The sequence below is a fragment of the Gastrolobium bilobum genome, unplaced genomic scaffold (genome assembly GCF_033153095.1).
Source record: "Gastrolobium bilobum isolate Gb01-03AN ecotype WA unplaced genomic scaffold, APGP_CSIRO_Gbil_v1 utg1570, whole genome shotgun sequence".
Classification (NCBI taxonomy): domain Eukaryota; kingdom Viridiplantae; phylum Streptophyta; class Magnoliopsida; order Fabales; family Fabaceae; genus Gastrolobium; species Gastrolobium bilobum.
Genome location: NW_026897563.1, coordinates 194,810 through 253,045, shown reverse-complemented (window position 1 = coordinate 253,045; position 58,236 = coordinate 194,810). Strand labels below are relative to the sequence as shown.

Genomic DNA, 58,236 nt, shown 5'->3' with positions numbered 1-58,236 from the left:
GGCATGTGCTAGAGAGCTGCACGTATTGCATTGCTGGAAAAGGAAGAAATGTTTGGAAGAACAAATGGATACATAAGATTAAACATGAGGCGACCGCTCAAAAGCCAAGATACAAGGAAAGGATTATAGTGAAAGCTGCAATCAGAAATGGGGAATAGACTTTGATGAAATATTTTCTCCGGTCGCCAAGATGGCCTCTATCCAGGAGGTATTAGCAAGACAACCTCAATGGACTTGGAAATTGAGTAAATGGATCTAAAGACTGCATTCCTTCACGGAGAGCTAGATGAACAGATATACATGGAACAACCTGAATGGTTTTGTGCGACTAATAAAGAAGACCATGTTTGTCATTTAAAGAAGAGCTTATATTGCTTGAAACAAGCCCCTTGGCAGTGGTATAAAAAATTTGAGTCATTCATGACTAAGCATAAGTTCATGAAGGCAGAAGCCGACCACTGTGTTTTTTGTAAAGAGTATGAAGTTGCAGATTTTCTAATTTTATTTTTGTACATTGACGATATGTTGTTTGTGGGGCATGATAAGAAAAAGATAGCTGGCCAGAAAAGGCCATTGAACTCATCCTTCTCAATGAAGGATCTTGGCCCTACAAAGCAAATTCTTAGAATCAAGATTATTAGAAATTGGCCTAAGAAGCTACTGTGGCTATCCCAAGAAAAATACATTAAGAAGATTTTGAAGAGATTCAGCATAGACTAAGCCAAGACAGTTAACACTCCCCTTGCCGGACACATAAAGCTGAATCAGAAACAATCTCTAAGATCAGATGAAAAAGAAGAAGAGATGTTGAAGATCTCATACCAATCTGTAGTTAGAGTGTGATGTACACAATGGTTTGCACATGACCAGACTAGGCATATGCTGTCAGAGTAGTCAACTAGTATTTGTCTAATCACGACCGAGAACACTGGGAAGCTGTGAAGTGGATCTTCAAGTACATGAAAGGAACGACCAACTTGTGCCTCCGTTTTAGATAAGGTAAGGCCGAGTTGGAAGGCTTTACGGATGCTGATCTAGGGGGAGATTCCGACTCAAGAAAGTCAACGACCGAATACCTATTGACTTTAGCAGGAGGAGTTATCTCATGTCAATCAAAGTTGTAGAAGTGTGTTGCATTGTCAACGACCAAGGCTAAATACATTGCTGCTACTGAAGCCAGCGAGGAGATGATATAGATGAAGAAATTTCTCCTTGAACTCGATCATGAGCATGACAAATATAAATTGAAGTGCGAAAACCAAAGTGTCATTCATCTGCGAAGAATTCAACCTATCACACTCGCTAAAAGCGTATTAATGTAAGTAAGGTATCACTGGATCTGGGTGGTGATAGAAGAAAAACATCTTGAACTTACTAAAGTTCACATCGATCATAATTAGGCTGATATGATGACAAAGTTGGTCGGTGCAAGGAAATTTGAAGCTGATAAGTCCTTAATTCACTATGTATGAATGGTTAAATTGAGCAATTAATTAAATTAAATTTAATCAAAACACATAAAAAATTATGATATAATTGTTTATTTACCATCGGGAATATTGTCATGAATTTAATGTGTTTTGTAGGACTTTTTCTTATTAAAGAATATCAATTGCACAACCTAGCAAATTTAAGAGCTCATGGCACCAAAGGCGCCAATCTATCTAACAAAGTGGCGCAAATGGTGCCAAAATTCTATGTTTTTTGTAAAGAAGGGCGCGCAGCAACAAAAGTTGGCGCCAAAGGCACCAATCTCTCGCATAATGTGGCGCCAAAGCTAGATTTACGAAGATTTGACGTTGATTTGATTTCTAAAATAAAACAAAAAAGAAGCTTTTTGTTTATCAATAACAAAAAGATAACTTTCGATTTATTTTTAGGAGGAATCGTATCTGATGGGATGTGATATTTTGAAGATTTAATTGAAGATTTAAAAGGAAAGTTTCTCTTTAATATAAAAAGGGGAATATTTTGGAAACAAGGGTATTCTGGCAAGAGAGAGATTGGAGGCTGGAACAGAGCAAGGAGCGCGCAACATAAAGAACTTAGAGATTAGAGACTGTGAAGAACTAGAAGAGGATCAAAGCGGAAACGTGGAGATTCAACCTCATTCTTCATCCAAGAATTTAGTTTAATTTGTTTTTATATTTTGTTAAAGCCAAACATAAATATGTCTGGCTAATTTTCTTAGTAGTTAGGGATATGGATCCAATGATTACTCTTATTTGATTTAAATTATTTTTCAATAAAACTCTGCCTCAATTTTTATGTATTTGTCCTGATTTATTTTTTAAAATTTCTTATATGACTTGATCAACCATATAGGAATAAAGAAGATAAACTTCTAAATAGAAATATTTAGAATTTTAATCGAACTAGGATAATACCAATTTTTGCTTGTTCTAGACATAGACTGGTGAGAGTTGCAAGCGTGTGAGATTCATTGCATATAAATGTTAGAGATTTAACTAATTAAAAATTAGATGATGAATCGTTTGATAATAAGAGAGTTAGAATTTTATTGAATTAATTTAATTCATTTAAGGGGAATCAGAGGTGAAGTAGACCGTAGCTGCGTTTTTATTCTTAATTTTTAAAATAATTTTATTTTAAATTAGCCTTTTAATTAATTTCTTTTACTGTTATCTTTATTTAATTTTTAATTAAATATTGGTTACTTGCGAAAATGCTTTTGAATTGTTTAACTCAGATAAAAATGATGAAACTATTGCTTGTAATTAGTCCTCGTGGAAACAATACTTTTACTTAATCATTTTATTACTTGTACGACCGGTATACTTGTCGTGTTCGCAACAGAAGTTTGCTGTGATGGTGCAGGGATGCTTATGCCCAACCAAAAATTGACCTAACGCATCAAAATTCGGAAAGGGAGATTGTTGGAGTAGGTCATTGTTCCTCCATTTAATGATGCGGCTTGGAGGCAGTGGGCATGCGCCGCATATGAGGGTGCAAGGCTCAATAAATGATATACCCAACTACTCTGATAAATTCTCTCTCACCATCACATTAAATGAAGACAGAAGAAGATCTATACAAGGTTGAGAAGACCATTTGAAGGTATATATTTTTATTGAACCTCAAAAGAAAATTTAGTGTGAGAGATTTCTTTGGGAACGTTTGAGAGAACCATCATTGTAGGTGAGGTTTGAGAGTTTTCTCTAGTGATTTTAGAGAGAACTGATTTCCTGTAACTTATTGTTCTCATAGTGGAAGTTTGATCTGGCCTAGTGTCCCGTGATTTTTACTTCTTCGCATTGAATAAGATTTTCCATGTTAAAAATTGTGTGTGTTCATTTACTTCTTCTTTCGTCTCTATTTTCTGTTTTTGTGCATTTTCTATGCTTGCTATATTTCTAACTGAAGAAGATGGCTTCTAATTGCAGAGTTGACCAACCGGTTAGCAAGTCAGTCCGATCGATTTTGATAGTGGTTGTCGATCGGCAACATTGCTTCCCTGATTTGTCTATTTGAGGGACCGAGTCCCAACAAAACAACTGGTCGGGATTAACTTCATAGGTCACATTTAATGTTACCTTAACGAACTTCATCATTCACTTTTACAAGTTAGAAACTGAAGGTTCAAATGTTTATGCTTTCCCATTGTCATAATTAACTCTCTTTTTTGTTAACTTTCGCTCTAATTATTTAGGGAGAATAATTTTATACAACAAAAGGTAATGAGTTAATTTTTTCCAAAATTATTCATCCCACTTTTAATTTTGTTTTCCTAAATAAGAGAATATTAAATGCAATTTCCCCCCCTTAAGATTTCCTAATGAAAAAAACACAACAATGTCCTAGTGTGTCCAGAACTATAATTTTGCGTGAGAGGAGTAGTCTTAATATCCTGAACGAAAAGAAAAGAAATTACATAAAAATATGAGAATATACCTCTTTAAACAAAAGCAAAAAAGAAAAGAAAAATATAATCCACCAGAACCCGAGCATGAATAACAAAGGGTATAATATATATGAAATTTATGCTAAGCTTTTTGAACTAACATTCCCATCCATTAATTTTGACATAAGATTCTTTCCCTATATACTAAGATTTACATATTAAAACCTTTCGTTGTTTTCTAAACTGTAGGATTGCCTGTAAAGTTCAAGATGGTCCCATTGCATGTATAATTAGGAGAATGTCGGCATACAAAACTTCGATACTTTAAAGGACCATTCGATATATTTTATAAATTTCTATCGGCATTTTCTTCTAGTATATATATATATATATATATATGAAAATTGGTAGTCCATCCATGCTTCATGAGGAAATTTAATTCGTTTTACTATTGATTTGGATACAATGGTAAGTTCTACTGTTCTAGAAATTCGGCACCAAAAGCAGACTCTAAATTTAGAAGTCACTTATGGATCAATATATAGACATGATATCAACGGAAATTGACGTTGAGTTATATGAACCGATTAATTGATTAAAGCTTTGGGCCATCAAAATAATACAAATTTTTTTCTTTATAAGATCGAAATATTACAAACAATACTGCAGTTATGTTGTTTCAAGTTAATCGAATCCATTAATTAGCACTAAAATTCTGAGACTATGTTTAATATTTAAGATACCAATTATTTAATCTAAGTTAAATTATGAATTTTTTTAAATCAATATATAACTGTTAAATTAAATCTAGAGGTATTTTCTCATATTATATTTCCTACTATATCATATCATTTTAAATAACGGGGAATTCTTTTGCCATCCCTATCTAAGTTTTATTTTGTTTTCTTAAAATATTCTTTAGTCAAATCAGTTGTATATTGTCATTCTATACCTATATTTAAACTTTTCATTGTTAATCATATAGTTAATTTTAATAACTAAAAGTTTCTGTTAATGCGTAATCTTAATAATTCTTTAATTTTAAACTCAAAAGTCGATTATTTCGATCGGGGTTTTATTAATGAATGTCTTAAGGATAGTTACATACTAATATATCAAAATATTAAATAAAAATAAAGTAACATGGGTACTATACTACACAATGTTGCAACATTTTCGGTGGTGGAGCAATGAAGGGATTAGGGAGGGTAATGATCTCCCTCAATCTGATTCAGCATTTATATTAAGTCTCATTCTGACTTAAAAGAAATATAATATACAATAAGTTCGTCCCCCTTTAAGTTTACCCTTCCAATTTTTGATCTAATTATTATTTTTCATATGTAAAGAAAACTTGGGGTTCTTCGAATTTAATTATATATTAACCCTTTGAGCCTTTCAGAAATTTTTTTGCCTGCACCATTGAACATACCTGACACCCTGCTGGTCACTTGATTGAAGCTGCTCACAAGTATTGAAGCAACGCATTAGAGATGTTAATGTAAAATTAATAATGTGGTCATCATTTATCAGCTTAAATTGTTCGATAAAATTGATTGTATTACATAATATAAGAATTTATGACTAAGTGATCATAAGCTCGAATAACTATCTTATGCTTATTAATTCAAAACACAACTACCACACAAGCTAGATTTAGAAGAACCATCTTAACCTGTGTAGCATTCATAACAAAACATTTGACAAACATATTTTTAATAAATAATTACATATTTTCTAAAAGCTTTCTCAAAAAAGTTTAATCAATTTTTTTCAATCCTAAATTAAATTAATTCAGAAATATGTTAAGACATTAAAAACTTAGAAGGTTTTACTTTCCATATCATACTTTTATTTTTATTTTATTTCTTAACAAGCATCTTAAAAAGACTTGTTGCCAAACCTCTCATTTATAATACTATCAATTGACTAAAATTGATAAATTAAAATTTTGGTGAGGATTTGTTTCCCCTGGCATATATATGCTTTTGTTAGAATCACATTTTCAAGAATAAGAATCAGACATTACTATTATGTCACTAACGCCAAATATCACAACAATTGGTAGGGTATGGATTATGGAGTATTCTCTTGAACTATATACTCCTCTACTAAAATTAAAAATAGCGAAGTTACTTACTTGATATTAAAATCAAAAAATTGCCTCACCAAAAAAAAAATCGAAAAATTGAATAGTAAATGTAAATAAATAAATCATATTTTTCTAATTTTATAGATGTAGTATTGAGCCAATCAATACTAAGGATATTGAAAATTTATGTAAGGATATGAAGCTCCAGACAAACAGGCGTAAACAGTAAAAACAAATAATTAAGAGCAGCCTGAGATGCATACTATAGTCCACTTATTGTCGACCGACGATGCATTATAAAGTCACCTACATGTCACCATCTTGGCATGGTCGACAATGCATTATAAGGTTTTTTTTTTTTTTTTTTTTTACAAAAATAAATAAATAAAACATTATAAGCTTCTTGAAAGAGAATAAATTAGTCATGAAACGAATGACAGCCATATTTTTTTTTAGCGAAATTAGATATATTTTAAATTTTATAATTAAAATAAAAAATATATAATTAAATAAAAATACCCATAGTATATAAATTATCTTATATAAATCACAACATAATATAATATAATATAAAAAATATTCAAATTAATTGGATTAGTTATAAACAAATTATTATTTATTAAATATTGATAATGACATTTAGATAACATCAAATATATTTGAGGTCATTGACAGAGCCACGCTGGTGTCAGCAGGTGCCTTGCAATGACTAATTTAGCCACGTATATTTTTCTACGCTTGAAACGTAGCAAATCATGTTTCAAGTTTTTTGAAAATTAGCCACGTTTTGATCGTAGTTGTATAACCATACCTGTTTTGGCACCAGCTGAATTTTTTGGCACTAACTAGAATGTCTTGCTGGCTCTGCCACTGTTTGAGGTTGACAAAAAAATAAAACTAATTTTATTATATTTAAATTTAGTTTCTACACATATACTTCTTTTATATATTTTGATGTGAGTCTAGCATATGATGCTTTCTAACTTAAAAGAAGCAAGGAATTAATCATAAATGTGTGGAAATAGTCATTAAATACAAGAAATATTGATTGTTCCTTCTCAATCATGCTCTCACTCAAGTTATGTGTTTTAATAGTAGGAAACGCCACAAAAGGGAGCAAAAATGGAGAAGTCAAGTTTCCCGCTGGCGCACGGCACTTTGGAGTTGGCGCTCGGTGCGCCGTTGTCAGATTCAACATTGTTTTCTCATGCATGGTGCGCCAGACTTGGCGCACGATGCGTGGGCGATATAAATTTTATTCCAAATTAATGTGAATTACGCTAAAAATGGCCCAATTGGAGGGCAAGTGGGATTAGGTTTTCCTAAAACCTAATAAAAGGATCAGAAACAAAGGGAGGAGGACCTTTTTGGACAATCAAGGAGAGAAAAACAACAAAGAGAGTGGAGATTCCTTGGACCTTCAAGGATTCGATCGATCAAGACGGAAGATCTTCATCTTCCTTTTCTCTTTTAGGTTCTAAATGTCTATTTCTTTTATTGTTACTTTGTCAGACATGAACATGTCTGGCTATTTTTATCATAGTGGTAAGGGTCACAACCCTTGATGTGAACCCCTTGTACCTTGGTTGAAATTTATGTTTATCTATTTTAATTGCATTTATCTTTTCTTGTTCTTCATTCTATAATTCTATTGGAACTGATCAATCTAGTAGGATTGCGAGGGTTAGGGTTTTCAATAGAGATGTTGGAATTCTAATTCCTGACAAAGAACAAGATAATTGTTCATGTACGCACTAGGGATAGGCTACATTAACCGCAAACGTTAAAGATTCATTGATTTTAAGGGTTAACTCGAAAAGGGATTTCTAAGGAATTAGGATTCTAATAGAGTTAATAAGGTTAAAGTCACTAAGGGATTAGGGCTTAACTAATCATATAAAAGATAATGAATCGTTTGATCAATTGAATAGGTAAATGTAAACGTAATCCAAGTTGCATGGTGGGGATCAGAAATGTGTTTATTTCTCTTTACTGCAATATTCTTTCAAATATTTTCTCCATCTTTAATCTTTTGTTCTTGCATTCTGAAAGCACTTTTGGAATCATTTACATTTTTCCTTTAATTGTTTTATTTTATTTTATAAACCACAATTGTTCTCAACCTATTTTGATTTATCCAACAAGAGAGGAATAGTTATAACAACTTAGGTGCCTCAATCCTCGTGGTACGATATTCTTACTCACTCTTTTATTACTTGGTACGAACGGTGCACTTGCCGATTTTACGCAACAAGTTCTTGGCGCCGTTGTCGGGGATTGACTACGCCAAGTTATTTATAACTTTTGATTTTCTTGATTGGATTCTTGTGTTACTAATTTGTTTTCTTTAGTTTATACGTGATACAGTTGATCCTAAGACTTTGATCTACGATCCAGAGATAGAAAGGTTTGCAAAAATATTAAGACAACTTACCAGGCAGAGAAGGCAAGCAGAAACTTCTACTCCACAGTTTGAAGTAGAAACAGAGATTCGGAACATTATTTGTGAATTGTTAGAGTTCTTTATTCATAAAAGTTATTGTTTGCAATAATCCTTGAAACATACATGGAGATAAAATTTTAAATAATGTGAAATAATTTGTGTATTATATACTCTGCCCAAATGAGAGTTTATAATATGTTAATATTTCCATAAAATTACTTTATTTTTCATAATTAATATAATTGCACTTAATGTAATAAATACACTTTTGATATAGATGACAACAATGTTATAATAGAATTGTTGATTGGATTGAATTATAATGAATAGAGATGAGGTCTAGATTTTTTCTTATGACTTTTTATCTTGATAAGGTATTGCATTAAAGTTAGCCTATATTTAATGTGGAGAGTATACTTGACATTTTCGTTACTGGGTGAGATATAATTTATTTTATGTGATTTGAAGTTATTGTGGAGTAGCGGGAGATATTTGCTTAGTTTTTGACGTTGAAATATGAGTTTGTTTTGAATTGTTGTACTGTTTACCAGTAGGAAAATAAATGAATTTCAATTTTTTTATTCTTCATTTTGCAACAGAGTTTATTGAAAATTTTGTCTCAAAGTTGACAGTCAATTTGCGACGGACGTCATAATTTCGTCGCAAATTTGGGATGACATAGTCGAATATAGCCGTTGCAATCATTGTGACCGTATCTTCAAATAATTTTGTCGCAAATTTTGCGACGATATTTTTTGTAATGCCGTCGTAAAATCTTGGGACGGGTTTACGAGCATAATTTGCGATGAAAAACTTGCAACAACTTTGCGATGGGTATTCCATCGCAATTTGTGACTGAATTTAGTGTAAACTCTTTGTTTCCATGCCAGCCTTTTGCTACAAAAAATGGAGAAGTTTGCGTAGGAATATTTTTGTCGCAATTTTGAAACGAAAATTTAAACATCTGATACAACTGTCGTTTACCATCATAAATTCTTGTAACAAAACCTATTTGCGACGAAAAATATCCATCGCAAATACCTTATTTTTTAGTAGTGAAAATGAACTTTCTATAAGGTTCTTTACAAAGGATTTTGAATTTTATACACTTTTTAGGATAAGTTTGGATTTTATTTTATTTTTGGTGATCGAAAAATAATGTTAAACTCTCAAGTTATTGACTATGAATTTTATTTAATTATTTGTTTTGTAGATTATTTAATTTTCTTTTAGGAAACTGAAATGGATGACTTAATTGTTAAGTATATTGATTGACCCTCTAATCAAAGGACTTAGGCATATGGTATTTAAAATACATGTGAAGAACATGAGCATTGTGAGTTACTTTGATGTTCAAGGTCAGTGGTAGTTTAAGTTCATTTTTATTTACTTATCATGTTGAATTGTTTATTATAAACATAATTAAAATTTGGTTGATATACAGATTTCTTATGGAGCAATTGATAATGCATTGTGTTTTGTTATTGTATATATTGCGTATTTGTGTTTGACTTTATCAATTGCGAAATATAAGAACTCAGTATCGATAAGACTATCATGCTTGTGGTTGACACTATAATGGAGTTTGAGACATGATAATGAGATTTTAGAACTCAATGTCGTTAGGACCACTTTGCCTGTAGTTGACACTATATTGAAGTTTGAGGCATGATAATGAGATTTTTAAACTCGATGTCATTGGAACTATCATGTCTATGATTGACACTATATGGGAGTTTGAGACATAATGGTACCATGAAATTGGGTGTTTTTAAAACCATTAGGCCCTTGGTCAACACCGTATTTGATTGTATGATGTTTTTTTTTTATAAAGCATGAAATTTCTCTGGTTTTAAGACATTTAAGAGAAATTTGAGGATTGACAAATAAAATAGCAATTTGGCTATTGTTATATCACATTGACATGTTATTTTCTTGCTACTCTCTATGCTAATGACTAGTTGACAGATTCAAATGACATTGTAATCATAGAAGGTCTTGTATCAATTAAGGATGTAATCACAGCCTGATTCATTTTTATTTGACTTTAGTTGGATGGAGTTATATTCAGATATTGCACCTTGGATCATGTGTTTTCTTAAAATGTGGCCACATAAAAATTAGTCTTTAGCTCGAGCGTCGTTTTCAAATATCACACATTGTTTACCTTTTTTTAATTAAAATTTTACAATTGATTTTGCTCAAGTGAAAGAATGCTAGAATTTTTAATTATTATTGTGGGCTTCAATCAATTATTGTTTTTCTTGTTTTAACAAATACAGGCGAAGTCATGATCAATATGGAGATGCAATATAAAGCCCATTAATTAAGTGATCATTTAGTTTGAGTTTGGATACCTATAACACTAATTAGTGTGGGTAACAGTCTAGGACTAACTCATAGACCCATAATGGGAAGGAGACTAGGGTTAATAATTTTGGCTAGATCCCATCTGCATTCATGGTATGTTGAAAAATAGTCGTTCCACAACTTGCCCCATCGATAATTGTGATCAAGGAATGGTGTGAATTGCAAAAGAAGATCATGGTCTTTCAAACCCTGCAGGAACATCGGAGCAAGCACGAAGCGCCTTTCAAGAATTCAAGTATCTTGTCTTCAACAAGTAATCCTAAACCTTTTGGTGTTGTAATTTTATATACTCATATTTTATGATTTCTTATCGTCCATTATTGGTTGATAACCCCATGAAAACTCTGAAAAAGTGTCCACTTGAGAGTGAGTTGACAGAATGGAAGACCCACACTTGAGGTGGAAATTATTTAAAATTTGAGCGTAAGTGAGCATGAAACATACAAGTGAGTGAAAGGACCGTAAACCTAATACATTAAGATTTTGATTTGAAATATGATGTCATGAAATCCCTTTATAATGAATTTATTGCTAAGTTTATTAATGTGTGAATGATAACCTCTCTCATTTTGGACTCTCCTAAACGCATAATCGCATAACAATTGTTCTTTAAGCGCTTAAAGCACATGGCATGCAATTTGGAGATAGGCTCACAAACGAGGCAATTCAGGTGGCTGTTGCTGTTTTAGTTCTTGGCGATGTTGTTACAGACTTCATGACTAATAATGAGTTGTTTTGTCAATTTAAAATGATTAAATAATAAATTTGATTCGTAAAGTTGACGCCCTGTCATCTTCATCTCTAAATTGATTTGTTAATTTGCTACACGTTAACTCTTCATATTTATAAAATGTCATCATGCCCTAGATTTATGATTGTTTTATAACAAGTTGATTAGTTGAATTACTAAGCCCACTGACCATATAAAATGATTTACATTATTGGCAAAAAGAATCTTAAAGGAGTTGCTTTCTCATCTTCATCTAACATTGGATGTTGACATGTTTCGAGGTTATAAGTAAGATATTAACTGGCGGAGCCAACAAAGTATTTTAGTCAGTGTCAGAAATTTCAATTGGTGTCAAAATAGCTACGGTTATATAACTACGTTCAAAACATGGCTAATTTTCAAAAAATTTGAAACATAATTTACTACGTTTATTTAGCTACGCTTGAAACCTGACTAAATCAGTCAGTGCCAAGGTACCTCCTGGCACCAATGTGACTTCACCACTGAAGATATTCAAACTAATAATAAAAATTCAGTTTAAATTAAATTTCAATTCTTGTAATTTTCACTCGCCTGAATTTTGATCTTTATATTTTTTCCTTTTAGATACTAATTCTTATATTTTATTCGTTTAGATTATAACTTTAAGACCCGAAACTCGACGTTTAGGGACAAAAGTAATAAATATCCATTTTTGCACTATATACGTTGATTCGGTCTTTTAATTTTTAAATAGTCCCATTATGGGTTGATTCATAAATGTAAGCCCAATAGTCCCATCATGAGTTTTATTTAGTTCACCTTTTATAATAAAAAAGGGTCAAAAATAGGAGGGAGGGTATCTGTCTTATCCTATTATGAGATGGATGGATATATGGTGAAACATACCATAGCTAGTGGCTTCATAATTGAAACTAAATGTTAAATGACCCATCAACTACAAGAAGCTGTAATTGAAAACGGGGTCAAGCTTAATTCAGCCCTAATGAAATGACAGCTTAAAGCACCAACTAGACTGATAACTTATTTACTTGCTTGTTCCAAGTCCAGTCTGTATTATATTGACTGTTAAATTAAACTTATGTCTTGATAATGAAAGAGCAAATTTGACTTTGTCATACTCTTTTTGTCATGTGACCAGCTCAAATGTACAAGGTCACCCCTCCAGTTTGCTTTGATGGCTACTGAAAATTTTCTTGTTAGGCCAAGAGGAGACATTACTAATAATTAGTTATATGATTTAATTAACTTTGGATTAGTTTAATCTAAATCAACTGATCTTTAATTTCAAAATTAAAATATTCCCAAAGTTTGTGATTTTGAAGATCATGAACTAAGCAATGGGTTCTTTCTAGGAAACAACTTGCAGGCCTAAACAAAAATGAAATTTGAACACTAGAAAGTTGAGGATAGGTTCAAACTGAAATCAATTATTTAGGACCCATTTGACTTTCAATTTGGGTAGGTTCTTCCCATTCATTGGAAATGCATTAAAATCAAATCTTCAAGAGAGGACAAACAACCCATGGGGCCACACTTTGTTTTTGAAAAAGAAAAAAAGCTAAAGACAATATTTTTAGGAGATTCCGGAGGCAAACGCAGTACAGGAATAAAATTCAACGCAGGCTTCAGTGTGAGATCTCAGTTGAATGCATCTTACCAGCGGAATATATATAACATAGAGGACCTAAACTAATAAAATAGCATAAATGCTACAGACGATGACAAGAGCCATTGATTAGAGAAGCTCCGTGTATTTATTATTCGTCATAAAATAAAAGTTAGTTTTTTTTATATAATTATTTAATCTTATAATATTATGTATTTTTATGAGTTTTGTTAATGTATGTTTTAAGATACAGGTTAAAGAATTACAATACAAATATTTAGGATCTTAAATATTTAGACGATTTTTTTTTATTTTATTTAAATTTTGGCTTTCCTGCTTCCTTGTTTATATGTATATTTTTTATTTATTTGTATTTTTCATTTTCACTAACTTCTACATTTTACCTCTTTGGTCTTCTACCTCTCATGACTCTTATTTTGACTTGCAACACGGAGACATTTGTTAATTAAGAGGCTTGTTTTGTTAATAACAAATATGATTACTCTAAGGCATTTGATTGGCTCGCCAAACTTAATTAATGCAAAAACATTTTATAGTCACTAATGCACGGGTGGGGATTCGAGTTATTATAATAATAATTCTAACCTTATCTTTGATGTTTGCTTGGTTTGCTCCTGTCTACAGTGGGAAATAATATTTTCCATAGCTCTCTCTCTCTCTCTTTGTCTTTTCCCTCTCCCTTCCCTCTTTCGGCTGCTTGCTATTATCACTTCCTATATTATAATTGACAAGGTTTACCCTTTTAACATGATATTCAGATGATCGAGCACTAAGGTTTAATTAAGGATTATAATTATAATTTTAGTTATCTAACAAAACAATAACTTAAAGTATTAAATTTATGTCATTTCACTCATATTTCTTGTTTAATTTATTTACTTTTAATGGAAGATTTTACCACTCACACTATAATTCTTCATAATCTCTTGCTACTAGAAAAGATCATTTTTTTTATGAAAACATTTTTGACAGACTACAAATCATCGTCGAAAGCAATTTTTTTCAATAAAAAATATTTTCAACGAAAACAGCAGAAAGATATTTTCGTGAAAATTTTCCATAAAAAACAATAGAATATTTTTGACGAAATTATTGACAGAATACGAGTCGTTGTCGAAAGCACTTTTTTTCAACATAAAATAATTTTGTGAAAAATTTTGGTGAAATTTTTTTTCCATTGAAACATTTATCACTGATAATGACCGAATTGTATTACGCCTCCAATTCCATATTTATTTCATCTCTATTTTCAATGGAATACATTTTTAGTAGAAAATTTCGTATTAGTTTCAATGTAATTGTTTCGGTTGATAAATTCAGTCAATAATTGAACATTTTCTAATAATGTCTCCCTCAAACTGAGACCCCATTTCGCTTATTTGTTCTTTATTTAACCTATTTTTTATAGTACTTTATCACTTAGACTTAGAACTTGATTTTAAATTCCCAATAATTCATACAATGCAGCTTCAGTATACTGGTGCCGAGCATGTGAAAGAGAGGAAGCCTATGAAATTGGACTAGTACTCGGGTAAGAACTTAGAACCAATAATCTTATGCTGTCACAGTTCAGGGGGCACTGGTCATTGAACATGCCAAAAACCAAGTGAAATATTGCACCTTGCACGACTTGAGCAAGTTGTGGCTGTTAAAAGGGAGAATAAGGGTCACTTGGGCATTGCCAATACAGACAGTTGCTTCCTTCCAAAATTAGCTTGTGGTCATTGAATTCTCACAATAAAACTGCGTATTGTGCTGGACTGAAAAAATTCAGAAAAATAGCTGTTGGGCTAAATTTGAAACGAAAGACTTGAGTCCAGTCTACTGCCCAACCAAAAGAGTAAGGCTTTGGCCCAGAGCATAAATTTGAGTCCAGACTTCTTATGTCTGATATGCAAGAAGAAAATAATAGACATTTGAAGATACCTCCTTCATGGTCGAGTATGTGAAGTAATCAATTTGATTCAGTACTTCACGATGTCTATAACAATAAGAACTCGTAAACACAATGATCCACTAATTTTTAAAGCATGGCAATAAATTTATTACCTTGTGATAATTAAAAGGATATACAATTTAACCGTTAACAATAAATAAGATAGACAAATATTGCGAGGTGTGCTGAAATATATTTGAAATGTTATATAATTTTATACTTTGAAAATATATTTATTGAGTATGACTCATAGTTCGTTTTTAGATAACAACTCTTGTTGGTGAGATCTAGAAAAATCCAACGGGATCTAAGAAAGGGGTGCCCCCAAGAGTACAAACGCTTGGTACTATTATGGGCTTCAAGTTTATTTTATTGTTCTCTTTTTCATAATTTGATCTTGAGCTCATGAATAACTATGTTTCTTAAAGTTTTTACATCTATTTATATTTTCCTAGTAAACAAAATATTTTGTAAAGAGTACGATAAGAAGAATATAGTTAAATATTGCTAGATATAACCCATATTGAGTGAATCAAGTAACTCTATTCTTTCTTCAATTTTCTTTTTTCTATTTGTGATTTGTGCGTGTGATGCTCGATGCCAACAATATTTACATTTTTTATTTTAATTCATTGTTTGATAAGTATAACTTTAATAACTTGTCATTTTGCTAATCTAGTTTAATATATATACGCAATCAGCAGCCTTGGGAATTCCAAGACAACCAACATTTGCAACTTCAGCCACAAGCATCCACAAGCTTAGGACCAGAGATATCACGACCAAAAATTCACTATTGGATTAGAAGAAAAGTTGAATGAAGAGAGAGAAAAGAAAAATTACTCTTAAATTCAATGGTAATTGAAGTGAAAATAGAGTGATAGTAGAAAAAATTGATAGTATAAATATTCTACCTCTTTATTTATTTGTATTTTTCATTTTCACTAACTTCTTCATTTGACCTCTTTGATCTTCTACCTCTCGTGACTCTTATTTTGACTTGCAACACGGAGACACTTATAGTATACTATCGGTTCAAATATCCTAGCCTAACAAGTAAAATAAGATTAATTAAGGGGCTTGTTATGTTAATAACAAATATGATTCCTCTAAGGCATTTGGTTGGCTCACGAAACTTAATTAATGCAAAAACATTTTATAGTCGCTAATGCACGGGTGGGTATTGGAGTTATTATTAGAATACTTCTAGCCTTATCTTTGATGTTTGCTTGGTTTGCTCCAATGTATAGTGGGAAATAATATTTTCTATCTCCCTCTTTTCCCTCTCCCTTCCCTCTTTCGGCTGCATGCTATTATCATTTCCTATATTATAATTGGCAAGGTTTGCCCTTTTAACATGATATTCTGATGATCGAGCACTAAGGTTTGAATAAAGATTTTAATTTTAATTATCTAAGAAAACAAGAAGTTAAAATATTAAATTTATGGGTCATTTCACTAAAATTTCTTATTTAATTTATTCATTTTTAATAGAGGATTTTATCACCAATACTTAATTTCTGGATAATCTCTCTCAAAGTTAGTCCCCCCCCCCCCCCCCTTTCGCTTTTATGTTCTTTATTTAACCTATTTCTTCCTTCCTGATACATGACTTTATCACTTACTGGTGCCGAGCATGTGCAGGGGAGGAAGCCTATGAAATTGGACTACTAGTACTCGTGTAAGAACTTAGAACCATTAAACATGCCAAAAATCAAGTGAAATATTGCACCTTAGACGACTTAAGCAAGTTTTGACTGTTAAAAGGGAGAATAAGGGTCACTTGGGCATTGCCAATACAGACAAGACAATTGCTTCCTTCCAAAATTTGCTTGTGGTCATTGAATTCTTACAGTAAAACTGCGGATTGTGCTGGACTGAAAAAATTCATGAAAAAAATAGTTGTTGAGCTGAATATGAAACGAAAAACTTGAGTTCAGTCCACTGCCCAACCAAAAGAGGAAGGGCTTTGGCCCAGAGTATAAATTTGAGTCAAGACTTCTTATTTTTTGCATCCAAAACATTCGAAGATACCTCCTTCATGGTCGTCGAGTATATTAAGTAACCAATTTCACGAGGTCTGTAACAATTAGAACTCGTAAACACAATGATCCACTAATTTTTTAAGCATGGCAATAAATTTATTACCTTGTGGTAATTAAAAGGATCACATTTTGTCTTTACTTAACCGTTAACATTAAACAAGACAGATAAATATTGTGGGGTAAATGTGTTTGTAATGTTATAAATAGGATTTACCTAGTCTGTAACATTAAACAAAAATTTAGGGGTGAAAATGGTTAGGTCGGACTTGACTTTGGTTTAAATAGAATAAACCTGTATAATATATTTTAGACTTGACCTGGTATGTTAGTTTTATGTAGATCCAAATTATAGGTCTAGTTTGACCTATATTTAAAAAATAAAAGCTTTAACCTAAGTCTGTTAACTTGTTTAAGCTTATTAGACATTCAATAATTAAAGAAGTAATTAAAATAATATTACTTTATTATTCAATATAATTAAAATAATAATTTTATTTATTTATTTTGAAAGATGATGAGTTTGAATCTTGTTGTTTTGTAGACTTGGAATCTTAGATGTTGTTGATAGCAAACTATCTTGTTTTAGTCTTTTATTGTCTACTAATATATTTTAACTCTTCATGAATTTTAAGACTTATTTTAGTTTAAAAACTTGAATTTTTCAGTGGTTTGTAATTTTTTTTTTTGGATACAATAGTTAGAATTGAATACATAACCTAATACAAACTACACAAACCCCTCAACACTAGACCAATCCTAATGGCTTCTAGTGGTTTTTAACTTTGAATGACTTAGTTAGGGATTTGTATGGCTGAAATTTTAGGCTTTTCGAAAAATCAAAATCCGATGTAATCAAAACCGAACAAAATTAGATTGCATTTTAAAAAAATTCAAACCGAATAGATGATTAAATAATCAAACTGAAGGGATTGGATCAGATATTTTTGCTTCAAAACGAATCCAATACAGACCGCGAACACCCCAACCTCTTTGTCTAAAGCTAGTGGTTTAATGGTAGTTTTGGTTTTTTTTTTAAAAAAAATTAACTTTGTTAACTTTAGTTTTGGATAAAAAATTAAGTTAGGGAGATAAGTGACAAAGAAACTTTAAATAGGAAGTAAATGATTAAAAATTTAGGGGAGGGGGTACGTGATTATGAGAAAACTTACAAGGTTTTTTTTTTTTTTAATGTTTTCCCTAATTCAAATTAATATTCTATTTGAAGTTCATTACTTCAATTGGATGAGTTTTGACACAAAACATCTGAACTTGAACATAAGCCTAATTAGAGAAATTTTTTCTGTACATCATATGTATCCAAGTGAGTATATCTTTTTACCAAAAATAGAAAGTTTTATTCTCATTTAATCTATATTTTTTTAAGTATTTTCCATCAAACTCTAAAATTTTATTGTTTTTGGACAGGCATCTTATGCACCAAAAAAGTGCTTCCAATTAGTATCTTGAGTCTAGACCGGGTCAAGTGAAAGATAGCCCATCTCATCATAAGTGCCCCAAATCCAGTTACATATATACTTGGGCGGAGCTTAGAGTGTAACGAGGGCGCCAAGATTGAAGAATAGATGCCTTCGTATACTTAAGTTAAAGAAGACCGTGTGCTCGCCGCCATTTTTTGAAGGCCTTCTTTCTTGGGAAGTTGCCTCTAATCAAATAGTGGTAGTTTGGTTGATATATTAGAAGTGAGTAGATGGTAGAAAGATTTTGATTTAATCCCTACCAATATACATTTGAGAGCGACATAAGATCTTAATGAATCGCCTCTAGGGTTGTGCAAAATGTCCAATTGATCCAAACTACTTTAAAAACTGAACCAAACCAAATAAAAAAATCGATTTTTTTATAAAACGGTTTAGAAAATATATACACTTTTTAATTTTAGATGTGGTTTGGTTATCCATTTATCAAATGGTTTGGATATACCGGATAACCAAACCATAACCATTTCTTTTTCTTTAATATTTTTTGTTTTTACGTTTTAAGCGTATTTAATATTCTGATTTCTCCACTTGTCATCTCATGATCTGTGTTGTTGTTGATGGGTGTAAATATATGCCCGGCTCAGATGTATTAGGTAACATGAAAGTGAGTTATGTGGAATGGTTTTACACACCTTGATAAATAAGCTTGTTCCTTTTTTATTGATATTGGGAATAATATTATTTTGCCTAACAGAAAAAATTTAGTGCAATAAAAATAAAAAATAAAAAATTTCTTATAATTTATGTCTTTTAGTGCTCTTTTGTGTTATTGCTAATATTTGTCACTTCTTGTGTTCCATAGAGGGACATTTTCAATCACCTATATCTTCTTCTTTTTTCTTGAACAAGCAAAACTTTGATTTGTAAGCATCGCTTTGATGTAGCAATGACAGAAAAAGAAAAACAGCTAAATTTTGATTCTTAAAAGGAGAGAAATAAAAAAAAGAAAAATGTATGGTAAAAAAACAATTTTCATGATTGATAGTATCAATATTGGGCGTTCTTATGTTTAATCTAAATAGCTTAGATATTTTTTGCAATAAATAAATAAAGGTATTTTTTATTTTATTTTTTAAAAATAGCACAACTCATGAAAAATCAGTTTTAAATTTGTCATAAAATCGGTTTTAACTTAATAATCGGTTTATGATTCAAAACCGATTTTGATTTAAAACTGGTTTTGAATTAAAATTAGTTCATAATCGATTTTTAATCAAAACTGGTTATAATCTATAAACTGATTTTGGATCCGGTTTGAAAAAATTAAAATCAGTTTTTAAAATAGAAAATCGGTTCGGTTTGAAAACCAAACCATTTAAAACTGGTTCGGTTCTGTTTTTGACAAAAACTAAACCGAACCGCTCCATGCACATCCCTAATCGCCTCAAAAATATAATTAAATTTGGTATAAAAAAACAACAAAAGCATAAAAATGACTCAAATGCAATTCATAATCAACATGCTATAAATTAGAAATATTCCTAATAAATTCAGTAATTGAATATAGATTAAAACCTGAATATTACTTAGAATAACAAAAACTATGCCTGCTGTCTTTGATTTGGTTTATCCTTTATACCTCACACATTATTTTTCTTTTGGTGTGTTTGATTTGGTTTATGCTTCTCTACGTCAACAAATAATTTATGATATACGACGTAATCACTTACGTCGACAATTGCTAAAGCCTAGAGGTAATTACAAAAAGAACATGTCCAGTGCTACTTTTGTCTCTCGGAACCCACACCATACCACAATATCCATAGTGTTTCACTACTCTGCATTCCACCTTCACTTTTTGCTTAGCTACAACTGTAGAACCATTCTCCCAGAGAGTGTGTGTGAGATAGTTCATGGGTTGGAAAGGAATACTGGGTTTTGAATATGGTGTAGTTCAGGGACCATTAGGCCCTGATATCTCTGGTCCTGAACTTGTTGCTGCAGTTGCCAATGCTGGTTGTCTTGGAATTCTCAAGGCTCCTGATTGGGTACATATATATTGGTTGTTACTTGTGATTTGTATGCATTATTTGTTAATCCTGATGATTTTTCTTCCTTCAGGAATCACCTGATTACTTGAGGGAGCTTATAAAGAAGACTAGGAACTTAACAGACAAACCGTTTGGGGTTGGTGTGGTACAAATATTTCCTCATGAGGAAAACTTGAAAGCCATTTTGGAGGAAAAAGTGGCAGTCTTGCAAATTTCCTGGGGTGATTGTTCTAGGGAATTGGTCACCCGGGCTCATTCTGCTGGAGTCAAGGTTGTTCCCCAGGTCAGTGTTTTATGCTTCTACCAATACTAGCTATATGCAAGTAAATCCTAATTAACAATTCAATATATGCTAATTCTTGTATTCTTTTTGTTTGCTATGCAAATTATTTATGCCTTACTTGTGTTTGTCTAATGTGTAGTTATTAGTTAATACTGCACTGAGACCATTTTAGTTTTTTAATTTGACAGCTAAACATTAGTCAGTTTCTTCCTTTCAGAAATTGAACCTTTTAGCCTGTTGCTACATTTTTTGGTTCTTGTTTTTTTTTTTTTTTTTTTTTTTGTACCTACCCATGTCTGGTTTAGATAAGAAGTCTAGCATGGCTGAGTTTTGAACTCATGATCCTTGTCTGTGTGGCTTTTGAAAAAGAAATTAGGTTGTTCTTAGTCCTGTGGTTGGACTTATTTGATAGATTGGAATTGCACTTTTACTGAAGCGTGTTGGTAGCATCTTGTGGGTTTCTTTTGCATACTTTGTGACTATTTTCCTTTTACTTTCTGTCGTTAGTATCTGAGCTGTTAATTGTAAATGGAGTATAGGTTGGGAGTGTTAAAAGTGCAAAACAGGCAATTGATGCGGGTGTTGATGGAATAATTGTGCAAGGAATTGAAGCTGGTGGCCATGTTCTTGGTCAGGTATGCATACTTGTCATAATTTTAAAGTGTGTGTATGTTTTTGAGTATAGGTAGCTTATTTTTATGGGTTAAATAGTTATCGTTAAAATAATGAGTCTACAGTTGAAATTTTTGTACTTATTTGGTTTTCATTCAAAAAAATCACTTAATTATGAAATGTTCTCATCCTTTGAAGGAAATTATTCCTTCTTTTTATTGTCTTTGCAAATCTGCCATTATTTTATTGATCTGTGGTACCATACTAGTACTTTTCAAATTATTTGCTTAGATATTGTTGCTTTCTTCTGGATTTAATTGCAGGAAGGTGTAATCTCATTGGTGCCAAGGGTGGTCGATCTTGTTGGCGACCGAGACATACCTGTTATTGCAGCTGGAGGAATTGTTGATGCACGAGGTTATGTTGCTGCTCTGGCACTCGGTGCTCAAGGAGTTTGTCTAGGCACTAGGTAATTTTACATTAATAATATATATGGATATCATTTTCATATCGTGGCAGGGATATCTTAGCATACATAGCACGTGGTTAAGGATAGTTGCTGTCTCTACATATAACTTCAAGCTAATAAAGCACCCGATTTGTCCAATAATAAGATGGGACAATGGTGGCCAAAGGGGAGTGAGTGGTTTTAAATTGATTCTCAATATATACCTGTGGTTGAATGCATAGCTCAACTAAATGAATCCTCTGTTCTGATTTTTTTTTGTTTTCTTAAACTTAGGGGGATGAATTTGAACGCATTAGTGTACAAATGCAAACTTTCTCTTGAAATGTATCTATTAGATTTTGAGATAGTGTTATCTTTTTTTCTTATTCTATTGATGAAGAATGATATGGACTTTTCACATATTTACCATCATGAAATTAAAATCAGAATACTATTGAGTGGCATCAGACATATGACAGTTCTTATTACTATGTCTAATGTTAGAGTGTTAGGGAGATATAATATTAAAACCATTGAAGGTCTATCACTTACGAGCTTAAGCTTTTAGGTGAGATGGTTGCTTGTTATGTTTTTTGAACATAACAAGCCAAAGGATTTTTGAGTGAGGGGGTGTGTTAGGGAGATATAATATTAAAACCATTGAAGGTCTATCACTTACTAGCTTAAGCTTTTGGGTTGAATTGGTTTGGTTGCTTTACATCTAACTTGATAATCTTGATTTAAACTGGACTTGTTTCAGCCACTTTTATACATTTTGATGTCTTTATCCAAAGAGTTTTGTCTGCAGGTTTCTGGCAACTGAGGAAAGCTATGCTCATCCAATATACAAGAGGAAGCTAATTGAATATAGTGAAACTGCATACACTGATGTATTTGGCAGGGCAAGATGGCCTGATGCACCTCATCGTGTCTTGCAGACACCCTTCTACAAAGAATGGAGATCCCTTCCTGCTCATGAAAATGAAGCCAACCAGCCTGTCATTGGCCATACAAAAATTCATGGATTGGTATGGTTTCAGTTTGTGTATAATAAATAAATACATTTCAGTAGTAGTGAAGTGTATCACACTTGTGTTTGACTTTACTTTTCCCCTCAAATAGGAGAGAGATATTCGACGTTTAGCAGGAACTGTCCCAAACATGACTACTACTGGAGATTATGAAAGCATGGTCATGTATGCTGGCCAAGGTGTTGGTCTCATCAAGGAAATTCTACCTGCTGCTGAAGTGATTAATAGGGTAGTTAAAGGGGCTCAGCTGCTTATCCAGCAAAACTTTAATTAGCTTCTAAAGAAGAGTTTGGCTTATTACTCTCAGTAGCTTACTTGGTCAAAACAATTGTGTCTGGCTAATGTTGCAAATATGGCTCAGTGGCTTATATAGAATAACAAGACTACCCAGTTTCAGATCAAGATTCAAAATAAAAATTTCAAATACCATTTTCATACTCCTCCATCTTGAGATAGCCCTATATTTGCATCTGATAAGCCCACTTCATAGACTTAGTCATTTTAAGGCTTGCGGAAGTTCCTTGGTGCTGGTACTACTGTAATACAATTCCAAGATATGATTACTGTCCACTGTTTGGGTATTTGGTAATGAAGATCCAAGCTAAGTGAATTAACAGTAAATTTTATTTACTTCCCTAAGTTTTGGGCAATAAACTGGGACTCTATGAAACACCGACACTTCAAAAATCTTGATGTATCGTGTCCGACATTTCCCTATACTCTCTGATACTTCAACACTCCCCGACACTCCAACATGCGTTGTAGAGACTCAAAAAAAGGTTCAAAGGATGTGTTGTGTTGTGTTGCGTTTTTAGTTCCAATTATTAAATTCGTTGGATTACAATTATCATTTTATTGAGTTTAATATAAATATTTGGGATATCTTATGTTTCTTTGCAAAATTGATGGCTATTATAAGTTTAGTTTCATTTTTTTGTTAAATTATTGAATATTAAATATAATATACACTACATAAATTAAAAATATTATTTAATATGTCGAAATCTAACATTTTTAAAATTAATGTGTCAGAGTGTCGAGTCGTGTCCTGTGTCAGTATCGGTGGTACCTAATTGGGGCTTCAAGCTTTCATCTTCTCCTTGCTTTTGGGCTTCAAATAAAAAATTCAGTGTTAGTCCGCTTAAAATAAATAAACTTAAATTCAGATTTATTTTATGGAAATAGATCACATAAGAACCTTACATGGCTCCCATATAAAAGATTTGAGAAACTATAATAATAGAATTTAGATTGCATATTAACCTAAAGTATTAAGATTTATTCTAAGTAATTTTATTTAGACAACTTTGTCTAATGTTTACCAAAATGATATTGTTTTGGGACGGAAATCATGATGTATTTGTGATTTTAATTTATTTTAGGGTTATAATAGTCTTTATCCTTCTAATTTTTTAATTTTTTAATCCCAAAACAACATTGTTTCAGTGAACATTAGACAAAATTGTCTAAACTAATATCAAATACTTTTTTCCCTTCCATCTATATAACTTTCACTTTTTCATTATTCACACTTTAATCCCTAACCATAATCTATCTCGGAATTATTTTTTTTGGGAAGAATATTCAGAACTCACTAATTAGATAATAATAAATCATTAAAAACCTAATATATAGGGCTGCATATAGCTACAATAACAATTGTCACGAAAAAGAATTAGCTACAATTACAAACAAGATCTTGGCTATTAACCAAAATTGAACCTAATACATCCATTGTAACCCCACCTCTTACTCTACCAGTTCATGCCCAAGTGACTTATTGACCTCTTTCAATAGCAAAACCAAACTGTTGTAGTTATTGTAAGAAGATCCACCAAGTGATGTGGCTGCCTCAGCCTTCTGCTTCCACTCCCCAGCCTTATTCCTCATTTTTTCCCCTTTCTCTCCTCCCATAAGTTCCCTCACAAGCCCCTCAACCTGCTCTCTATCAACATCACTCTCAATTTCCATTCCAATCCCCCATTTTTTGTAGGCATAAAAGCAATTGGTTTGTTGCTCAGCAAAGAAAGGCCAACACGCCATTGGCACTCCCTCACAAATACTTTCCAATACGGAGTTCCACCCACAATGGGTCAAAAAGCCTCCAACCGAGGGATGACCTAGAACTTTCTCTTGTGGGCACCACTCCAATATCAAGCCCCTCTGATCAATTTCATTCACAAATTCATCATTTGATATGATCTCAGCTCCATTATCCACAAGATTAGGCCTAATGACCCACAAGAAATGGTACTTACTATTAGCCAATCCCCAAGCAAACTCTCTCAATTGCTTTGAAGTCATAATCACTAAGCTCCCAAAATTCACATAAACTACAGATCCTTGGTCTCTTTTATCCAACCATCTCAAGCACTCAACATCTTCCTTCCACAAATTCAAATCAATGGACTCCAATTGATTGTTTGAATTTGAAAACTGTTTATAGAGCATTGCTAATGGACCAATGGGGTAAAGGTTAGGGTATTTAGTTCTAATTGCTTCCAAAACCTCTGCTTCTAAATCTTCAAAGGTGTTAAGGATGACCCCTTTGGCTTTCATAGCATTGTTCACTGACTCTTTGTTGTAATTGAACATTATATCAGAAGAATTAGTAGTCCTAAAGAAGGTGGGAAGGTCTTTCAGTCTAGCCCCTCTCATTGCTGGAATCCAATCAACTTCAGTTTCAAGATATCCATCAGACAGATTCTTCTCATCTAAAGATAAACAAATTGAATTAATAATAAAATAAGCTTAATTACCACATAAGTACACAGAGAAATACAGTATATTTTAAAATTAAAAGAGTCAAATGTTTTTAGAAAGATACTACCTTTGAGTGGAAAAAAGCCTCTTGTCACAAGCTCTTCAAAGTTAAGATACCCCAGCATGCCGCAGCCACTAGGGGTGAATAGCATGAACTCAGGGATGTTGAATTCTTGGGCAACTTTCAACGTAAAGCCCATGACACCATCAGAAACTATGCAAGTAAGAGGAGGCAGATCTGCTGAAGAAACAAGCTTTGCTATGAGGTCTCTGAATGAACGCAACCCATTAACAGGCATTGTTATGCACAGGTCTGGAAGGTCTAGTATTCCTCGTTGGTTTGTTGGAGGCAATCCATCAGATATGGTCTCAAACTTGAAATCTGGAAGACCCTTGAGAGAATCTGGGCCATTAGATTTCACCAAGCGATCAAAGTTGAATTGTGTGTGAACAAAAGTGATGTAGAAGCCACTGAGATGGAGGAGTTTTGCTAGTTTTAGCATTGGATTTATGTGGCCTTGTGCTGGAAGAGGAACACAGACAACATGGGGCCTTATCTCATCCATTTGACTGTTCGAGGCTTCAACAGGGACTTGCAAGATCATAGTTAATGTTATTTGTCGATTTGATTTTTTGTGAGTAATGATATATATATATATATATATATATATATATATAAGAAAAAATAAAAATTCAGTGACTGGACCGTACAGTGCATTAAGTTCTCACTAAATATTATAATGGTGTTCTCCAGGTGTTTTTCCGGGAGAACATAGTTATAATATTTACTATAACTGTTAACATAGTTATAATATTTACTATAATTGTGTTCTCGCGGGAGAACTTAGTGCACTTAACCGAATTTTGTATTCGTCACTGTACACTCACTAAACCCATATATATATATATATATATATATATATATAGGGGCAAGATATTCTTACATCGGTGTAAGAGTTAGAAGTCTTACACCCAATCTTGAGCATTGATCCACTTGTATCTAATGACTCACATTACTAAAAAATTAGAGCCCTTAGATATAAGTGAGATCCATGGTCAAAATTGAAAGTGTAACTTACACCGGTGTAAAATGATTCTGACCCATATAAATATAAATAAATATATATATATATATATATATATATATATATATATATATATATATATATATATATATAGATAGGATCCTTTGGCACTGGTGTCAAATTTGAAATTTGGCACCGGTGTCAAATTTGAAATTTGACACCTCATCTGAGAGCCGTTAGATCAAAAAAGATTAATGGTGTCACATGTTTACAAATCAGAGCCATTGATCTTTTTTGATCTAACAGCTCTCAGATGAGGTGTCAAATTTCAAATTTGATACTGGTGTCAAAGGATCCTACACCGGTGTCAAATTTGAAGTTTGACATCTCATCTGAGAGCCGTTAGATCAAAAAAGATCAATGGTGTCATATACTTACAAATCAGAGTCGTTGATCTTTTTTGATCTAATGGCTCTCAGATGAAGTTAACACCAGTGTCAAATTTAAAATTTGACACCTCATCTTAGAGTCATTAGATCAAAAAAGATCAATGGTGTCACATGCTTACAAATTATAGCCATTGATCTTTTTTTATCTAATGGCTCTCAGATGAGGTATCAAATTTCAAATTTGATACTGATATCAAAGGATCCTACCTCTATATATATTTTTTTAACTTCATATCATCTTATTTTTTTAACTTCATATCATCTTATTTTTTTCATTAATGTTGCTATATGTTTCTAACTTGAGTATGAGGCGAGCAAAAAGCATTATTCCAAAGAGGTTCCATTGGATTATGACATTGAAGAAAAAGACAAATTAACAAATACAAATAGATGCGTGCAAAAACTAGTTTGCAAACACATCAATCATTTTTCTTTTTTTGGATAAGATAAGGAAAACAAATCAATCATTTTATGTTGGGTTTATCATCTATCATTTAACATGACCACAAAAATTTTCCTACACACACAACATTTTGTGGGGCCCGCAGCAAAAAATAAAATAAAATTTCGGTACGCAAAACAAATCTCTATAACATAACACAATCACTTTTCCTACAACATAACTCTCATAAAACCCTTAATAGAAAAAGTGTTTGTCATTTTAAATGATATAAAGTTATGTGATTTTAAAAGAGAGATAAATACAAAATAATTTTTTTATTTAAAATTTAAATTAAAAAAAAAACCACTCACTTTCTCCCCCGTAATTTTCATTTCTTATGTTTATCTCTATCCTAAAATGACATATAAGAATTTAAAATGAGAAACATCAAATTCAATATTTATTTGAAAATATATTGAAAAAACCTTTTTATTGAAGAAAATTATTCTTTAAAAACAAAAATGGATTTCGGAGATTAGAGTTGGGAAAATGTTAACACTCTATACTGTCCATAAAAGAGTTACCTAAAAATCATATCTTATGTCATTCAGGCGCCTCTGGGTTGCCTCATTGGTTTAGCATTTTCTTTAAGCAAAATGCGGTGCATGCACATGGAATGGTTGATTCCCACAATATCGGCTAAAGTCCATCCAATTGCCTTTTTATTTTCTTTCAGCAAAGTCAGAAGCTTTTCCTCCTGCTCGGGTAGAAGGTTCTTGGCCACTATCACAGGTAACTGCTTATTTTCCTCCAGATATGCATACTTCAAATGGTCAGGAAGAACCTTCAGTTCCAACTTAGGTGGCTGCTCAGTGGATAGAAGAAGTCTAGTGGGTGCAGGTTCTGCAGAAAATACATTAATAGCTATGCCTGCAATCAAATCCTCAGAAAAAGAATCATGGTCATCAATAATTTCAACAGGAAATTCAGAATTCAACATCAGTGCAGAACCATTGTGTAAAACAGAATCAAATTCAGGCTCATCATCATGATCAGAATTATAAATAGAACCCAAATCATCATTCAATGCACCATTAAAATCAGAGCAACACAAGGCTATCTCAGCACAAGCTGTACAGTTACTACTATAAGTACATCCACATGAAAAATCAGAATCAAAGAAGGATGAAAATTCTGGATATTCAGCAATCAAATCAACAGAGATATCATCAACACTTCATCTATTACATCAATGCAGAAAACAAAATGTTCCTCCCTAGGAAATTTCATGGCATCAAAAATATTAAAATTGATAATACTATCACCAAATTCCATGGAAAGAGTACCAGCATGCACATCTATCTTAGTCCTGGCAGTTTGGGTCTACCAAGTATAATTGTACTACTAGGAGTCTCACCCTCCATCCCTAAGACATAGAAATCAGTAGGAAAAATCAGATTTCACCCTAACTAATATATCTTCAACTACACCAGAAGGGTGAACACTACTCATGTTGGCTAACTGAACCACAATACTAGTAGCACGCAAGGGACCAAGACCGAGAGACTAATACACAGATTCAGGCATAACATTAATGGATGCTCCTAAGTCTAACATACAATAATGAAAAAGAGAATTTCCAATAATGCAAGGAATAGCAAACGTCCCTGGATCTTGGCACTTCTTGGGCATGGGCTGGATGAGTGTTGACACATTCTGACTGACGCTAACTCGCTCATCTCCTTTCAGCCTCCTTTTGTTGGTGCAGAACTCCTTCAGAAACTTGGCATATCTTGGAATTTGTTGAATCGCATCCAAGAGTGGAATGTTTACCTCTACTTTTCTGAAGGTGTCAAGAATCATTTTATCTTGAGCTTTGGCCGCTTGCTTCTTAGACTGAGTGGCTCTTTGAGGGAAAGGCAATGGAATGTGGATATCAGAAGTATCAGTGTTCTGCTTCCTTGAACTACCGTCACCACCTTGAGATGACTCAACAGCAGATTGGTTTGGCTCTGCTAGTTGCTTGCTTGACCGCAGAGAAATAGCGCTAACATTACCGCCTCCCTTTGGATTTGGAATTGTTTGTGATGGTACGGAGCTGCTAGAAGGTTGGGCCTGGTTCATTGATGTCGCCAATTGCCCAATCTGTGTCTGCAAATTTTGGATTGTGGATTATGTCCTTTGTTGGAACTCCAGATTGCTGGTGGCCATATGTTTCACTAAGTCCTCCAAGGAAGGACCACTACCATTATTTTGTTGTTGCACTAGTGGTAGTTGTTGCATCTGTTGGGGAGCAGCTTGCTAGAAGTTTTGTCTCTGTTGTGGAATGAATTGATATTTCTGCTGATATGGAACATTGTGCTGATTCTGTTGATATGAAACATTTTGCTGATTCTGGTTCCATCTGAGGTTGAGATGATTCTTCCAGCCATGATTGTATGTGTTGGAGAATGGATTATTCTGCTGCTGGAACTGTGGTTTCCCAAAAAAGACTGCAGATACTGACGGGTCTGCAGGAATGGTGCCCTCTTGCAGAGAAGGACAACCATCAGTGGGGTGAGAAGGGTCACCGCATATGCCACATGGATTACCGAATTGTGGAGCAGAAGTTTGGACTGTCTGGGTAACTGCCAACTGTCTCACCATGGTTGCTAATTCATTAAGTTTATTTTCAATTCTCTGATTGTCAGTACTTGATGCAACTGCTGTCGGCTGGGTCGAAGTCGCTTGCACCTGGTACACAACATTGCTATTGGCTCTCGTTCCAAACTGTTGAGCATTTGCAGCCATATTTGAGATCAACGCCTTAGCTATATCAGGTGTTTTGTCAACAAGAACTCCTCCACTGGCAGCATTAATCAGGTTCCTATCCACGTGCAGCAATCCTTCATAGAAGTAAACAATAAGCAGCTATTCAGGAATTTGATGATATGGATAGCTTGCACATAGCCTCTTGAACCGCTCCCAGTATTCATATAAAATTTCTCCATTTTTCTGCCTTATTCCATTGATTTCCTTTCTGATTACAGTGGCCCTTGATGAAGGAAAATACTTCTCAAGGAATAATCTAGACATGTTAACCCAGCTTGCAATGGATGAGGGTGGCAGGTAGTACAGCCAATCCTTGGCTCCACTATCCAAGGAAAATGGAAAAGCCCGCAGCTTGATTTGCTCTACATCAACTCCTTGTGGCCTCATGGTATTGCATACCACTTGGAACTCCTTGAGATGCTTATGGGTGTTCTCACCTGCAAAACCATGAAATTTGGGCAGCAAATGAATCAGTTCAGATTTGAGCTCAAAAGGTACATCAAGGTCAGGATAACGAATACATAAGGGCTGTTCATTGTTAATATCAGGGGCAACCAATTGCTTAAGTGTTCTATTATCCATAACTTTAGAATCAAATAAATTACCAACTGAATATACACTATGTGAAGGACTCGAACAAATAGACTTAGACACAACAGACTCAGACTCCAAGGTATGCTCAGGGACATCGCTACTGTAAGTCAACCTACGAACTCTACTAGCAGCATGTAATGATCTCTCTATCTGAGGGTCATATGGATATAAATCATCAACACTGGTAGTACTCCTAGTCGTGCATCACAGGCACAAGCATACAATAGTAAAATTACAAAACATACGATAGGACACAAAAACTATTGAAAATAGAAAACAGAAGCAAAAATAAATCTACGAAAAATATCAAACGACCTCATAACGCTATGGGAACAACTCTCCTAAAGTCTAATCGATCCTACGGACTCAAAAATCAAATAAATTTTTTTCAAAAAAAAAAAAATAAAATAGTAAAAGAAGGAATTTGGCTAAAATTGGGCTTTCATCATGAAGGGCTAAGCCCTCATGACTTTTGACTGGGATGATCGCCTCCTTCACGTCACCAATTTTCAGATCGGTCAGAGCAAGTTGAATAACTGCAGAAATATCCGATACGTCCTGAAACGACGAAGAAACACTAAAACGGGTTAGTAAATGATACAATTTTGGCAAAAATAAGGGTGACTTCATGCCCTCCTAGGGCGTAACTTATGCTCAGAAGGTCAAATTTCTTTGGGAATAGAACTCCTGAAACCAATCACTTGAACCAATCGCCCAAAATTGTCCAAAAACGCACACCGTGATGCAGAGAAATCAATAACTGAGACAAGATGTTGTACCAGATGCAGATTTCGATGCAGAATCAGAGGTGCAAATCAGAATGCAATAATGGATGCAGATCGGAATGTAGAAAATATGCAGAAGGCGAATGCAAAAATAGAGGTGCAGAAACGCACACGAATGTAAAAACAGAAACAGGACAGCAAGATGAAACACAATGCAGACAGATGAGAAAGATATAGAAAAACAAAACAGATGCAAACAAACAATATGCAGACAGAAATTCTAAACACAAAAATGAAACAGAAAAATGAAAACAGAAATAGCGAACAGATGAATCAATTTTTTTTAAAACAGAAACAGAAAAACAAAAATTAAAAGAAACAGAAAAAGAAGAAACAAAACAAGAAAACAGAAAAAATTAGAGAAAGAACGCTATTGACGTGCAGAGTCCCCCGATAACGGCGCCAAATTTGACGTGCGTTGTCAAAACCACGCAAATTACTAAGCTTAGCTTTGTAGTGATAGGGCAACTCAGATCCTCTCCCAAAGAACCTGCTAGAAATCAAAAATGTTCTGTAAAATAAAATATAAAAAGGGAAAGGGGGATTTTGTTGATTTGAAATTTAAATAAAAACAGATTTAAAATTTGGATCTAAAATCAGAATTAAAAATCAATCAACCTAAAGAATCAAGATTCATTAATTTATTTCGTCATTGGATAAAAATATAATTATCAATTTGTGATTAACTCCAATTAAATTCGGAATCCTCAAATTCAATTGGAAACCCTCTCTAGACTATTGCCTAGCGTTTGGTTGAATACAGTATCTCAACTATGCGATCGCAGTAGTTTTGATCTGTTCAACTTATGTTCATCGGGTAAATTAATCTGACAATTAAATCTAATGATCAATTTTCCCATATAGAATGCAATCGCATTATTCAGTTTGAATATCTACAATCGCATGATATTCAACCTGAATTGGGAAAAAAACTGATTTAAAAAGTTAAAAACATATTCTCTGAAATAAACTAACGAACATTTAACCTTATATTGATTAAAGGTGTTTAGCCTAGCATCGCAAAGGTAAACATCATTCAGAATAAAATAAAATAGAAGAAGAAGAAGAAGAAGATGAAACGAAATAGTGTAGAATTTCGATAGAAGAAACTAAAAGCAATTGTTCAATTCCAAAATCTGACTGCCACAGGGTTTCCTAAAGTTTCCCTTAAATAAACCACATTTAGAACGGGTTAGGGTTCCAACTCTTTAGCCCATACATAAAATAAAAACTTAATAAAATAAAATAAAATATTATAACATGGCCTTGGGTCCTAAACACATTGGGTTCTAATCTAATTACAAGTCCAAACGTCAAAATAAAATTCCAACTAAAACACGTCATCTTGGTCTCAGGTTTCAACCATTTTTCTGTCCGAATTGGGCTTCAGTGGCTGAAATAACGATTGTAGCCCTTTCTGTTAGCTGCAAAACGCAACAAGAACGGATTCAATCGAAAATCTGTAGAGTGAGATATGGATGAAATATGAAAATAGTGTAAATCTGAAAAATTCTGACGAAAATTAATTAAATCCAATCAAAATCTAGAATTTTGATTTTATCCAAAAAACCTTTATTTAACTCAAATAAATCCTAAATAAGTGTGACAAAATATGTGTTATCAACACCCCATACGTCAAGTTTGTCTGTACTATATTCACCTCACCCTCACTCGTTACAAGTCACTCGATTTACAAGAAAAATATAACTAGGATTAGAAAACCCTAACAACAGCTATTCATGGGCCCAAGCCCAAACTACTAAGAAAATTATAATAAATAGAGGCCCACACCAGTACCTAGCCTCTACCGGCCGGGGCCCCCCCACCAGTTGCATATCTACTGACCTCGACAGCAAGAGTTCTCATCACCATACGAAGTATGAGCCATACTCAATATTTCTCTCTCTTATCTCATTATCAAAAAGTGGTTGTAATCAAATAATATGACTACATAATCACTTTTTCATATGAGAAGATTCAAATCTGTAAGTCAAAGTCAACCAGTGGGCATCTAAAGTCACAATCTTAAAAAAAATTATCTCTTTTATCGGATCCAATGTGTTCAAAATTAATAAATAAACATTTAATAGTTATTAAATTTTTTACATAAAATATTGTTTTTTTCATAATTTAATTTTTTTAATGAAATAATATTTATACACAAATATACAACTGAAATGTAAGCAAAATTTGAATTATTTTTCCGATAATCATTAAACAGGTGGTTCTACATCAACACCTCGATTCTGGAGCAGTGACCATTTTGTCACACTTGGCAAAAAAATTTATCAAACTGCCACGCCAATAGTAAATTTTGTCAAAATGCCATGCGCCATATTTCGCTACACTGTGTAGCGAAATATGTTTGCAAGTAATTCGCTACACAGTATAGCGAAATATGTCATGTCAGGCTGCACAGTCAGCAAAAATGACACGTGTCAGGCAGGCAGAAATTTGCTACACTGTGTAGCGAATTATGCTTGAATTCTGCCTGCTTGACACATGTCATTTTTTGCTGACTGTGCATCCTGACATGGCATATTTCGCTACACAGCGTAGCGAATTATGCCATGTGGCATTTTGGCAAAATTTACTATTGGCGTGACAGTTCGATAAATTTTTTTGACAAGCCTGATAAAATAGTCACTCTTCCCTCGATTCTTGTTATATCTTGTTATAACGATATTATTATTCGGTGATAGTTACATGAAAATTTTTTATTAGTCAATACTTTTAGTATAAGTGACTTTTTTTTTGTTTTTCAATAAAAATTAGTTAGATAAGGTTTTGTATAACACTCAACTTTTCTGTTGCAACAAATCAAGTAATACTGAAATTTAGGAATAATTTTTCATCATTTAAATTTTTTAATGGAATTTTTATACCTTTAGTATTTTTTAAATATGTTTTCATCAGCCCTTGTAGTTTAAAATTTACTGCTGAATGTTTATGGTTATAAAAGTTATTTTATATTGCTATTATAGGTTTCAATTATGAAACACCGACACTTCAAAAATCCTGACGTGTCGTGTCCGACACTTCCCGACACTCCAACACACGTTATAGAAATTCAAAAAAAGGTTCAAAGATTGTGTTACGTTGAGTTTTTAGTTCCAACTATTAGATTTGTTGGATTGCGATTACCATTTTATTGAGTTTAATATAAATATTAGAGATATCTTATGTTTCTTTGCAAATTTGATGAATATTATAAGTTTAGTTTCATTTTTTTGTTAAATTATTGAATATTAAATATAATATACACTAGATTATCAAAAAAACATATAATATACACTACATAATTTAAAAATATTATTTAATATCAATAGTCGAAATCTAACATTTTTAAAAATTAATGTGTCGGAGTGTCACGTGTCTCGTGTCGGTATCGGTGCTACATAGGGTTTCAATAACTCAGTTATAATTTTATAATTAGTAAAGATCTAATTGAAAATTTAGTTAAATTATAAAAAAAATTTAGAAACATAAAAATCCAATTATTATTTTTTGAATTATGTTAAGCTCTTTGAAATTTAATAAAATTATAAAAATTTACAAAGTAAATTTACCTAGTTATAAAATTTTAAGACAAACGTCGAGAATTTGTTATGTATCATTTGTATAGGTATTATATAATTAGGAAAATATCTTCAGCATTTCTACAAAGGCTCAATAAATTATTCATTTAAGTTGAAAAAAAAAAATATTTAATTATTTTATTTTATTCACTCTTTTATGATTAATATAGTTCTGAATCTCACTTTTTTATATTTTTGATAAAAGATTACGTACTCGTGAATTGAGCTGGCAAAATGGGCTTGGCTCAGCGCGCAGATCCACCTTACCCGTCAAATGAGACGGGATGAGTTGACTCATTTTTTGACGGATTGATAGTCGGAAAGGGCGGAATGGATCAATATAAAACTATTTTATATTGCTATTATAGGTTTCAATAACTTAGTTATAATTCTATAATTAGTAAAGATCTAATGGAAAATTTATTTAAATTATAAAAAAAATTTAGAAACATAAAAATCCAATTATTATTTTTTGAATTATATTAAGCTCTTTAAAATTGAATAAAATTATAAAAATTTACAAAGTAAACTTACCTAGTTATAAAATTTTAAGACAAACGTCGAGAATTTGTTATGTATCATTTGTATAGGTATTATATAATTAGGAAAATATCTTCAGCATTTCTGCAAAGGCTCAATAAATCATTCATTTAAGTTGAAATAAAATAATATATTTAATTATTTTATTTTATTCACTCTTTTTTTTTGGTAAGCTATTTTACTCACTCTTTTATAATTAATATAGTATGAATCTCAGGCAAAAAAATTTATTTATTGTAATTTAATTAAATAATTACGCATTTATTGCAGTTTGGAGAGTATTTACAGATCTATTGCACAATGTGACGCCTTTTTTGGGCGTCACATGTGACGCCTCATTTAGGCGTCTCTCTCCAAGGGAAGACGCCCCAATGGAGCGTCTCTCATGAGGTGTTGACACGTGTCATCTCTATCTCCAAAAAAAATAATAATTTAATCATAAAATTTCTGAAGGCCATAACTTTTGACTTGGGTATCCAATTCAGGTAATTCTTTTTTTGATTTCACATAACTTTTCGAGATCTACGTAATGACATCTCATTTGATATATTTTATTTCTCACAAACATAATTTAAATTTGCAAGAATGGTACTTACGAGCGTTTAAACCTAAAAGTCTCTTAGTTCTTTCCGAATCAACACCAAACACACCAAAACCAAGTGTTTGAAAAAAATAGTGTACAATGTTATTGAACCGAAATTCGTATTGTGTATCGTTTGATTGATTTTTCGTATCTTGAATCATACGGTATCATAAGTTACATCCTTCTGTTTTATGACTTTTTTCTTTAAAGCCATTTAAATTATAGCTTCTGAATGGTTTTCAAAAATAAAATTCTTCTTACTTAGAGATTTATAATATTTATTTAATTACTTTTTTATTATACAGATTTTTCAAATTATTTTTTGAGTTTAAGTCACAAATCAAATCTTTATTTTGTTTTCCTTATTAATGATAATTTTTTAAATTTTTTTAAATTTAAATCACAAACCAAAACTTGTGAATTTAAATTATGTTTGTGAGAAATAAAATATATCAAATGAGATGTCATTGCGTAGATCTCGAAAAGTTATGTGGAATCAAAAAAAGAATTTCCTGACTTGAATACCCGAGTCAAAAGTTATGGCCTTCAGAAGTTTTATGATTAAATTATTATTATTTTTGGAGAGAGAAATGACACGTGTCAATACCTCATGAAAGACGCTCCATTGGGGCGTATTCCCTTGGTGAGAGACGCCTAAATGAGGCGTCACATGTGATGCCCGAAAAAGGCGTCACATTGTGCAATAGATCCGTAATTATTTTCAAAACTGTAATAAATATGTAATTATTTAATTAAATTACAATAAATAAATTTTTTTGCCATGAATCTCACTTTTTTATATTTTTGATAAAAGATTACATGCTCGTGATTAGAGCTTGCAAAATGGGCTTGGCTCAGCGGACAGATCCACCTCACCCGTCAAATGGGACGGAATGAGTTGACTCATTTTTTGACGAATTGATGGTCGAAAAGGGCAGGATGGATCGATATAAAACATGTTTGGATTAGCAAGCTAACCCGTCCCGCCGGGATAAGATCGACCAAGTTTTTTAGTCCATTTTGAAAAACAAGACGGACGAAACGGGCCGATTCATTTATTAAAGAATTGATTGCGTGACCTGCTCAGATATTAGGATATGTTTTTTAAATTACTTTTTGAGTATGCTGGTAATGTGCACATGAAGTTTCGGGAAGCATAATTCTTGTCTGGTATTTTTTTCCCTCCTGTTAAGACCATTGTTTGAGAACATAAAGTGAGGTTCAATCCAAAGTTTAAAAACATTAATTTTTTTATTCATATATAATTTTTGGGTTCATTACTGTTACTGTAAAAAAAATCATCTTCTACAACTGATTTTCACTCTGTACTCCTAGAAATACATAATAAAAGTATAAAAATCGTTTTTCTTTTCTTTCTCTTCACGTGAGCTGACAATTTCTGAGGAGAAAGAAATTTTTTACAGCTTTAATATTTTCACTATCTATTAATGTTGCAGAAGATGATTTTTTTTGCAGTGACAGATACAGATTTCCCATAATTATTTTTACGTTACATATATGCAAAACTTCCTCGTGCAAACTACCACATTTTCCCAATCTATACAGGAAATAGATCGGATGGTTGCTAAATTAATAAAAGTAGTATATTTTTTTGCGGTATTTCAAATGTAATTTGTCTAATATATATGCTAGTAATTACTAATTGCTAATTAATTCTTTTTAAATTATAGAGTGTCTTATAATTTTTTTTTTTGGAGAACAGAGTGTCTTATAATTTAGTCATGCTTTATGCGTAACACAAAGTGAAAATTAGCATCTTAAATATTCTTGACATTATTCTTTTCTTATAATATAATCATTAAATTTATTTATGAATTTAATATTTCTCATAATCTCTTACACACACATTCTCTTTTTTTTATCTCTCTCTTCTATTCAAATAGCCCAACATACTTTTATGTATAGGTAAGAGATAATTTTATTTCCTATAACACATGAAAAGCGCTAAATCCTTTATTTATATGTATAAATTAAGGGTTTTATAAGAGTTATGTTGTAGGGAAAGTGATTGTGTAATGTTATAGAGAATCGTTTTGCATGCTTTAATTTTTTTTATTTTTGCTTTAAAAAGTGCAGGCCCCACAAAATGTTGGTTGTGTAAGAAATTTTTGTGTGTCATGTGACATGATAGATGCAAATCCCATAAATTAATCTTTAAATTTCTTTACCTCGCATCACCTTAATCACTTTTGTTTCTCATTTAAATCCATAGAAAAAGACTAACTCGTAAGCATAATAATTTCATGAACTAAATTACTTATTTATCCATGATAACCCAGTATCATCTCATCATACACTAATGAAGAAATAAAATCTTAATCTTTTGCACACCAGAATCTTGTGGTGGGTGAAAATAAAACGTGAGTTGATAAATAATAAAATACTTTAGTAGGACAGATTTTAATATTTGTAATTGGTAATCCAAAAGATTTCGTTTTCTCTGACGTATATAACTGCACTTTACACTCAAAAGACGACTTTGTTGAGCTTTCAATATTCTTGAATCCAATTAATCAAGCCAGATTGTTTTAGATCTTTTTTTTTTTATAAAAAAAGGAAAATTATACCCATTTTGACTTTGAGGAGCTAAAGAAAATAAAGTTAAGAGCATCTGGTTCTTGCCTCTTTAATTGTGAGAACAACTAAGTAAAGCATATATTTGCTTGGAGGAAAATGAGATACACTAGTATTGACAACATTTTCTGATTTTCCACTCATTGGGCCCCTCACTTTATCAATTAAGTAATGAAAATTGGAAAAGTTTGCTTAATGGTAAGGTTAGTGCATGTACAAAGGCGAAAGCTGTGAGCCTAGTCTGAATTGCATATGCTGTTTATTTCATAATGTCCATGTGCCTAGGAGTTCGCATTATATATCTTGATGCAGATTGCATGCTTGGCCTAAAGGGAAAACTACACTGCAAACAATGGAAGCTACATCTAAATACAGAAGATACAGAAAGGGTGTTTCCTCTCCCACAAACACTGCCATGCATGATGGTTGCTATTCTTGCACAAACATTTGTAGTTCTCAGCCTAATGGGGAAGCTAAAGTTACCTGCAGAGGTTGCAAAGCAGAGTTTCCAGTGCCTTCAAGGACAACCTCATACTGTTGCCCTGTATGCCATAATGTTTGTTATTCAACTTTGCAACATGGGAAATCTAGGGAAGAAGGTCAAATATGCTGTCCAGTGAAGAAAATTGGAACCAAGTTGTTCAAACTTGGTCATCTGAATAGTGCCAACAAAAATGGAAATTTGCTTAGTAGTTCATCTCCTTTAGTGGCCTTTTCCTCATCCTTGTCTTGCAGATATAACAAGCGTGCGGTTCTCTGTGGAGTTTCTTACAACAAAAGGAAATTGAGGCTCAAGGGAACTATTAATGACATTAAGAACATGAGGGAGCTGCTGATTAAGAATTTTAAGTTTCCGAATGAGTGCATACGAGTCCTCACAGGTATCTCTAGAAACTTTTATCTAACTACAATAATTGGGTATTTTTTAAATTTATTATCTGTTTCGGTTCTAACTACTAGGATGGATAAGATAAGAAATGAAGATATTCGACGAAAGGTCGGAGTAGTACCGGTAGCCGAGAAGATGAGAGAACATAGATTGAGGTGGTTTGGGCACGTGATGAGAAGACCCATGGATGCTCCTGTAAGAACAGAAGTTTGTTACCAAGAGCTAAACACAAAAAGAGACAGAGGTAGGCCGAAACTTACTTGGGGGAAAGTAGTAAAACAACATTTAATGGAGTGGGATATAGATTGGCGGACAGTATGTCTTAGAAAGGAATGGAGAAAAGCTATAAGTATGGTGGAGGGTTAGACTCGCTGTTATTCCTATGTTCCAGATGGTCCTTTTTTAGTCCTTTTCCCCTTCATTTCCACCACTTCTTCTTGTCCCTTTCTTTTTTACTTTTATTTATTTATATATACATATATTTTTATTTCATTTTATTTTATTTTATTATTTTATTTGTGTATTTTTATTTATTTATTTATTTTTTATTTTTTATTTTATTTTTTACTTTTTTTTAACCGTTTTGTATCTTTCATGTGAGTTCATCTACCACCGACCCCAATTAATTTGGGATAAAGGTGTTGTTGATGTTGATGTTGATCTGTTTCGGTTCATTTGGATTTCACCTATTCCTTATCTTCCCAGTTTGTTTGAATGCTTAACGAAAAATTTGAGGCTCTTAAATACAGTAATTTGGTACCCCACAAGGAATATAATATTTCTTAGACTATACTATTGAAATTTAATGGAAGTATAGTTAACAATTTCTTTGAAAGCTTTTGTTAATATGAATGCAATTGTTATTAAGGTACCACACTAATTTGTTGCTTGACAAGTTTCACATATCTTCTTTCAATAACATGTTCAACTTCTCCAACGTGCTACAAAATAATCCCATTCCAAAACTAAAATGAAAATTGCAGAACAAGAGCAGAATGCCAATTTAATACCAACAAAACACAACATATTGGAGTCCTTAAGGTGGCTGGTGAAGGACTGTCAGGAAGGAGACTCATTGGTGTTTTACTTCTCAGGACACGGTTCGCAACAACCAGATTTCAAAGAAGATGAAATTGATGGGTTTGATGAAACTCTTTGTCCTGTTGATTTTATGAATGAAGGAATGATTGTTGACAACGACATAAACTCTACCATTGTTTGGCCACTCAAGAATGGTGTAACACTTCATGCTATTATTGATACTTGTCATAGTGGAACAATTCTTGATCTATTGTATGTTTATAATCATGAAATGTAAGTGGACTTTTATAGTTTTCCCCTATTTGATGTTCTGTTTTCATTCCCACCTTAACAATTTGTCTATTCGAATGCTTGCAGTGGCATTTGGGAGGATAACAAACCCCCTTCTAAAGAACCTATCAGAAAACATACAAGTGGTGGAGTGGCCATTTGTCTCAGTGCTTGTGAAGATAGTCAAACAGCTGCTGATAGCACAGTAAGATTCTTCGATGTTTTCATATTTGAGAATGCAATAAAGTTCAATGTATAAACTTGTTCATCTCATTGGTACTTTTGACCAACCTACGTAGGTTTTTGGTGGAAAGGGAATGAATGGTGTTCTGACTTATCTATTCACAAAAACAATTAGAGAATACCCTGAAATAACATACGGGCGTCTACTAGAAAAGATGCATGAGGAAATTCAAAAGATTAAGCGAAGCAGATGCCATAACCGAATCTTGCAACGTATCTTCCATCGTAGAATTGCACAGGTTGGTTTCCATCATCTTTTGATTCCATTAATTTCCAATGAATAAGATCCTGCTTTATAGCACATAAAACATTCTTTTTACCCATTAATTATTATTTGTGTATATCCCTTCATCCTTTTATATATATATATATAAGGGGCATGATATTCTTACACCGGGATAAAAGTTAGAAATCTTACACTCAATCTTGACCATTGATCTACTTGTATACAATGACTCACATTACTAGAAAATTTGAGCCCTTAGATATAAGTGAGATTAACGGATAAGATTAAGAGTGTAACTTACACTGGTGTAAAATGATCCTGACCCCTGACCCTATATATATATATATATATATATATATATATATATATCATAATTTGTAGTTAGTAATATAGTTTTTCATGATGAAACTGAATATATTGCAGGATCCTCTTATATCATCATCTGAGAAATTTGATGTTTCTACGACTATATTCACATTGTGAGCATATAAGATAGAAAAGACAGTCCTTGTCGTGGGTTGATTGGTTGCAAGGACTTAAATTGCGTATCTCTGGTTGCTATATTTTTTGATAACTTGGTAGTGGACAGAACAGAAATTGTACTATATTTTATTTAACTGGATCAGTATTAGTATTCAATTTCAAGCTTAGCATCAATGATTCTGGTATTGTAGAGTTCCAGGTTGTGTTTACTTTCAGTAATTGAGGTCGCTGATTGAAATGTTAAGAAGGAATATAAATTCTAATGTGTTTTTTTCTAATTTCTTAATTTAACAGAACAATGAACTCCATGTACAGCAAATACCTTTCACTAATATGAGAAGCAGTCAGAAATCACAGAAACTAGATGTTATTTGCTCCAAAATAAAATTAATAGCTCACTTGTACCATTCCATCAATGAATTGGTTGATAGAGAAATATGTACCACCCCGTTCTAGAACCGATTTGTTAACATTGCATATGATATTAAGCACAATTACAGTCATAGTAATTCAATTAATTACGAATAAATTTTTCACTTTCTATTTGCATATAATTACTCATAAAACTCTTTCTGTATCGAATTAATTCAAAAACGTAATTATAACTTATATATCATGCAGAAACATTAAACTCTACTTAAATCCATCATACATCATTCGTATATCATCACCAAGTGGTCCCCATAAACTGACAAGGTGTAAAACTTAAAAAATTGAAATGTTGGACAAAACGTACTTTAGCGCTCAACAGAGCACTTTAGCTCTCTCTTCAAACCAATTTTCTAAACTAGAAGCGCGCTTTAGCGCTCTTCCAGAACATAAAGATGTCAATTTCGGGTCTTGCACTAACTTAGGGATTTTTATCCCATCTTTGGGTACCTAATAAGCATGGAATGACAATCACATGCCCAACAAACATGGGTGCACTTACATCCTCTTTTACATCTCACAATAAACATATTTCTTAGGCATTAATACCATTACTTGGCTCACAATCTACTCTTACTTGGAGCACAAGTCATTTCTTTCTTTAGCATTGCATGCATACTTATACATTTCATGCTTCATTCTATCAAGTTACCTAGCCATTGTGACATAGGATTTCAATGCATATGATTATATCTCAACATACATCAATAATGTACGCCATCTCTTCATCTATCTTTTCTTAACCTATCTAAACATACATAATCTTATCTCATGAAAGTATATCATTTCCATTAACATAAGGTACATAATCCATGTCTTTCCCACATTACATAATGGAACTTAAATATTACATAAACATGATCAAGATTCTTCACACCAATATTCATCAATAGGTGATACAAAATAATCATGATCATATTCTAAGTTCTTGCATAATGCATATTCTTCTCAATATTGCATCATATTCTCAAAACATGACTATGCCTATCCATATAATCAATTATCCAACCCTAAGATCCATCATGCTCTATGTGGGTTTCTAGCCTCGTGAGGTCTCACCTCCTGCTGCTGAAGTACCTGAAATAGCATTCCCCAAATAGGGTGAGATAAAATATCAATAAACCTAGGGTTCTTGGAGTATTCCTCTAACCCATGAGTTCTCTTCCTGCATGACAGGTTAGTATATATACATGGCATGGACTACATACATATACCTAGAGGCAATAATAGTAATGATTTAACTACAATAAACACTTATATTCAAATGACCAAAGAATTAAAGAATCAAATCATCACATAAGTTTCAATTGCATCTTAGTCATTTTCACAAGTATATAACCTAGCCCCTAGTGCTTGTCCATTGGTCTTTTCCCCAATGACACAACATTGCTATATGAATGCAAACATACCATACTACTAACATTATCACTCAATCATCCATTCATTCACTATTACTTCCATAAAAGCAATAGTGCAACAACAAGATGCATGAACCTCCAAGATCCAAAGGTTTACCTTTTGATGCTTTCCTTCTTTTGCAAGCTTTCTTCTAGCTCACTATTCCACACCAATTTCTCTCTTGGTATGTCAAATTGGTAATTCCTTCCAATCACCAATACACCCTATTCAAGAGTATGAAATCAATCAATTTAGCATACATACAACACATTTAATTGCAATTATGTGAATATATATACCTATATCCACATCAACACAAGGCATCCCAACACATCATTTCATAAAGTTGGAAACTCACCTACACTTGAATAATTCAAGATTCAACTCCCCCTCCATAGCATCATCTATGGCTTGGTTCCTCAAATATTCTTCACTTGTTTCCAACCTAGAAAGACCATAAACTCATTTAATACAAGGCAACCAACATACATTCCTTGGAATGCAAGTAATCTATATCATTTTGAGGCATGGTTTTTTATATTTATGTAAGATGGCCAAAATGGTTTTCTAAACACATTTCCATCTATTAAATCCTCATCCAAACACTTTTCTCAACATTAATTAAGCCTCAATCATGCTCTGAAATACTCATTGAAGTTATGTTTCCAAATGAAAACCTAGAAATATGAACTTCCATGAAACTTGATGGAGTAGGGATTTCTTACAATGGATGTTCCTAGAATCAACCAAGGAGTGTTCTCCAACCTTCACTTCAAGCAATGCACCTCACTAAGCTTAGCGCTCAAGAAGGGGTTGCCACTTTCTTGGTGGAAAATCTCTTAACACAAAGGTTTTCTAAGGATAGTGAATTATGGGTTTTGTTCTCTTCTAGTTTCTAAGCACTTTTGCTTATTACATTAAGTGATTCCATGGAGTATTAAGAGAGTTGAGTTTTGAAGCTTCTTACAAATGGCTTTTCGATTTTCTTGGAGTGAGAATGAATATTTGCACTTTTAATTTCATTACTTAATCATTTCATAACAATTTCAACTTTCACTTAGGCCATTAAATAATGTCTCTCCATATTATTTCCAAGTTTCCGAGTATATTTGCCTAATTGCATATTTATCGAAAAACTTGCGGTAATCTCACTTTTATCCAAAAGTGACTCAATTTGTTTATTATTTAGACTTCTCATCTAAATTATCATTATCATTTGATTCCATAATTTTATGAACTTAGGCGGAGTGTATTTTATAGAACTAACCTAAAATCAGACAATTTTTGTCAAATTACTAATTTACCCCTAATCGGGATTTTAACCCAAAATTCATGATTCCCACTCCTTTAACCCGCTAAACCATGATTAAACTCTTAATCAACTTACAATTTCACAATTCATAGGTTAGCATTATTATAAAATGAAAGCATATGATTTTAATTTTGCAAGAAGATTCTATAGCATGAGAGAAAACTAAGAGCAAGACACATGATTTAGTTCGAAAATGTGAATTTTCCCTCCTTAATATTACCTATGCATAAAAAGCCACCTCAGATCAAATATGATCTAATTAAATTATATGTGCTCTAGATTAAAATTTGTTATAATCATCCTTTGAACACAAGAAAAAGAGCATTCACAAGTGGCAATATTTTAAACATCACTAAATGTGCTAAGTTAACACACATAAAAAATAAGAAACTATGTCGAATAAGGGATTTAGGAGCAGGGTAAGTATTAACCACCCTGATATGTTATCTTGGATGCTAACCATAATTTCCCCCCCACAAATATAGTGTGCAAGTGAAATTTTTCAGGCAACTATCCTTTTATATTTCCTAAATACCTCATGGTCACTCACCCTCTTCACAAATCCAATCTGTCATCTCTTTATGTTTCGTTAATAATTTTTTTTCTTTGGTTCTTTGTTTTGGGGATTTCTTGAATCTTGATTGGATAGATTGGTTTCTTTCATTTTCAGTTCTTGATCCTAATGCAATTTCATTAGGGTTTATCATATGCATTGGATTCAGATTAATTGCGCATATGATTTGAAAAATCCCTTTGTCTTCAAGCTAAATGTGATTGTGGAAGAAGAAGAAGCATCACAACTCGAAGAAGAGAAAATGTAGGTACAACTTTGTGGGTTTCATCACTCAAGATGTAAACTGCCCACAAGGTGTTTGGCTGATGTGTTCACTCTTAATGGTGGGGTCATTTGTTGGAGGAGTGTCAAGCAATTGTATGTGGCTGCATCTGAAGCTGCAAACGAAGCCACATAGTTGATGAAGTTCCTTATGGATCTTTAGGCGATACTGGGTGCTAGTCGTCCCATCACACTTTACTATAACAGTAGGGCAGTAGCACAATCCAAGGAACCGAGGTAATTCAAAAGACATAAACACATAGAGAGGAAGTACCACTTGATCTGAGACATCATTGAAAGAGGAGACACAGTGGTAACCAAGATAGTATCGGAGGAAAACCTTGTTGACCCTTTTACAAAGAATTTGCCTGAATGTATGTTCGAGAGGCATGTTACATCTATGGGTCTTAGGAGAATTCCAGACTTAATGCAGTTTTAAGAGATTGGATTTTCTTTATTAATTTTATGCTCTTTGAGCAAGACATTATCACATTGTAATTTTTTTTTTTGAAAGTTATAAATGAGGTTTTATTCATTTATTTTGCACACTATTTACAAAAATCATGGTCCAGATCAATTGTGTAGTATATGATCATATGTACAAGTTTGGTTCTCACAATTGATGAATAGATTCACAACTGTTAAATAAAGTTGAACACTTTATTTAGACTGCAATATTTTATGAAATGATTTTGTCCTAATCATTATGAAATATTGGTGTAAATTAATATTCACATTAAAAGAACCAAGGAGAGATTTTATTAAGGTTATTTTTTCTATCATAAGGTATCAAATCTCTAGATAACTATAGTTATGTGATTGCTTTTAATCCTGAGTTTATTTTAAATAGGTAATCAAATAGTTTTTATTCTTTGATTTACCAACAGGTGAGGCTCAATCTATTGACGACCAATAACTCGGTATTTTGGGAGTGAGATTATTTGATTATTGGTATTTATCAGATAAACAACATGAAATTTGTAGGATATGTCCCCTTGATATGTTTCGGTACTTGGATATTGAAGACATTGGCCAGTGCATGTAATCCATTAGAGAAACTATCAGAGTCAAGGGAATAAAGAATTGATTGAGTGATAGAAAACTCATCAATCAATTATTGACATTTTACAAAGGGGCGATGCATATTCATGTTATAAGTATTATTAATCTTGGAGTTCAAATTCTGGCTTTTAATGGAGTAGCACCGAATTAGATAATCATTCATTGATTATAAAGAGCCTTGATTAATTACATATTGTAGATTCCCAGGCTAGCTTAAGACAAGAGATGAGGTGATTTTCAATTAATGATGACTTATGGGTTACAAGGTCTTGGTTTTTGAATTCAAGTTTGTACCCAAAAAAGCAAGTAGGTGATTGTTGAGTTTGTGCTCTTTTACAAAAGCTCAATTGGGCTAAGAGTACCAGAAGAACCTAAGAAGCCTAGAGCCCAGAGAGAGCTTAGGGCATCAGTTATCAGTCTCTAGATCATTGAACATAAGAGGTATCTGAAAAGTGCTCACACACTTCCCCTTCCCCCTCAAGAGATAGCTTAGAAGGTTTACCAGAACCTAGAGAGATTTATTCGTGTTGTTACGCAGAAGAGATCGGTTTATAAGTTCGTGTTGTTACACAATGGACACCGATTCATGGAGCATCATCTACGATCTGCGCTACATGAGATCATCAAAAAAACAAGAGTAAATACCCTTTTTAGTCCCTAACAAAAAACACTGTCCCCACTTTAATCCCTTACAAAAATAAATTAGTCAGTTAGTCCCTAACAAATTCAAAGTGGACCCATTTAGTTGAAATCGTGATCCCTCACAAATTCAAAAAAGACCCATATTAGTCCCTCAAAAGGACTAAAATGGATCCACCTTGAATTTGTTAGGGACTAACTGACTAATTTATTTTTGTAAGGGACTAAAGTGGGGACCGTATTTTTTGTTAGGGATAAAAAATGGTCTTTACTCTTAAAACAATGATAATTTGTTGCATCCAAAACTACAATGATTTAAAACGCTTCCGCAAATGCAATTGCGCCTACCGTAACAAGTAAGATAATCTAGTTTATTCTATCATATTTTGTTTATATGTTTTAGATTTAGTTTTATGGAATGACGATTATTTTGTAAGGTTAAACATTGATTTATGAGTAAATGATAGCTTTTCTATTTAATTTAATGATTAAAAGTTTATTATTTAAGTTATTGTAACAATTATTTCATACTTGTTAGTCCTTTAGTAATATTTTTTATCTTCTTAAAGTAAGATTTTGATATATTTATTCCAATGAGTAATTTTTATAATTGCATTGAATTCAATCTATTTAATTATTAGCTAATTCAAAAATTCTTGTGAAGTATATCAAGTACTCAATATTTCATAGAGTTTTGATTCTGATTTGGGATTTATAAAATTCCAAGAGATCCCTTTGACTCGTTAACGTTTGATAAGATGAAGATGATCAAGAAATTCAAGTCTTATTTATGAAGTATATCAAATAATTATCAAGAATTGATTTCACATAATTTTAAAACTATTAATACTTTAATCATGTTTTTTATTCTTAGTCGTAGTATTCATTACGGTTACAAAACATAATTCTCTAGTCCAAAATATAACAAATAGATATTCTCTCTATACTTTCTTGATTTCTTTCTTGTTTTGATCTGGGTCTCTTGTCTCAACTTTTCTTATCTCATTCTCCAATTTATCCCCTTAATTTTAATTTTAATTTTAATTTTATTCTTTCTTTCGTTATTAATTCTCACAATAGCAAAGAAATAATCTAGATTTTGTTTTCATATTTTTTTGGGCCAAAATCTAGTTCATAATAATATTTTATTTGATAATTTAGGAAGACAATTTCGAAAAGGATCTTTTCCTTAATCCTAGTCTGGCAATGTTATTTAATATTAAAAGGTTCTGTGCGAAATTGTCGTTATAAAATGTATCCTGACCAATCACAGGGAAAGAGATAGATAAAGTAAAATTTTACAATATATAACTAACTGATAAAACACGAAATATTTATAAAAATACATTATCATCAATCCTTTTTCTTTAAATACAAATGCCACAGAAGCCATAGAAGAAAGTTCAGTCTCTTGTTCACAATGGCATCTCCACAACCCCATTCAATAGTAGCACGCTACAACCATCAGGGCCATTCAATACTCGCACACTACAACCTCTCTGTCTCTCGACAACATCAATCCATTCAAAATATTAATGAAAACCCACAATGCCCCAAGCTCATGATCACGCCCACAGATTGGTTCAAATTCCACATCAATGCTTATGCTATTTCATTCTCATTTGATTCAAACACCACTTTATTTGTAAACTCAACAACCTTGGTCCAATCTTGTAAGGAGATAGCTTGCAAAACCTTCTTCCAAGAAGGTCAAGATTTTCTGCGGTCCCATTTATCACACCCAAACATTCCCTCTGAATCGCTTGAAATGATAATACTGAGAATCATGGATAGAGTTCAACAATTATTTGAAGACAGACTTCACTCTGTTCCTGATCTTGCATTTGCAAATCCTTCGGATTCGGAGTATCAAGTGTTTCCTTTGGATTTGGAAATTATCGTGGACTACGAGCCAGAACATGTAGAGATTAGAATGATTCCAGCATCCAAGAATGCCATCAATTCTCTAAAGAAATTCAATGTTATGAAACAGAATGAGCATTGTACTATCTGCAAGGAAGAGTTCGACGTGAGTGGTGATAATGATGATGACGTGGCAGCCTCCGCAATGCCCTGCGACCACGTGTTTCACCAACAATGTATTGCGCAATGGCTGCAAACTAGTCATACGTGTCCTTTGTGTCGCTATCCTATGCCCACCGCCAAGAATTGAGCAAAGAAAAAATATGATAGCGTGATAGAAACACAACTTTAAAGTCTATTACATTTTAAGGTTGTTATTTTTTTTGGTTTAATATTATTGAATGAGAATACTGCAATGCTAGCTGAATCCCAGCAACTAATTATGATTGCATGTTATTTAGCAGCCAAGGCCTTCTTGTATCATCGTTACACCCTATATTATCAAAAGTTTCTTGCTCTGCAATATCTTTTTTTTTTTTTTTTTTTTTTAATTGTAAAGCTAGAGCTCTGAAATTTGGTTAAAATTTTATCTTAAGTGAAATTTCCTCAACGCCAAACTTTCTGAATCAATGTCTAAAATATTAAAATGTCATCACCAACGAATAGGACACCCTTGCTAGAAAGTACCACGGGAAAAGAAACAAAAACATAATACAACTTAATTAATGTATATAAATCAAATTTGGGCAACACAAATCACAATTACATCTGTAAGAATACAAGAAATAAAAAAAGTAGGGGAAATATGACAAATACATAAGCTTCATAAACTGGAAAATGCTACGCATTCTCAAGGACTTGTGGATGCAGGGGGTGGAGAGAAAAATGGGATGGAGGGAAACACATTTGGGATTGAGGGTATGTTTGGCATTGGAGGGAGGGTGACTTGTGGGATTGATGATATTGTAGGGATGCTTGGAAGTGGTGGGAGTGTGGTTGGTATTGATGGTTGTGGCAGATTTGGGATTGTAGGCAAAGGGGGAACATTCCCCTGTGGCATATTTGGCAATGATGGCAATGGTGGTATTGTTGGTTTGGGCAAAGTAGGCAAATTTGGTACAGCAGGTTGAGTCGTTTGCAGAAGATGGCGACCTGCTAGGCCAAAATCCATGCTTGAAAGGGAAAGAGCTATGAAGAGAGTTATGACAAAGAAACTGTGGTAAGCCATGGATAAATATTCAGGATTTGGAGAATGGAACCTCAAGGTTGAAGTAGAAATGTGCACAAGATGTTTTGCTTAATTTGGTTTGTGGGAAAGCCTGTGAGAAGGTTTGGGTTATATATAGATGCATAGAGATGTGAAAAAGTATCAGTGTGGTTGATTATTGGTAATCTAATCTTTGACCTTTTCTGAGATTGATTTTCTTTGGTTAACCTTCCTATCTGTTTCTGTCCTTTTCACAGAAAATAGCTTAATACAGTTTGTTGGGGTTGAAGATGAATATGGTATGTTGACAGGAATTTAGAAAAGCTAAAGGAATTATTTTGATGGGAAAAATGTCTATCATTTTCAAAGGGTGTATCATTTTAAGTGAGAGAAAGAGATAAATAAAGAGGAGAGTGTGGACAAAACAATTATAAAGGTGTGGGTCCCAGCTCTTTGTGAGAGTGAAAGAATATAAGTTATGTCATTTAAAAGAACAAACACTCTTCCCGATTTTGATTTGCAAACATGTCTAGTAATCCTTGGTCTTGAGGTAGCTTTCTCGCTAAGAACATCAGCTTTCATGGTTAAAGGGGATTTTTTAAATCGAAAGGTCACAAAAATGTTTCGTTCCCTTCGAATGCAGACAGGTCAGTTAACAAACAAAAAATAAGATTTGTGTCCCCAATTTTTTTTTTTCTAAATAAGATTGATACTTTTATGCATATATCATATGGATTATATTTATCTTATGTTGCATAAGATAAATAAGTTTTTTAAACATAAAAAATGAAGGTGTGTCCCACATCTATTTTTCTCTCTCCTCTTACATATTGGTCTCATTTGGAATTTTGTTTTTATAACGTAAGATAATTATTTTTCTACAATGTAATAAATATACCACTCCAAATTCAGCTTCCCATCTTCTATTGTGAAATCTTTCCCTCTACCCCACAAAGAAGAATGTGTTGAGCTGGAAAGCACGAACACGCAAATTTTTTTAAAATTTGCGTGTCGGACACGTGACACGTGTCCGACACGAACATGCTCGGACACGCGTTTGACACACGGTTAACATTTGGGGACACGCGGTCAACTCTCCGACATGTTCCGACACGTTTTTTCGACACGCAGTCAACTTTTTTCGACACGCGGTCAACGCTCGGACACGTTTTTTTTTTTTTTAATCTTAATTTTATTTTGTTAGCTAAATATAAAAGAAATAATTTATAAATTTATTTTTTTCTATTATGAAATTTGATATGAAAAATTAACAAAGTACGAAAAATTATTTATATTTATATTTAAGTTATGAAATTTAAATATTTGATTGGTTATATGACTTATTATGGACTCTTATAAGTATTAAATATAAATTATATTATATATATTAAAGAATTTATTTAATATCAAAACTTATCTCAACTTATCGAAATATGACATTTTTTAAAATTAACGTGTCGGCGTGTCGTGTCGTGTGTCCGTGCATCATAGGTGTTGAGTTGATCGAATCGTGAATGGTTTAATGTCTGTCTTCATTTGCATATATAAAGCACTTACGTTTTTTTGAAAAATCGGTACTCTACTGATATTGCGACTTTGTAGCAAACAGTAACCCTCAAGAATCAAAGGCCAAAGCAAAAGTTAAATAAAGTGGAACCGTGAGCGATGAGTGAGAGAGAGAAAGGTGATCATGGGAAGAATCCTGGCAAATCAAGTGAAGAACTTGACATTCTTCAAAGAAGTAATAAGAGGAATAAAGGTGAGGGAGATCAGTTTTCAAATGATGTATCTATGATACCTAGACATGAAGGTTGGATGGAAGATGAGAATGGCCAACGTTCAACCTGGAGGGAAATTCTGATGCGTCATAATGGAGAAGATGATGAATGGGAAGGAGAGGCGTCTGCCGAGGAAGACTTAGATGGGGAGGAACCTGCTGAGGAAGAGGATGTCAACCATGGAGGAATTAAGATGTGGGAGGAAGATGATGGGCGTACTTATTTTAGTTGCACCAAAAGAGCAAGGAAGAGAATGAGGAAACCTTGGGAGAAAGCTCTGATTGTTAAACTCCTTGGGAAGAAAATTGGGGTGGAGTTTATGAAGAAAAAAATAAATGTCTTATGGGCTAGAAAAGGCAAAATCAATGTCACTGATATTGGTAATGACTTTTTCGTAGTCCAGTTTAGTGAGAAGGATGATCTCAATTTTGCGTTGAACGGTGGTCCATGGATTGTTTTGGGTCATTATTTATCGTTGAGGAAGTGGGAACCAACTTTCAGACCTAATAGTGCTGGAATTGCTAAGATTGCTGCTTGGATTCGTCTACCGGATATTCCCATTGAATTCTATGATGAAGCTTTTTTTAGAAGGATTGGAAACTGGTTAGGCAAGATGATCAAGGTAGACAGCAATACAAATGCTCATGTAAGAGGACGGTTTGCAAGAATATATGTGGAACTGGACCTATCTCAGCCATTATGTAAAGAACCTTGAGATACACCACCCCAAAAGCTAGCTCAAAGGGTGGGAGTGCCCAAGGCCTTATAAAGGCCACATTAGTTGCTCTTCAACCAATGTAGGACTATATATCTCAACACGCCCCCTCACGCAAGAGCCCTCTTGGCTTGAAGCGTGGATTATGCAACAGGCGGTGAGGATCGAACCTCAAGCTCTGATACCATGTAAAGAACCTTGAGATACACCGCCCCAAAAGCTAGCTCAAAGGGTGGGAGTGCCCAAGGCCTTATAAAGGCCACATTAGTTGCTCTTCAACCAATGTAGGACTATATATCTCAACACATTAAAGGGTGATTATGTGCTGGAAGGATTTACCAAACAAATTGAGTATGAAGGATTAGAGCTCATTTGTTTTGGTTGTGGGAAATATGGACATAGCACCGAGAATTGTTCAGCTGCTCCAAAGCAACGCAGTTCATCCGATATTCATAATGACGATCAAATTCATCAAGAGGAACCTGGCAACTCAGAATTCCATCGAAGCAAAGGATTGGGACCTTGGATGGTTGTTAACCGTCAACGCAGGAGCCGACAACCTCCTCAGACGGCCGGTGCAGTCCAGCCAGGCGCTGGTTCAAAAACGTTACAAAGGAATAATGATAAGGGAGTTATGACCAGCGATAATCATGGAGATAATCATGGTGATAAGAGAGTTATGACCAGCGATAATCATGGTAATCATGGTAATAAGGGAGTTATGACCAGCGATAATCATGGTAATCATGGTAATAAGGGAGTTATGACCAGCGATAATCATGGAGATAATCATGGTGATAAGGAGGAAATTACGCAATCACGGTTTGCAATCTTAACAGCTGGACCTATTAATGAGGAGGATCATAATCAAATAATTAATTCTGTTACTCCTCATATGGGGGCCCCTCAGTTTGAAATTCCTCAGAAAATATGGACTAAATCCAAAAAGTCCAAAGATATCCCTAGGACTAAATCAACGGTTCCTACTATGCATGCGGCTCATTCTTCAAGCACGGGTAAGAGGTGTCCAGTCCAGAGTGAAAATCGTGAAGATCATACTCTCGTTCCACCATCTCCATCAATTGCTACTCCCATGGCGGTTAGTCCTATGCAAGCAAATCAACATGATCAGGAAAATGGGGTGAAAGCAGATAGCACTTTGAACCAGAATCAAGAGAAGTTATATGACACATTTCATAAAACTGGTCCTGATATATCAGTTGACAACAGCAGCGACATCCAAAATCCTGAAACCTCAACCATCTCTACGTGCATGGAGGTGGACAGAGTTCACCAGGAAGATATTTCAAGAATGAAGGATGCAAGAACCTTGGAGTCTTGCGTTCAACATAGTTTTTAATGAATTTATTCTTCTGGAACTGTAGGGGAGCAGTGAAACCCCAGTTTTAAAAATCGCTTTTTCTGTTTACTAGGAAATATAAGCTTAGTATTGTAGTGATTCTAGAACCTCGGTGTAGTGGTCAAAAAGCTTCTGACATTATCCGAAAATCTGGGTTTAAGCATGCTTTTGTTCAAGAGGCAGAAGGTTACTCAGGGGGTATTTGGATCCTCTGGAATGAAGAGACTGGTCTCGTTGAAATTGTTAATCACACAAAACAGTTTGTTCATTTTAAAGTTCAGAATTTTCATGTTCCTTCCTTTTCTTGCACGGCAGTTTATGCGAGTCCTAGGGAAGAAAATAGAAAGTAGCTATGGGATGATCTGCTAAACATTAGTCTCCATTGTAATGGGTCGTGGTTGGTGGCTGGGGATTTTAATGAAATAGCAAATCGGGATGAGAAGAAAGGTGGCTGTAGAGTTAACTTAAACAGATGTTCCAATTTTGCAAATGTTCTTCATAATTGCAAGCTGCTGGATCTTGGAGGATCAGGTCCTTGGTTTACATGGAAGGGTCCGAAGTTTCTTCATCTTGATCGTGTTTTTAAGAGGCTGGACCGAGCCTGTGCTAATGCAAGTTGGAAGACTACCTTTACTGATGCTGGCGTTAAGGTACTTCCACGGATTTATTCCGATTATAGTCCCATTTTGGTCTACTTGTCTAACTTGGACACAGGTTGGAAAAATCGTCCCTTTCGCTTTGAGATTGCTTGGATGGAGCATTATAACTTTACTCAGTTTCTGGCTAGGAGCTGGAATGTTGTGAAAGACACTAGAACGAATCTGCATGATCTGACTCCAAATTTAAAAAGATGGAACAAGATAGTCTTTGGCAACATTTTCAATAGGAAGACTAACCTATTGCATAGTATTGCAGAAATTCAGAATCATGTTGATTATCATACCAACTTATCTCTCCAATCTAGAGAAAAGGAGGTTAGGAAGGACCTTGATGCGGTTCTCATACAAGAAGAGATCTTATGGTTTCAAAAAGCCAGGGTGAAATGGATAAATGATGGGGATAGAAACACCAAATTCTATCACATTAAAACAGCTACTCGAAGAAGTTCGAATAGGATTCTTGAGTTAAAAAATTCTGATGGGATTTGGGTGAAGGAAGCTAGACAACTTCATCAATTGGTAACAGATTTCTATAGCAACTTGTTTAGTGAGGAAGTCCTTAATCGTGATTGGGTGAAATCAAAGACTACTTGGCCCCTCCTGCACGATGATCTGCTATCTAATTTGACTCGTAATCTTTCGGATGACGAAATTTCAAAAGCTGTTTTTAGTATCAATGGGTCAAAAGCTCCAGGGGAAGATGGTTTTCCAGCTGCCTTTTTTCATAAGAATTGGAGTCTTATTAAGACTAATGTTATTAAGGATGTTAACATGATGTTTCAGAATCCCAATCTGATTCACCTTGTGAACTCGACTCTTCTGGTCCTCATTCCAAAAGTAAAGAGACCTGAAAGTGCTAAGCAGCTCAGACCAATCTCTTTGTGCAATGTCATTTATAAAATCCTCAGTAAAATTCTGGTTAACAGAATGAAGCCCCTAATGGAAGAGATGGTGTCTCCCTTCCAAGCTAGTTTTGTTCCTAAACGACATATCCAGGACAACATCATCATTACCCAAGAGCTGATCCATTCAATGCGTAGAATGAGAGGAAGAAAATGTTTCATGGCAATTAAAATCGACTTGGAAAAGGCTTATGATATGTTAAATTGGGAGTTTGTTCGTAAAATTTTGGATGAAATTCAAATCTCACACTAGTTCACAAATATTATCATGAATTGTATCAACTCTGATAAGGTCTCAGTGCTTTGGAATGGAGCCATTGCAGGTGACTTCCTTCCTTCAAGAGGAGTTCGTCAGGGTGATCCTTTATCTCCCTACATTTTTGTTCTAGCCATGGAAAAATTGTCTCATCTCATTCAAGATGCGGTTGACAATAAGAGATGGAAGCCAATCTCCGTGGGATCAAAATGTCCTAAGATAGCCCATCTGATGTTTGCTGATGATTTGATGTTGTTTGCAGAAGCTTCTCTAGATCAAATCAAAGTTATAGTGGATTGCTTGGAGACTTTTAGTTCAATGTCTGGCTTAAAGGTTAGTATTCCGAAATCTAGTATTTTTTTCTCTAAAAATACAGATGCTCACATTGCAGATGATATCACAAATGTGTGTGGCTTCAAGCAAACTCACAATATAGGGAGATATCTTGGGTCCATGATGAAACATGGTCGAGTAACCAAAGACCATTATGCTGATGTTGTTGCAAGAATTAGGCACAAGTTATCTGGTTGGAGTAACCAGGTCTTATCTTTTGCCGGTCGAATTACACTTTCCAACTCCGTTATTTCAGCAACTCCTATATTTCAAATGCAACACAGTCTGCTTCCTGTAGCCATTTGTGATGAAATAGAGAAGTTGCAGCGTGCCTTTATTTGGGGTGATAAAAATGGTCAAAGGAGATCTCATCTGGTTGCATGGGATAATATTTGCAAGCCTAAGAGCATGGGTGGCTTAGGGGTGATTAACCTTCGTGTCCAAAATATGGCTTTCTTTCACAAGCTTGCATGGACGATACTTACTTCGCCCGATTCGTTGTGGGTTCGAGTTGTAACAAGTAAATATAAGAGAGGTTTGGATCTTCGGAGGGAAGTAAATCATAAAGCATATGACTCATACTTCTGGAAAAATCTGGGTAGTGTTTGGCCATCTTTTCTTCAAGCAATGCAATGGGAGATTGGAGACAGTAATGATGCATTATTTTGGACAGACAATTGGTTGGGTTTAACTGAGTGTCTTGCCTCTCTGGCTACTCGTACTCCAACTGGTTTGGAGTTGAATCTCCCTGTTAGTGCCTTCGTGAACAGTAATACTGGTCAATGGAACTTTCCCTATATTCGTCAATATCTCAATGATCAAGCTGTTGCAAGGATCCAAGCTGCTCTCATTCCTAGCGCATCGGATGGAAATGACCGCATTATTTGGAGAAATCAAAAGGTTGGCTGCTCTTTAGTTAAAACCGCGTATTATAACATGCTTGGTTTCCCTCTCATGCCGTTGAAAAATTCTTGGACTACCATATGGAAATGGCATGGGCCTCAACGTGTTAAATCTTGTATGTGGATCATAATGCATGGCCGCCTTCTTACTAAAGACCGCACATCTAGATGGAGTGGGGAATCTGGTCATTGTAAAATATGTCCTGGTGAGTTGGAAACAAACCTCCATGTTCTAAGAGATTGTAAGCATGCTAGAAGTGTTTGGAATTCTCTGGTTTCAGCTAATCGACAAAGCTTATTCTACAGCTTGGATCTTAGAGATTGGGTTGAAAATAATATCTCAAAAGCTTGGAATCA

General features: G+C 33.5%; 4 protein-coding genes and 1 non-coding gene across 5 annotated transcripts; 3 read left to right on the top strand and 2 right to left on the bottom strand.

The window, feature by feature from the left end:
- Positions 1 to 20,355: 20,355 nt before the first annotated feature.
- On the top strand, positions 20,356 to 23,735 carry LOC133308111 (uncharacterized). The gene is made up of 6 exons (XM_061508708.1): positions 20,356 to 20,595; positions 20,669 to 20,881; positions 21,421 to 21,516; positions 21,817 to 21,962; positions 22,750 to 22,969; positions 23,064 to 23,735. The coding sequence occupies exons 1-6, from the start codon at positions 20,461 to 20,463 to the stop codon at positions 23,244 to 23,246; spliced, it is 993 nt and encodes a 330-aa protein (XP_061364692.1). The 5' UTR covers positions 20,356 to 20,460; the 3' UTR covers positions 23,247 to 23,735.
- An 871-nt stretch (positions 23,736 to 24,606) lies between these two features.
- LOC133308112 (7-deoxyloganetin glucosyltransferase-like) lies at positions 24,607 to 26,301 on the bottom strand. Its single transcript, XM_061508709.1, has 2 exons — positions 25,803 to 26,301; positions 24,607 to 25,686 (listed from the first exon to the last, which is right to left on the bottom strand). Exons 1-2 carry the CDS (start codon positions 26,299 to 26,301, stop codon positions 24,722 to 24,724), a joined length of 1,464 nt encoding a protein of 487 aa, XP_061364693.1. The 3' UTR covers positions 24,607 to 24,721.
- Positions 26,302 to 29,892: 3,591 nt separating this feature from the next.
- On the bottom strand, positions 29,893 to 31,316 carry LOC133308099 (uncharacterized). The gene is made up of 3 exons (XM_061508690.1): positions 31,312 to 31,316; positions 30,619 to 31,189; positions 29,893 to 30,501 (listed from the first exon to the last, which is right to left on the bottom strand). The coding sequence occupies exons 1-3, from the start codon at positions 31,314 to 31,316 to the stop codon at positions 29,893 to 29,895; spliced, it is 1,185 nt and encodes a 394-aa protein (XP_061364674.1).
- LOC133308118 (small nucleolar RNA R71) lies at positions 30,512 to 30,616 on the top strand. Its single transcript, XR_009751131.1, has one exon. It is a non-coding gene; the product is annotated as a small nucleolar RNA R71 (small nucleolar RNA).
- Positions 31,317 to 39,429: 8,113 nt separating the features above from the next.
- Positions 39,430 to 42,229, top strand: LOC133308114 (metacaspase-1-like). Its single transcript, XM_061508712.1, has 5 exons — positions 39,430 to 39,958; positions 40,950 to 41,280; positions 41,365 to 41,482; positions 41,577 to 41,759; positions 42,170 to 42,229. The coding sequence occupies exons 1-5, from the start codon at positions 39,430 to 39,432 to the stop codon at positions 42,227 to 42,229; spliced, it is 1,221 nt and encodes a 406-aa protein (XP_061364696.1).
- Positions 42,230 to 58,236: the final 16,007 nt, after the last annotated feature.

Coding starts and splice junctions, on each gene's coding strand:
- LOC133308112 (XM_061508709.1), bottom strand. CDS start 26,301: ATGGATGAGATAAGGCCCCATGTTGTCTGTGTTCCTCTTCCAGCACAA. Junction 25,687..25,802: donor AGGCTTTTTTCCACTCAAAG/GTAGTATCTTTC, acceptor GTTTATCTTTAG/ATGAGAAGAATCTGTCTGAT.
- LOC133308114 (XM_061508712.1), top strand. CDS start 39,430: ATGGAAGCTACATCTAAATACAGAAGATACAGAAAGGGTGTTTCCTCT. Junction 39,959..40,949: donor GTGCATACGAGTCCTCACAG/GTATCTCTAGAA, acceptor TGAAAATTGCAG/AACAAGAGCAGAATGCCAAT. Junction 41,483..41,576: donor AAACAGCTGCTGATAGCACA/GTAAGATTCTTC, acceptor CAACCTACGTAG/GTTTTTGGTGGAAAGGGAAT.
- LOC133308111 (XM_061508708.1), top strand. CDS start 20,461: ATGGGTTGGAAAGGAATACTGGGTTTTGAATATGGTGTAGTTCAGGGA. Junction 20,882..21,420: donor GAGTCAAGGTTGTTCCCCAG/GTCAGTGTTTTA, acceptor AATGGAGTATAG/GTTGGGAGTGTTAAAAGTGC. Junction 21,963..22,749: donor GGAGTTTGTCTAGGCACTAG/GTAATTTTACAT, acceptor TTTTGTCTGCAG/GTTTCTGGCAACTGAGGAAA.
- LOC133308099 (XM_061508690.1), bottom strand. Junction 30,502..30,618: donor TTCCTTCATCAAGGGCCACT/GTAATCAGAAAG, acceptor ATTCCTGAATAG/CTGCTTATTGTTTACTTCTA.